The 71141-nt window shown below is 48.6% G+C and overlaps 15 non-coding genes and 2 pseudogenes across 15 annotated transcripts; all 17 read right to left on the bottom strand.

The window, feature by feature from the left end:
* Positions 1-15828: 15828 nt before the first annotated feature.
* LOC114109199 (small nucleolar RNA SNORD116) lies at positions 15829-15918 on the bottom strand. The gene has a single exon (XR_003585881.1). It is a non-coding gene; the product is annotated as a small nucleolar RNA SNORD116 (small nucleolar RNA).
* Positions 15919-18254: 2336 nt separating this feature from the next.
* On the bottom strand, positions 18255-18339 carry LOC114109195 (small nucleolar RNA SNORD116; annotated as a pseudogene).
* A 12687-nt stretch (positions 18340-31026) lies between these two features.
* LOC114109202 (small nucleolar RNA SNORD116) lies at positions 31027-31114 on the bottom strand (annotated as a pseudogene).
* Positions 31115-33534: 2420 nt separating this feature from the next.
* Positions 33535-33626, bottom strand: LOC114109177 (small nucleolar RNA SNORD116). Its single transcript, XR_003585863.1, has one exon. It is a non-coding gene; the product is annotated as a small nucleolar RNA SNORD116 (small nucleolar RNA).
* Positions 33627-36338: 2712 nt separating this feature from the next.
* LOC114109176 (small nucleolar RNA SNORD116) lies at positions 36339-36430 on the bottom strand. The gene has a single exon (XR_003585862.1). It is a non-coding gene; the product is annotated as a small nucleolar RNA SNORD116 (small nucleolar RNA).
* Positions 36431-38786: 2356 nt separating this feature from the next.
* Positions 38787-38878, bottom strand: LOC114109179 (small nucleolar RNA SNORD116). The gene has a single exon (XR_003585865.1). It is a non-coding gene; the product is annotated as a small nucleolar RNA SNORD116 (small nucleolar RNA).
* A 2408-nt stretch (positions 38879-41286) lies between these two features.
* On the bottom strand, positions 41287-41380 carry LOC114109190 (small nucleolar RNA SNORD116). The gene has a single exon (XR_003585875.1). It is a non-coding gene; the product is annotated as a small nucleolar RNA SNORD116 (small nucleolar RNA).
* A 2692-nt stretch (positions 41381-44072) lies between these two features.
* On the bottom strand, positions 44073-44165 carry LOC114109200 (small nucleolar RNA SNORD116). Its single transcript, XR_003585882.1, has one exon. It is a non-coding gene; the product is annotated as a small nucleolar RNA SNORD116 (small nucleolar RNA).
* A 2682-nt stretch (positions 44166-46847) lies between these two features.
* On the bottom strand, positions 46848-46940 carry LOC114109174 (small nucleolar RNA SNORD116). Its single transcript, XR_003585860.1, has one exon. It is a non-coding gene; the product is annotated as a small nucleolar RNA SNORD116 (small nucleolar RNA).
* A 2621-nt stretch (positions 46941-49561) lies between these two features.
* Positions 49562-49654, bottom strand: LOC114109178 (small nucleolar RNA SNORD116). The gene has a single exon (XR_003585864.1). It is a non-coding gene; the product is annotated as a small nucleolar RNA SNORD116 (small nucleolar RNA).
* Positions 49655-54142: 4488 nt separating this feature from the next.
* On the bottom strand, positions 54143-54235 carry LOC114109172 (small nucleolar RNA SNORD116). The gene has a single exon (XR_003585858.1). It is a non-coding gene; the product is annotated as a small nucleolar RNA SNORD116 (small nucleolar RNA).
* A 2680-nt stretch (positions 54236-56915) lies between these two features.
* Positions 56916-57008, bottom strand: LOC114109171 (small nucleolar RNA SNORD116). The gene has a single exon (XR_003585857.1). It is a non-coding gene; the product is annotated as a small nucleolar RNA SNORD116 (small nucleolar RNA).
* Positions 57009-59648: 2640 nt separating this feature from the next.
* Positions 59649-59741, bottom strand: LOC114109170 (small nucleolar RNA SNORD116). The gene has a single exon (XR_003585856.1). It is a non-coding gene; the product is annotated as a small nucleolar RNA SNORD116 (small nucleolar RNA).
* A 2642-nt stretch (positions 59742-62383) lies between these two features.
* Positions 62384-62476, bottom strand: LOC114112095 (small nucleolar RNA SNORD116). The gene has a single exon (XR_003587659.1). It is a non-coding gene; the product is annotated as a small nucleolar RNA SNORD116 (small nucleolar RNA).
* Positions 62477-65119: 2643 nt separating this feature from the next.
* LOC114112099 (small nucleolar RNA SNORD116) lies at positions 65120-65212 on the bottom strand. Its single transcript, XR_003587662.1, has one exon. It is a non-coding gene; the product is annotated as a small nucleolar RNA SNORD116 (small nucleolar RNA).
* A 2641-nt stretch (positions 65213-67853) lies between these two features.
* Positions 67854-67946, bottom strand: LOC114112102 (small nucleolar RNA SNORD116). Its single transcript, XR_003587665.2, has one exon. It is a non-coding gene; the product is annotated as a small nucleolar RNA SNORD116 (small nucleolar RNA).
* A 2645-nt stretch (positions 67947-70591) lies between these two features.
* On the bottom strand, positions 70592-70684 carry LOC114112064 (small nucleolar RNA SNORD116). Its single transcript, XR_003587643.1, has one exon. It is a non-coding gene; the product is annotated as a small nucleolar RNA SNORD116 (small nucleolar RNA).
* Positions 70685-71141: the final 457 nt, after the last annotated feature.

Raw genomic sequence — 71141 nt, 5'->3', positions numbered from 1 at the left:
CTAAAAAAGTATCCACCACCACCCCTCTTGTGTCAGGGTGGAAATCAGACACTGAAGAGACCAGCAAAGAGAAGAAGCTAAAACAGAGGGAACTGCCTTGAAAGTGACAGGTGCAATAGATTAAAAACCCTGTCGTTAGTACCGACTACATAGGAAGGGGCCTATAGATCTCGAGAAATAGAAGCCGGACCAAGGAACTATCCGAAAATGAACTGACCCCACACTGCCCACAACAACACTAGAGAAAGTCCTAGATATATATTTACTATTTTTATGATCATTATTTTGTTTGTTTTTTCTTTAAAAACATTTAAAAATTTTTAAGTCCTCTACTTCTCCTTTAATTTTCATTTTTATAACCTACTATTACTTTTCAAAAAAAAAGACCCTATTTTTAAAGCAAATTTCATTTTTTTTTATTCTTGTGACTTTTTTTTTCTTCTTCTTCTCCTTTTCTTTAATATTGTATTTTGAAAATCCAGCCTCTACTCTAGATTTTTAATCTTTGCTTTTTGGTATTTGTTACCAATTTTGTACCGTCAAAAACCCAACTATCAGTACCCATTTTTGCTTGAGAGCGAGTTTACTGGCTTGACTGTTCTCTCCTCCTTTGGACGCTCCTTTTTCTCCACCAGGTCGCTCGTCTCCTCCCTCCCCCTTCTCTTATCTACCCAACTCTGTGAATCTCTGTGTGCTCCAGATGGTGGAGAACACTTAGGAAACTGATTACTGGCTGGATCTGTCTCTCTCCTTTTCATTCCCCTCTTTTATCCTCCTGGTCACCTATGTCTCCTTCCTCCCTCTCCCCTTCTCTGTATAACTCCATCGTGAACATCTCTGAGCAGTCCAGACTGTGGAGTACACATAAGGAAGTGATTACTGGCTAGCTTGCTCTCTCCTCTTTTGATTCCACCTCCTCTCATTAGGGTCACCTCTAACTCACACCTCCTCTTCTCCATGTAACTCTGTGAACCTCTCCGGGTGTCCCTCAATGTGAAGAAACTTCTCATCTTTAACCTAGATATTTTATCAATGGTGCGGTATAGAAGGAGAAGTCTTGAGACTACTGTAAAGATAAAACTGAAAACCAGAAGCAGGAGGCTTAAGTCCAAATCCTGAGAACACCAGAGAACTCCTGACTCCAGGGAACATTAATCAATAGGAGCTCATCAAACGCCTCCATATCTACACTGAAACCAAGGACCACCCAAGGGCCAACAAGTTCCAGAGCAAGACATACCAGGCAAATTCTCCAGCAACACAGGAACACAGCCCTGAGCTCCAATATACAGGCAGCTCAAAGTTACTCCAAAACCACTGACATCTCATAACTCATTACTGGACACTTCATTGCACTCCAGAGAGAAGAAATCCAGCTCCACCCAGCAGAACACCGACTCGAGCTTCCCTAACCAAGAAACCTTGAAAAGCCACTGATACAACCCCACCCACATCAAGGAAACTCCATAATAAAGAAAACTCCACAAACTGCCAGAATACAGACAGGCCACCCTAAACAGAGCAATATAAACAAGATGAAGAGACAGAGGAATACCCAGCGGTAAAGGAACAGGATAAATGCCCACCAAACAAAACAAAAGAGGAAGAGATAGGGAATTTACCTGATAAAGAATTCCGAATATTGATAGTGAAAATGATCCAAAATCTTGAAATCAAAATCGAATCACAGATAAATAGCCTGGAGACAAGGATTGAGAAGATGCAAGAAAGGTTTAACAAGGACCTAGAAGAAATAAAAAAGAGTCAATATGTAATGAATAATGCAATAAATGAGATCAGAAACACTCTGGAGGCAACAAATAGTAGAATAACAGAGGCAGAAGATAGGATTAGTGAAATAGAAGACAGAATGGTAGAAATAAATGAATCAGAGTGGAAAAAAGAAAAACGAACTAAAAGAAATGAGGACATTCTCAGAGACCTCCAGGACGATATGAAACGTCCCAACATTCAAATCATAGGAGTCCCAGAATAAGAAGACAAAAAGAAAGATCATGAGAAAATACTTGAGGAGGTAATAGTTGAAAACTTCCCTAAAATGGGGAAGGAAATAATCACCAAGTCCAGGAAACCCAGAGAGTCCCAAACAGGATAAACCCAAGGCGAAACACCCTAAGATACATATTTATCAAATTAAAAAAGATCAAACAGAAAGAACAAATATTAAAAGCAGCAAGGGAAAAATAACAAATAACATACAAGGGGATTCCTATAAGGATAACAGCGGATCTTTCAATAGAAGCTCTTTAGGCCAGGAGGGAATGGCAAGACATACTTAAAGTGATGAAAGAAAATAACCTACAGCCCAGATTACTGTACCCAGCAAGGATCTCATTCAAATATGAAGGAGAAATCAAAAGCTTTACAGACAAGCAAAAGCTGAGAGAATTCAGCACCACAAAACCAGCTCTCCAACAAATGCTAAAGGATATTCTCTAGACAGGAAACACAAAAAGGGTATATAAACCTGAACCCCAAACAATAAACTAAATGGCAATGGGATCATACTTATCAGTAATTACCTTAAACATAAATGGGTTGAATGCCCAAACCAAAAGACAAAGACTGGCTGAATGGACACAAAAACAAGACCCCTGTATGTGTTGTCTACAAGAGACCCAGCTTAAAACAGGGGACACATACAGACTGAAAGTGAAGGGCTGGAAAAGATATTCCACACAAATAAGAGACCAAAACAAAGCAGGAGTAGCAATACTCATATCAGATAAAATAGACTTTAAAACAAAGGCTGTGAAGAGACAAAGAAAGACACTACATAATGATCAAAGGATCAATCCAAGAAGAAGATATAACAATTATAAATATGTATGCACCCAACATAAGAGCACCGGAATATGTAAGACAAATGCTAACAAGTATGAAAGGGAAAATTAACAATAACACAATAATAGTGGGAGACCTGAATATCCCACTCACACCTATGGATAGATCAACTAAACAGAAAATGAACAAGGAACCACAAACTTTAAATGATACAATAGATCACTTAGACCTAATTGATATCTATAGGACATTTCACCTGAACACAATGAATTACACCTTTTTCTCAAGTGCTCACAGAAACTTCTCCAGGATAGATCACATCCTGGGCCATAAATCTAGCCTTGATAAATTCAAAATAACTGAAATCATTCCAAGCATCTTTTCTGACCACAATGCAGTAAGATTAGATATCAATTACAGGAGAAAAACTATTAAAAATTCCAACATATGGAGGCTGAACAACATGCTTCTGAATAGCCAACAAATCACAAAAGAAATCAAAAAAGAAATCAAAATATGCAAAGAAATGAATGAAAATAAAAACACAACAACCCAAAACATGTGGGACACTATAAAGGCCGTGCTAAGGGGAAAGTTCATAGCAATACAGGCAATACCACAAGAAACAAGAAAAAAGTTAAATAACCTAACTCTACACCTAAAGCAACTAGAAAAGGAAGAAATGGATAACTCCAAGGTTAGTAGAAGGAAAGAAATCTTAAAAATTAGGGCAGAAATAAATGCAAAAGAAACAAAAGAGACCATAGCAAAAATCAACAAAGCCAAAAGCTGGTTCTTTGAAAGGATAAATAAAATTGACAAACCATTAGCCAGACTCATCAAGAAACAAAGAGAGAAAAGTCAAATCAATAAAATTAGAAATGAAAATGGAGAGATCACAACAGACAACACAGAAATACAAAGGATTGTAAGAGACTAGTATCAGCAATTATATGCCAATAAAATGGACAACGTGGAAGAAATGGACAAATTCTTAGAAAAGCACAACTTTCCAAAACTGAACCAGGAAGAAATAGAAAATCTTAACAGACCCATCACAAGCACGGAAATTGATACTGTAATCAGAAATCTTCCAGCAAACAAAAGCCCAGGTCCAGACGGCTTCACAGCTGAATTCTACCAAAAATTTCGAGAAGAGCTAACACCTATCCTACTCAAACTCTTCCAGAAATTGCAGAGGAAGGTAAACTTCCAAACTTTTGAGGCCACCATCACCCTAATACCAAAACCTGACAAAGATGTCACAAAAAAAGAAAACTACAGGCCAATATCTCTGATGAACATAGATGCAAAAATCCTCAACAAAATTCTAGCAATCAGAATCCAACAACACATTAAAAAGATCATACACCATGACCAAGTGGGCTTTATCCCAGGGATGCAAGGATTCTTCAATATCCGCAAATCAATCAATGTAATTCACCACATTAACAAATTGAAAAATAAAAACCATATGATCTCAATAGATGCAGAGAAGGCCTTTGACAAAATTCAACATCCATTTATGATAAAAACTCTCCAGAAAGCAGGAATAGAAGGAACATACCTCAACATAATAAAAGCCATATATGACAAACCCAAAGCAAACATTATCCTCAATGGCAAAAAATTGAAAGCATTTCCCCTAAAGTCAGGAACAAGTCAAGGGTGCCCACTTTCACCGCTACTATTCAACATAGTTCTGGAAGTTTTGGCCACAGCAATCAGAGCAGAAAAAGGAATCCAAATTGGAAAAGAAGAAGTATAACTCTCACTGTTGCAGATGACATGATCCTCTACATAGAAAACCCTAAAGACCCCACCAGAAAATTACTAGAGCTAATCAATGAATATAGTAAAGTTGCAGGATATAAAATAAACACACAGAAATCCCTTGCATTCCTATACATTAATAATGAGAAAGTAGAAGAAGAAATTAAGGAAACAATTCCATTCACCATTGCAGTGAAAAGACTAAAATACTTAGGAATAAATCTACCTAAAGAAACTAAAGACCTATGTATAGAAAACTATAAAACACTGGTGAAAGAAATCAAAGAGGACAGTAATAGATGGAGAAATATACCGTGTTCATGGATCGGAAGAATCAATATAGTGAAAATGAGTATACTACCCAAAGCAATCTACAGATTCAATGCAATCCCTACCAAGCTACCAGCGGTACTTTTCACAGAGCTAGAACAAATAATTTCACAATTTGTATGGAAATACAAAAACCTTGAATAGCCAAAGCAATCTTGAGAAAGAAGAATGGAACTGGAGGAATCAACTTGCCTGACTTCAGGCCCTACTACAAAGCCACAGTCATCAAGACAGGATGGTACTGGCACAAAGACAGAAATATAGATCAATGAAACAAAATAGAAAGCCCAGAGATAAATCCACACACCTATGGACAGCTTGTCTTTGACAAAGGAGGCAAGAATATACAATGGAGAAAAGACAATCTCTTTAACAAGTGGTGCTGGGAAAACTGGTCAATCACTTCTAAAAGAATGAAACTAGAACATTTTCTAACACCATACACAAAAATAAACTAAAATGGATTAAAGATCTAAATGTAAGATCAGAAACTATAAAACTCCTAGAGCAGAACATAGGCAAAACACTCTCTGACATAAATCACAGCAGGATCCTCTATGACCCACCTTCCAGAATATTGGAAATAAAAGCAAAACTAAAAAAAACGGGACCTAATTAAACTTAAAAGTTTCTGCACAACAAAGGAAACTATAAGCAAGGTGAAAAGACAGCCTTCACAATGGGAGAAAATAATAGCAAATGAAGCAACTGACAAACAACTAATCTCAAAAATATACAAGCAACTCCTGCAGCTCAATTCCAGAAAAATAAATGACCCAATCAAAAAATGGGCCTAAAAACTAAATAGACATTTCTCCAAAGAAGACATACAGATGGCTAACAAACACATGAAAAGATGCTCAACATCATGCATCATCAGAGAAATGCAAATCAAGACCACAATGAAGTACCACTTCACACCAGTCAGAATGGCTGCGATCCAAAAGTCTACAAGCAATAAATGCTGGAGAGGGTGTGGAGAAAAGGGAACCCTCTTACACTGTTGGTGGGAATGCAAACTAGTACAGCCACTATGGAGAACAGTGTGGAGATTCCTTCAAAAACTAGAAATAGAACTGCCTTATGACCCAGCAATCCCACTGCTGGGCATACACACTGAGGAAATCAGAATTGAAAGAGACACGTGTACCCGAGTGTTCATCACAGCACTGTTTATAATAGCCAGGACATGGAAGCAACCTAGATGTCCATCAGCAGACGAATGGATAAGAAAGCTGTGGTACATATACACAATGGAGTATTACTCAGCCATTAAAAAGAATACATCTGAATCAGTTCTGATGAGGTGGATGAAATTGGAGCCGATTAGAGAGTGAAGTAAGCCAGAAAGAAAAACACCAATTCAGTATACTATGGCAGAAAGTGAAGAGGAACTAAAAACCCTCTGGATGAAAGTGAAAGAGGAGAGTGAAAAAGTTGGCTTAAAGCTCAACATTCAGAAAACGAAGGTCATGGCATCCGGTCCCATCACTTCATGGCAAATAGATGGGGCACCAGTGGAAACAGTGTCAGAATTTGTTTTTTTGGGCTCCAAAATCACTGCAGATGGTGATTGCAGCCATAAAATTAAAAGACGCTTACTCCTTGGAAGAAAAGTTATGACCAACCTAGATAGCATATTCAAAAGCAGAGACATTACTTTGCCGACTAAGGTCCATCTAGTCAAGGCTATGGTTTTCCAGTAGTCATGTATGGATGTGAGAGTTGGACTGTGAAGAAGGCTGAGTGCTGAAGAATTGATTTTGCACTGTGGTGTTGGAGAAGACTCTTGAGAGTCCCTTGGACTGCAAGGAGATCCAACCAGTCCATTCTGAAGATCAGCCCTGGGATTTCTTTGGAGGGAAGGATGCTAAAGCTGAAGCTCCAGTACTTTGGACACCTCATGCGAAGAGTTGACTAATTGGAAAAGACTCTGATGCTGGGAGGGATTGGGGGCAGGAGGAGAAGGGGACGACAGAGGATGAGATGGCTGGATGGCATCACTGACTCTGGATGTGAGTCTGAGTGAACTCCGGGAGTTGGTGATGGACAGGCAGGCCTGGCGTGCTGCGATTCATGGGGTCACAAAGAGTCGGACACAACTGATCGACTGAACTGAACTGAATGCATATATATGGAATTTAGAAAGATGGTAATGATAACCCTGTATGCGAGACAGCAAGAGACACAAATGTTATCAGTTCAGTTCAGTCGCTCAGTCGTGTCCGACTCTTTGCGACCCCATGAATCGCGGATGATTTTGGAGAATGGCATAGAAACATGTATAATATCATATATGAAATGCATCGCCAGCCCAGGTTCGATGGTTGGGGCTGGTGCACTGGGACGACCCAGAGGGATGGTACAGGGAAGGAGGAGGGAGGGGAGTTCAGGATGGGAACATATGTATACCTGTGGCAGATTCATGTTGATGTATGGCAAAACCAATATAATATTTTAAAGTAATTAACCTCCAATCAAAATAAATAAATTTCTATTAAAAATACTATGAAGATATTCTAAAATTCAGTATCTATGCTTCAATTTCCATGTAATTGTTTCATTTAATATAGAAGTGAAGAATAAAAATCTTTGATCTCTTTGAATTTTGACCATCTAATTGCCCTAAAGAGACTGTCATTCAGAAGATTCCAGCAGCTCAGACAAACATGTGTAGGCATAACTGCACCCCACATTTCCAGCACTCATGTGCTGGTTCTCTAGAGTCTAGTGCTGCCAAATGAGCACTCAAGAGAGTTTCAATATTATCCCAACAGTGTAGAAGTACAGCCCTCTGCCTAATTCAGTTTATCAAACACATGCACATTGGTGAACTTTCAAATACAACAGTCTCTACTGATACCTCACAGATGAAAAAACTCAACTCTCTTTCCATATATTTTGTACAAGGTGGGTTCTGGTCCTCAGCTTCACAGAATTGATTAGGTCACTCATTTTATTCAGATTTTCTGAATAAAAAAATTATTCAGTCATCAATCCAGGCACATTACTAAAGGGGTATTTCGAACCTCAGTTAAACAACAGAGCAGGTATTCAGGAGTACATCACCCACAGACATACTGACCTACCATATTCAGTCTTGGAGACCATATACTTCCCAGAATAGTCAAAGACTTACCATTATTGACCCCTAATATTGACCTCAATATTATATGACCTCTAAGAAGAATAGAGTATTTTCAGGACAAAATGTTTACCAGCTTGAGAACGAACCCCAAAGATGAAAAGGCTAACTTATTCTCAATCCTGTCCTTTATGTTGCTTCTCTTTCATATGAAACTCAGTACTAGATCCATGCTACTTGAAAGAACAAAGTAAAATGTGGAAAGATAAGAGGTAAATGTGTCCACTGGTCTACTAGATACAAAATCATAGAGTTCACAAATGTACCCTCATTTGAAATAAAATAATGTATTTGTCTCCTAAAATGTTTCTGATGTTATTCCAACGTTATGTTAATCTCTACCCTCCATCAGAGCAAATACTGTCTAGTATTTTCTGCCACCAAATCAGATGTTTATAGGCAACTGTAAAATTTGTCAAAGTTATTTGTTAACTTTAAACATGGTAGTCACTATAGATATTACTTGACCAACTGAACTCCCTCCATAGCCTAGTATCGTCCCTTGTGCTGGACCTCACCTCACAGAAGTAACTTTGTCAGTCATTTTATTCAGATTCCTCTGAGACCCACTTTGAACTCATCACCAATACAGGTACATTTGTAGTAGGACAGTAAGTTATGTAGCAGAGACTGAGCACTCAGGATTCCAACACCCTTAGACACAACAATCAGCAGTTTTAAATGATGGAGACTACGTCATCACAGTCAGTGATCCAGTATCAGTTAACTGGCTTGGCCAGAGTTTTATTATCATTGGAATGTTACAACACTCTAATGTCAGTATTCTCAGGACAAAATGCTTACCAGTGTGAGAGTCTCCAATGAACTGTGAGGTTTGATTGGCAGATTTAGTCAGATATTCTCCATCATTTCACTTCTCAAGGTGAAACAAATATAATTCTTTCATAAGAAATCAAGTGTGAATCTAAATTGAACTATAAAAATAGAAGAAAAGTGAAATTTGGGGGTAACAATTTCACTGATCAACTGGCCTAGGAATCCCTACACTGCAGGGATTCTCCTTAAGTCTTGAAAATCTCTAGACTAGATAATCTCTTTCTAGACTAGAGAATCTCCCTCTGTACCTAAGACGGCTAAAAGCCAGGTGACATAGGTCAGGTCACACCATGAAACTGAGCTGCCTGAACTAACAGAAACTATTCATTTCTGTATATAGAATCTCTCTTACTCCAGAGAGAGAATTCAGTGTAGAAAAAACCTTCTAACATCTTACACATGACTAGTAGGAGCTACATGAAGACTGAGCAAAATCAAAGAAACCAAGGGACCAAAACAGCAGCAAATCAGCTCTGACAACTGGACTGCAAACAAAACCACAAACTAGAAAGATGTAAGACATTGAATTAAACCAAAACAGGGTTTAAGAACTAAAATAAAAATTGTCATAGAAATCAAGTAATTTAATATAAAAACTGCCCAACAGAGCTACAACTAGAGACTATCATACTAAATAAAGTTAAGTCAGAAAGAGATAGACAAGTAGAATATATCACCTACATGCGGAATTGAAATAAGGCACAAATGAATCTATCTACAAAACAGAAAGACACGCACAGATATAGACAACAAACTTGTGGCTGCCAAGGGGAAGGAGAGGAGGGAAAGGGATGAACTGGGAGTTTGGGGTTGGTAGACGCAAACTACTATATTTGGAATTGATAGACAAGGTCCTAAATGTATAACACAGGAAATGATATTCAATATTCTGTGATTAATCATAATGCCAAGAATATAAAAATGTATATACGTGTAAAACTGAGTCACTCTGCTATATAAAGAAACTGGCACAACATTATTTATCAACTATACTACAATAAAAAGCTTCCAGATAGAAATGAAAAGATGACCCATTACAGAAAAAAGTAATCATGAAAAGAATGTGAATAGAAAATCAATGAAAGAAACAAAAGATGAAACAACACAGTTATCAGAATAAATAATAAAATACTTATGAAAAATTTGAAGTGTGAATATAAAATATCTTTAAAAAGTGAAAATGAAGACAAACCTCCAGTAAATAACAATATAAATTAAATAAATGAAATGAAAATGGAATTGTATAATAAGTAAGGAAAGTTTACCAGACAGGGTCATTATTAGAGAGCAAAAAACATGGAAGATACTAAGTGAAATGCGTGCAGATCAAAAGATTAAAAAAATTTAAAAACAAAATATGATCTCAAATCCCACAAAGGATCTGTGTGAAAAAATAAGATACCTAGATATTAAATAACTCATTAAAAAGGATACTAATAAATTAAGGTTGCTGCTGTTGTTCAGTTGCCTCGTCATGTAACTCTTCGCGACCCCATGGACTGTATGTAGCACACCAGGCCTTCATGCCCCTCACCATCTCCTGGAGTTTGCCCGAGTTCATGTTCATTGCATTGGCGACGCCATCCAGCCATCTCATCCTCTGATGCCCTCTTCTCCTCTGCCCTCAATCTTTCCTCAAATCAGGGACTTTTCTAATGAGTTGCCTGTTCACATCAGATGGCCAAAATACTGGAGCTTCAGCTTGAGTATCAGTCTTTGCAGTGAATATGCAGGGTTGATCTCCCTTAAGATTGACTGGTTTGATCTCCTTGCTGTCCAAGGAATTTCAGGAGTCTTTTCTAGCACAACAGTTTGAAGGCATCGATTTTTTGGCATTTTGCCTTCTTTACAATCCAGTTCTCACAACCGTACATGACAACTAAGAGAAGGGAATGGTAAACCACCCCAGGATACTTGCCTCATGAACTGTATAAAAAGCCAAAAAGATATGACACCAAAAGATGAGCACCTGAAGTCTGAAGGTGTCCAATATGCTACTGGGGAAGAGTGGAGGAGAACTGCTCCAGAATGAACAGCCTCAGAATGAATGAAGCAGCTGGGCCAAAGTGGATATGCTGCTCAGTTGTGGGTGTGTCTGGTGATGAAAGTAAAATTCGATGCTGCAAAGAACAGTATTGCCTAGGGACTTGGAATATTAGGCCCATGGATCAGGGGAAATTTGATGTGGTCAAGCAGGAGACGGTAAGAATAAACATCAATATCTTAGCAATCAGTGAACTAAAATGGATAGGAATAGGCAAACTCAATTCAGATGACCATTATATCTGCCACTGTGGGCAAGAATCCCATAAAAGAAATGGAGTAGCCCTCATAATCAATGAAAGAGTCCAAAATACAGTACTTGGGTGCAACCTCCACAATGACAGAAACATCCTGATTTGTTTCCAAGGCAGGCCATTCAACATTATAGTAATCGAAGTCTATACCCTTACCACGGATGCAGAGGAAGCTGACTGACCAATTCAATGAAGACTTAGAAGACCTCCTAGAACTAATACTTTAAAAAGATATTCTATTCATCATCAGGGATTAGAATGCCAAAGTAGGAAGCCAAGAGACACCTGGAGTAGTAACAGGTAAGTTTGCCTTTGGAGAACAAAACGAAGCAGGACAAAGCCTAACTGAATTCTTCCAAGAAAATGCACTAGTCATAGAAAATACCCTTTTTCAACAACACAAGAGATGACTTTACACATGGACATCAGTTCAGTTCAGGCGCTCAGTCGTGTCTGGCTCTTTGTGACCCCATGGACTGCAGCATGCCAGGCTTCCCTGTCTATCACCAAATCCCAGAGTTTACTCAAGCTCATGTCCATTGAGTCGGTGATGCCATCCAATCATCTCATCCTCTGTCATCCCCTTCTCCTCCTGCCTTCAATCTTTCCCAGCATCAGGGTCTTTTCAAATGAGTCAGTTCTTCACATCAAGTAGCTCAAGTATTGGAGTTTCAGCTTCAGCATCAGTCCTTCCAATGAATATTCAGGACTGATTTCCTTTAGGATGGACTGGCTAGATCTCTTTGCAGTCCAAGGGACTCTCAAGAGTCTTCTCCAATACCACAGTTCAAAAGCATCAATTCTTCAGTGCTCAGCTTTCTTTATGTCCAACTCTCACATCCATATATGATCACTGGAAAAACCATAGCTTTGATTAGATGGACCTTTGTTGGCAAAGTAATGTCTTTGCTTTTTAATACACTGTCTAGGTTAGTCATAGCTTTTCTTCCAAGGACCAAGCGTCTTTTAATTTCATGGCTGCAGTCACCATCTGCAGTGATTTTGGAGTCCCCCAAAATAAAGTCTGTCATTGTTTCCACTGTTTCCCCATCAATTTGCCATGAAGTGATGGGACCCAATGCCAGTATCTTAGTTTTCTGAATGTTGAGTTTTAAGTCTACTTTTCCACTCTCCTCTTTCACTTTCATCAAGAGGCTCTTCAGTTCTTTGTTGCCTGCCATAAGGGTGGTGTCATCTGCATATCTGAGGTTATTGATATTTCTCCCAGCAATCTTGGTTCCAGCGTGTGCTACATCCAGCCCAGTGTTTCTCATGATGTACTCTGCATATAAGTTAAATAAGCAGGGTGACAATATACAGCCTTGATGTAAGCCTTTCCCTATTTAGAACCAGTCTGTTGTTCCATGTCCAGTTCTAACTGTTGCTTCCTGACCTGCATACAGATTTCTCAAGAGGCAGGTCAGGTGGTCTGTATTCCCATCTCTTTCAGAATTTTCCACAGTTTATTGTGACCCACATAGTCAAAGGCTTTGCCATAGTCAATAAAGCAGTAGAAGATGTTTTTCTGGAACTCTCTTGCTTTTTCCATGATCTAACGGATGTTGCCAATTTGGTCTCTGGTTCCTCTGCCTTTTCTAAAACCAGCTTGAACATCTGGAAGTTCATGGTTCACATACTGTTGAAGCCTGGCTTGGAGAATTTTGAGCATTACTTTACTAGTGTGTGAGATGAGTGCAATTGGGCAGTAGTTTGAGCATTCTTTGGCATTGCCTTTCTTAGGGATTGGAATGAAAACTGACCTTTTCCAGTTGTGGCCACCAAATGATAGATACTGAAATCAGATTGATTACATTCTTTGTAGCCAAAGATGGAGAGACTATATACAGCCAGCAAAAACAAGACCTGGAACTGACTGTGGCTCAGATCATCAGCTTCTAATAGCAAAATTCAGGCTTAAACTAAAGAAAACTGGGAAAAACACTAGGCCAGCCAGGTATGACATAAATCAAATCCTGTATGAATTCACAGTAGAGGTAACAAATAGATTCAAAGGACTAGATCTAGTTAAATAGTGTGTCTGAAGAACTACGGATAGAGGTCTGCTGTTGTTCAGTCACTCAGTCATGTCTGACTCTTTGTGATCCATGGACTACAGCATGCCAGGCCTCCCTGTCCATCACTAACTCCAGGAGTTTACTCAGTCTCATGTCCATTGAGTTGGGTGATGCCATCCAACCATCTCATCCTCTGTCACCCCCTTCTCCTGCCTTAATCTTTCCCAGCATCAGGGTCTTTTCAGATAAATCAGTTCTTTGCATCAGGTGGCCAAAGTATTGGAGTTTCAGCATCAGTGTCAGTCCTTCCAATGAATATTCAGGATTGATTTTCTTTAGAATTGACTGGTTTGATCTTCTTCAGTCCAAGAGACTCTCTAGAGTCCATAGTATTGCACAATTAAGGTTAAACATACAAAAATAGTAGTACAAACATATGAAACAGTGAATTCACAATTTAAAAAATTTCTACAGTTAAAAAAGGCATCTAGGAACAGAATGTAAAAAAAAATGTTCAATTATATAACATTCTGGATAAACATGAAGGCAAAAAAAGAAAGAGATGTACCTGACAAGAGGACTAAGAAACATTTAGGTGTAATTTATTATTTTAAAAAAATATTTAAATTGGCAAAAATTCTTGGTTTAAAAAGGTCAATTAAATGAGTAAAAAAAAACATGAACTGTGATATTATAAGGTCACATACAACACAAATAAGGTTCAATAAAAGACACATCAATACAGAGTCTTTTAAAATTCTTACAGCACACCAATTAAAAATGAGAAAGGAGGGCTCTGGAAATTTTTTATAAAGCACTTGACTGAAAACAATGGCAACTATATCACAACATAACACATATGACAAAAAGTGAAGAAAACAAGTAGGAAAAGAAAAAGATGAATAAATAACCAAAAATTCATAATCCTGATTTACAGAGCTAAAATAAAAGCGTTCAATGAGCCACATAAAAAAAGAAAAGAAAATGTACAGTACCATACCATAGAAAGTCTATACACAACCTGGGGATGGCTACATTAGCTAGGTAAGTACTCAGAACAAGATTGCTTCTGAGCCTAAGGCAAAGGTAAAAGTCCTTCACTTGGAGCACATAGAGACAGAAAGGAGACTGAGCCCATCAAACGCCCCAAGTTGTAAGGTGAGACACCTAAAGCAACTGAGTGAATTGATGTGGAGGCCTGCACTTGCAAAAGCCTGTCCCACCAGTGCCCATACTTCAGCAAACCAAGAGCTCTTCTAGGACCACGGTGACATCCACAGTCACCAAAACGACAGAACCTTGCAAATTCACAAACCAGGAATATCACTGCCAACCCCAGAGACACCATGAGACCCAGGTCCTCAAGGAACAATGTGACACCCACAGCCATTCCACAACATAACCCAGCAAACAGCTGCAAGCTCTGAATCCAACATGACTTCTATGGCCTGAGACCGGGCATTTCAGGGACCACAGGTTTGATGCACCAGCTGGTGGCATGACAAAATGACTCCCATACCAGACAGCCTCTCCTTGGAAGCTGACTCCCCTGTTTCCACAGGATCCAGCCTAATGACCTCCAGGAAGAGCTCCAAACCTCAGAGCAGGCTAGGTGAGCTGGGTATAGAAATGACCCTGTAATGTCCCAAGGAATATCTTTACATTGTCAACACAGGGAGAACCTGGCCAGATGTGGATAAAACAAACACCCCGCATCATAACTGGCTTCCATGCCAAGACATGATACAATGCCTTGATGCCAACCACTTGCTGCCACAAAGATCCACCACAAAGCAAGTCAATCCAAGGAGAAGCCAACTGGGGGATGGGTACATGAATCTGCACCCTCAGTGCTTCCTGAAACTGGCTTAAAATGCACCTGAAGGCAACCCAAAGAGTTCAAGGAACCCTACGGACTTGCCAATTCATCCACAAAGCATTTCACCCAGGGGTTCATGCACAATTCCTAGTGCATTTCTCACTTTCTTTGCCATTCTCTGTCCCTAGTATCTGCCCATCTCAGGGCAAAGTGCCAGACCCTCTCCTCTACAGAGAATTTTGATTTCCTCAAAAATTCTGTTAGACATTTTCCAGGCCCAACGTCTCAAGCCCAGTAGCCGTCCCCACTCCCCCACACCACCCCTCCCTGCCACACACACACACACAAGGGGGATGTGATCTAAGGAGGGGCTGTCAGCTTGGCCCACATCCCAGGGGTGGTGGTCTGTTGAATTCCTAAGAGCATCAGGAAGAACCTTCTAACATTCATCTCATGTCCTCATAGAACATGACAGAGAAGCAGGGCTCCTGCTCTGACCCTGTCTGTAAAGATGTAGATGCTCTCCAGGGACCTGGCAGAGGCCTGAAGGACCCAATGGCAGGCCAGAGGCCCCCAAAGGCTCCCACTTCCTTTTCCACCTGCACTCTCACCTGTGGAAGAACACAGCTCTGGCTAGCCTCATGCATCCAGGGATCCCCCAGGGATGGGAGTTCCAGACCTTTTCCCAAAGGCTCCTCTACCTACAAGAAAGTCATCACCCTCAACTGGCACAAAGTAGCTGCTGATGGCCAAGGGGGCAAATGCAATGGGACACCCTGTCTACGTTCCCTGTGGGAGCCACATTCAGGATCCCACTTCTGATGAGGAGACAGTAGAGGCTTTTCACATTCATTTTATTTAGATTTCCAAGGTATGCCTTGGAGTCATCATCAGTTTAAGCACGTGCTCAGATTCTGGACCTATGGCCTCCACCCTGAGATGGCCTGGGAACTCAATCACATCAGCATTCAGGACCCATCAGAGCCCAGTCATGGGCGAGGTAGTGCAGTCAAGCCTCAGGCCATCAGAGCTCACATGTCCCAGGGAAAGCCCAGAATGTGAGGGTGCAGCCCCAGCTCACAGAGGTCCAGGCCACTTACCACCATGGGCATTCCACCATCACCCTATGGGCTGTATGCCAACATGCCTCCAGGGGCTCCCTTGCCTGACCTCACCTGGCCTGATGTCATGGAATATGGGAAGGATACCACACTGATGGTTTTGATCCCTAGGGACTCCATCTGAACTGAAGCAAGAATTTACATACACACTTGAAGAACATGCATCGGTGCACAGGAAAAAGAGGCAGTGCCTCCTGGAATACAGGGCTCTATCTTGCCTCAGTTTCATATCCTGCCCCTTGTCTGTGTGGCAGGAGTCAAATGTGAATGCACTGGGGAAAGGACACTTTAAGAGTGGGTAACTATCAGGCCAAAGAAAGCCACTGGTCCATCACATCCCTGGTTTTGGGCCCTCCAATTCCACTCCTGAATACTGTGCCTGCTGACACAGCTTAAAGGTGTAATTCTTGAACCTCCTGACATGCCCAAGAAAACTGGGCCTACCCTGCGAACCTAACAGCCACTGACATTCCAGGAAAACACTCGATCTTGCCACCTACTTTGCTTACAATGGGCCTGCCAACAGGGCCACAAGGAAACTGGGAGCTTACGTGAGAAAATGGCACTTGTCTGAAAGTGAGGTCCACAATGAAAAGTGGCTCCTTGGGCCCCACAATCCCTGAGGCACACCTGCACTGACTCTGGGGGACTCAAGAGTGCACTTACTTCCTGGCCTACAGCCAAGACAGAGGCCCTTAACTTGGAAAACATGCAAAGCTACTCCAAAACCCAAAGTTGCAGAGCTAGATACTTTACATCAACTGGGACACTCACCATGAGGCTTTGGAATTTCTTTATCCAGGAATATCACAGCCATAACTCAGAAACATACTGAGACCCAGGTCCCCAGGAACAATGTGACACCCACAGCCATGCCATGAGAAAACCCAACAAACAGTTGTGACCACAATCCTCACTGATTCTCTGGACTGAGGCCAGGCACGCCAGAGACAATGAGTTTACTGCACCAGCTGGTGGCATGTCAAGATGACCTATCCCCCAGACAGCCTCTCCTGCCCCTAAACCTGCAATCTCTCCTTAGCAGCCAACTCCCCTATTTCTACAAGGTCCCACCCAACGACCTCTGGGAAGAACTCCAACCTTCAGGGAAGGCTACGGGGGCTGGGTATAAAAAAAAAAATTTAGGATGGCCTAAGGAACAACTTCACAAGGTCAACACAGAGAAAATGTAGCCAGACGGGGAGAAAATACACATCTCATGCCTCATAATCAGCACCCAGACCAAGACATACAATGCTACAATGACAAACACTCACCGTGTTTAAAACACAAAGTGTCTAATCAAAGAGAGGCCAAATAGGGGACAGTCCCTGAATCTGTTTCCCCAGGCCTTCCAGACACTGAGTGCAAATGCGCTGAAGGCAACCGAAAGAACTCACAGAGTACTCTAGACTCGCTGATACCTCCACTCACCAATCCAGCCATGGGTTCACCAACCATTTCACACACATTAACCACCCTCTCACCTTTCAATTGCCCCAAAATACACCTGCCTCAGAGCCAATGTGCAAGACTCTCCCATTAACACAGTGTATTTATTACCTCAAAACATTTTCCAGGCCCACTCTCCCAACACTCATGTTCACTCACATACAAGGGGGACACAACCCAAAAAGGGGACATAGGCTTGGACAACGTGCTGGAGACAGTGACTGACGTCCTCCAATCATCAGGAGAAGCTTTGTGTCCTTTCTCTCCAGTAGAACATGACATAGAAGACCAACCTAGGAAAGGACTCCTGTTCTGACTCTGAGTGTAAAGATTATGGTTTCCTCCAAGAGACAAGGCAACAACTGAGTGGAGGCAGGAACACAGTGGCAGCCCAGAGGCTCTCAAACAACTCCTGCATCCTCTTCTATCTCACTCTCACCCGCAGCAGGAGACCACAATCCTGACTGGGCTCATAAACCAAGACCAGACATGCTGTCTGTAGCCATCCAAGGAGGATGGGAGTCCCAGGCTCCTTTCCCAATGGCTCCTCTTCCCATGAGAAGGCTGTCACCCTCAACTTACACAGTGAAGCTGCTGAAGCACAAGGAAGCAAGTGCCACATGGCATTCTCTCTATGTTCCCTGTGGGAACCACAGGCTGGAACTTAATTTCAATGAGGAGACCATAGGGACTGCTCACTCATTTTGTTCAGATTCCCAAGCATTTGTGGGAGTCAACACAATCCTACCATGTGCTCAGACACTGGATGTGGAAAGCTGTGGTGTCTACCTTAGGACTGTAGGTGAGCTCAATCACATCAGCATTTGAGACTGCCCAGAACCAAGACAAGGGTAGGAATTGTAGTCAAGCCTCAGGCCATGGGACCTTGAATGCCAGAGAGTAAGCACAGAAGGTAAGGGTGCAACCCTGGCACCCAGAGGCCTGTAGACAAACCACTAGGTTTTGGGAAAGAACTGCCACTTACAACCGTGGGTGTTCCACCTGTAAACCCATGGGCTGCATGTTCACTCATATATGGGGGATCATTAATTTCACCTGGCCTCACCTCCCCAAGCCAAGTGTCACAGAATATGCAAAGGGTCACCTGTTGCGATGGTATTCCAAGTTGGTGACTCAAATTAACTTGAGGCAAGAAAATATCTGCAGGCTTGAGGAATAGCAACAGGCACATAGCAGACAGAGTCAATGCTCACAGGAGAGATGAGATTCATACGGCATCTATGACACAATTGCTGCAACTCTGGTGTGTCAGAAGCCAAAACTGAGTGCATTGCCACAGGAAAAAATTCAGTGTCAAGGGGCCATCAGGATGAAGTGCTGATGTTCTGTCAACTCACTGGTCTCAGACTCTGCAAATCCACTTCTCTTACCATCACTGACAACACAGTGTAAAGATAACCTCTAAGAAACCCCAGAAAAACATCTATTTCTGCTTTATTGACTATGCCAAAGCCTTTGACTGTGTGGATCACAATAAACTGTGGAAAATTCTGAAAGAGATGGCAATACCAGACCACCTAACCTGCTTCTTGAGAAACCTGTATGCAGGTCAGGAAGCAACAGTTAGAACTGGACATGGAACAACAGACTGGTTCCAAACAGGAAAAGGAGTACGTCAAGGCTGTATATTGTCACCCTGCTTATTTAATTTATATGCAGAGCACATCATGAGAAACGCTGGACTGGAAGAAACACAAGCTGGAATCAAGATGGCCGGGAAAAATATCAATAACCTCAGATATGCAGATGACACCACTCTTATGGCAGAAAGTGAAGAGGAGCTAAAAAGCCTCTTGATGAAAGTGAAAGAGGAGAGTGAAAAAGTTGGCTTAAAGCTCAACATTCAGAAAACAAAGATCATGGCATCCGGTCCCATCACTTCGTGGGAAATAGACGGGGAAACAATGGAAACAGTGTCAGACTTTATTTTTGGGGGCTCCAAAATCACTGCAGATGGTGATTGCAGCCATGAAATTAAAAGACGCTTACTCCTTGGAAGAAAAGTTATGACCAACCTAGATAGTATATTCAAAAGCAGAGACATTACTTTGCCAACTAAGGTCCGTCTAGTCAAGGCTATGGTTTTTCCAGTAGTCATGTATGGATGTGAGTTGGACTGTGAAGAAGGCTGAGCACCAAAGAATTGATGCTTTTGAACTGTGGTGTTGGAGAAGACTCTTGAGAGTCCCTTGGACTGCAAGGAAATCCAACCAGTCCATTCTGTAGATCAATCCTAGGATTTCTTTGGAAGGAATGATGCTAAAGCTGAAGCTCCAGTACTTTGGCCACCTCATGTGAAGAGATGACTCATTGGAAAAGACTTTGATGCTGGGAGGGATTGGGGGCAGGAGGAGAAGGGGACGACCAAGGATGAGATAGCTGGATGGCATCACGGACTCAATGGACGTGAGTCTGGGTGATCTCCGGGAGATGGTGATAGACAGGGAGGCCTGGCATGCTGCGATTCATGGGGTTGCAAAGAGTCAGAAACGACTGAGCGACTGAACTGAAGAAACCCCAACTCACCCTCAGGGGAAGGAGGCCACCTTGTCTGAACTACCACTGTCCCTCCAGGAAAACACACTCTTGGCACCTACTCTGCTCACATGGTCTCACCACCGTAGGGAAGGAACAAAGGTATTTGAAAGCTTGCACAAGAATAAGGCCCTCCTTTGACAGGGAGATTATCCATGAAACTAGTTCTTGGACTGTGCAACAAAGGGGCTCCACAGTACAGCTGTGAACAATCTGGGTGGCACACAAGCGTGCTTGTTTCCCGGACTACAGCCGTGCTACAAGCATTTAGCTTGAAAAACACAAAAAGCTACAGGCCATTGGAACTATTCTGAAATGCAAAGATGTGGCACTCCACCCTTTACAGCACTTAAGTTACTCATAGTGATGTATTGCACTTTTTAAGGCAGTAACATTGTTAGGGGAAGCACACTGACTGAAACTGCCCACCCTGGCCAGGCACCATAATAACCATTTGCATGAGTTGTTTTATGACAGGAAATCCTGATAAGGAATACAGAACTAGTAAGCCACCATCAACTGGAAGAGTTCAGGAAAGGTCTAAAGGAGACACCGCGTGTCTGTCCACTTCCCAGAATCCCTCTTGCTAGCATCCATCTTGGCTGAGTGATGCGTGCACCACCAGGAAAGACTCTGAATTAGAATGATTGGCCAAAGACCACCAGGAAACTAATCCCATCACCATAAAACCCCAAGACCGCGAGCCACACAGCAGAGCAGTTCTCCTGGGTTCCCTTACCGTACTGCGCTCCACCTGGGTGCCCTTTCCTGATAAAATCTCTTGCTTTGTCAGCACGTGTCTCCTCAGACAATTCATTTCTGAGTGTTAAACAAAAGCCCATTCTTGGGGCCCTGTAGGGGGGCCTCCCCCTTCCTACAACAACTGGCGACCATGAAGGGACACCCCCATTTTTACTGGGGCTGACATCCAGACCGCTTGGGGCACTCCAGGACCAGCTTGCCTGCCGACAGATCTGACCCAGTGGCCGCAACTGGGACTTGTTTGTCCCTGGTCTCCTCCTGACGTGGACAACTGGCCAGGGTGCCCCGACCGGTTAAGGAACAAGAGATTTTGTTGACCCCCTTTTATCTCACCCCTCCTTTCAACCTATCCTATCCTATTCTTCTAGTCCCCTGGTCCTGGACACAGGAGTCTGGTCGAAGGGCCTTGGCTTGAGCTGAGGATTGGAGACTGATCACCTCCTATTGGCAGAGAACTCAAATTCTGGTTCTGATTTCTGGTAGGGCCGAGTTCCAGTCCTCCCTTCTCTGGAGGCCCAGGGAAAAGTCCTGTAACGCCTGGATATCTGTAGGTGGCAGGAGACGTCTGTAAGGCCACCCCTTTTTCTTTTTCCTCTTTCTCTCCCCCACGCTTATACCTTTTGTCTCTTCCCTCTCCTTCTCTCTCAACCTGGCATTTTTTCCTCTCTGTGAAGACCCAAGTTATTTAGTTCTGGGTCTTTGCAAGAGATTTTCTGAGAGGCTACGCTCTCTGCTCCCCATCATTGTGCTTTCTGTTATTAGAGAGACAATCCGGCATTAGAAGCAGTCCATCAGGTGCCCTGTTTCTATAAATTCAGCCATTTAATTGAGCATTTGGCTGAGTGCTTCCACATGGAAATGATTGACAGGGTTCAGTATAGTTGCACCTGGTCTTGGGTGAAAATTAACACCCTAGACACATCCTTAGGGGTTAATTCACCTTTCAGGACCAATCCTACAGCACTGTTGATTGTGCTTACTACTGAACATTTCCTTTGGCGCATATACAATCAGGCAATTTGGGACCAAGAGAGAGCTTACAGTCTCTCTAGAGTCAGATATAGGGACATCCACCCCAATACTGGTCCCCTGGGAACGAGATATAAATTATACTGTCACTAAAATGGGAAATAAGCCTAGTTTCCCTTTAGACACCCCACTGGGTTGTCTTTTGGCCCACTGGGAGGGATACCAACTGGAAGGGCTAAAAAAGAAAAAAATTATCAAATACTGTACTCAATACTGGCCTACTTACTCTCTGGAAGGAGGGGGAAAATGGTCCCAGTCGGGATCACTTGGATACAACACCATTTTACAGCTCAGTCTATACTGCAAACGCAAGGGTAAATACAAGGAGATTCCCTATGTCCAGGCCTTTATGGCCTTCTACCAGGACTCCAGGAAAAAGGGAAAATACAAGCTTGAGGACTTTGATAAATGCTCTTCCAAAATCCTTTTAGCAAGGTCTGAAACAGAAGATCCCCTTGACCTTCCCCTAACCTCCTCTGCTTCAGCAGAGAAGTCACGGGGAAAGGAGGGTAAGACACACCTGGAAGTCACGAGCTTGGACCCCAAAGTCAGGAGGCTAGGCCTGGGAATCATGAGCTCAGACCCAGAAGTCACGGGATCTGAAGGGAAGTCACTCACCATCGCCTCAGCTCCTCCTCCATGTGCCCCCTCCCCTATGGGGTTATGATCAGGAAGTAAGCTTTGTCCTCCACAGAAGGAAAGGTCATCCTCAGACAAAATCTGCTCCTTAAGAGAGGTACCAGACGGGGAGGGGGGAACTATGCACGTTCATGTTCCATTCTCTATGTAAGACATTACCCAATGCAAGGAACAACTGGGCTCATATTCCAAGAACCCCAAAAAATTTAAGGATGAATTTGGGCATCTTAGCCTTAACTTCTCCCTCACCTGGAGGGATATAATGGTTATCCTCACCTGGTGTTGTAATGATGAGGAAAGAGCTCGAATCCTAGATCAGGCTAGAAAAGTGGCTGAAGAAAGACTGGGTAGATGTCAGTCTGGCCCCTGCTGAAGAGGCAATCTCCTCTACAGAGCTAGACTTGGATCCTAATAAAAGGGCAGGAGAGGAATCCTTAAGACACCTCATTACTTGCCTACTACAGGGAATGACCCAGGGTGTCCGAAAGGTTGTTAATTATAATAAGATGAAAGAGGTTACACAGGAAGAAAATGAAAATCCAGCTCTTTTTTTTTTTTTTTTTTGGGCAGACTCACAGAAGCCTTTAAAAACTTTACCAAGACAGATCTAAAAAGTATGGAAGGAAGAGTCCTGTTGGCCCATTCCTTCATAACCCAGGCAGCCCCAGACATAAGGAGAAAATTACAAAAACTAGGAAAAGGACCAGAGACCCCAATTTCCGATTTGGTGGAGGAGGCAAACAGGGGGTTTTTGAACAGGTACCAGGAGGAGAAAGCAAAAAGGGAGCAAAAGGAAGCCTGAAAAGATAGGAGAATGGAGAGGCAGACCCAGGCCTTGGCCCAACAACAGGCTAAAATCCTGGCTTTGAGTCATCCTGCCATTACGCTAGAGTCTGGGGGAGAGCAAGGAAGGAAAAAGGATCTTAACAATCCACAGCAGCTGAGACACATCCAGTGTGCCTACTGCAAAGAGGATGTGCATTGGAAAAGGGAGTGCCCATATTGCCCTAAAGGAAGACGTATGGAGACCCCTAAACCTGCTCCCTCTGTATTAGTCCTGGGCGACCAGGACTGACGGTACCCAGTGGCTCGAGAAACCCCCACGAATGGTGAGGCCCAGATCACTCCTCTAGACCCTTGGGTGACTCTACAAATAGAAGGTAAGGATGTGAACTTTCTTTTAGACATGGGGGCTGCCTTCTCTGTTCTTCCTTTCCAATTAGGACCTTTAGATTCCCAGACTAAAACAGTGATGGGGTAGATGGAAAACCTCAAAGCAACTGGCAAGGAATCCACCCCTTCTTATACATCCCTGGTTGCCCTGCTCCCTTACTGGGGAAAGACCTTCTTTGCCGCCTCCAGACCAGAGTGACTTGGGGAAAGCTAGAAGTCGATAATTTCCTTTGCCTAGTGTCTGAATATTTAGTCAGATGTAGAAAAGGAGGAGTCTGTCCCTTTCTTAGATGAGGTCAATCCCCAGGTGTGAGATGTCTCCAGCCCTGGTCTAGCCATAAATGTTCCACCGGTAAAGATCTTCTGATGCCAAATGCTCCCTACCCCTGGAAAAGACAATATCCCTAAAAACCAGAAGCTCTTGAAGGTCTTAGACCATTAGTTAACAAATACCGAGATACTGGAATTCTAATCACCTGTGAGTCTCCCTGCAATACTCCAATCTTGCCTGTTAAAAAACCAGATGTATCTTATCGATTCGTCCAGGATCTAAGAGCTGTTAATGAAGCTGTGGTTCCCATCCACCCCACAGTCCCAAATCCGTATACCCTCCTATCCCAAGTCCCAGGAAATGCTAAGTACTTCTCAGTCTTGGATCTTAAAGATGCCTTCTTTTGCATTCCTCTCCATCCTGAATCCCCAAAACTCTTTGCGTTTGAGTGGCAGGACTTGGAAACAAGGGAGGCCACACAACTCTGCTGGACTCGACTACCATAAGGGTTTAGGGACAGCCCTCATATTTTTGGGACTTCCTTGGGGAGAGAACTAAGGGAATTAACTTTAACAAATAGCAATCTAATACAATATGTGGATGACCTGCTCATATCTAGTGGACACTATTAAAACTCTAAATTTCCTGCATGAAAAGGGCTATTGAGTACCCCCCAAGAAAGCTCAGATTAGCTTAACCCAAGTAAAATACCTTGGATTTATAATTATGGAAGGACGATATGGTCGATTTCCTCTCAACCCCCAGAGGAAATCCCTCATCTTAAACACCCTATACCCTCCAAACAAAAAAACAGCTTAGGGGATTTTTAGGAATGACTGGGTTTTGCAGGATCTGGATTCCTAATTATGGCAATCTGGCCCAACCCCTATATGAAAAGTTAAGAGGGAAAGAGGAAAAGCCACTCGACTGGGATGAGACCTGCAAGGTGGCCTTTAATGCCCTAAAAGAGTCTTTCACTACAGCCCCAGCTTTAGGCCTCCCAAACCTGGAAAAGCTTTTCAAGCTTTATGTTTCTGAAAGGATAGGAACTGCTCTTGGGATGTTAGGACAAATGATGGGCCCTGTATTACAACCGGGCTTATCTCTCAAAATAACTAGATCAAGTGGCCAGAGGGCAGACCACTTGCCTCCGGGCAGTAGCGGCCATTGCTCTTATGTTAAGGAGGCATCTAAGCTGACCCTGGGTCAGCCTACCATAGTGTATACGCCTCACCAGGTGCAAGCAGTCTTGGAAACTAAAGGGGATAGGTGGGAGGAAGGATCCCAGGGGGAAGGATCACCCAATACCAAGCCCTCCTCCTTGACACTCCAGAAATAAAGTTGAGGGTCTGTCAGACTTTAAACAGAGAAGGCAATGGCACCCCACTCCAGTACTCTTGCCTAGAAAATCCCATGGATGGAGGAGCCTGGTAGGCTGCAGTCCATGGGGTTGCTAAGAGTCGGACACGACTAAGCGCCTTCACTTTCACTTTTCACTTTCATGCATTGGAGAAGGCAATGGCAACCCACTCGTGTTTTTGCCTTGAGAATCCCAGGGATGAGGGAGCCTGGTGGCCTGCCGTCTATGGAGTTGCACAGAGTCGGACATAACTGAAGCGACTTAGCAGCAGCAGCAGACTTTAAATCCAGCCACCTTACTGCCAGATCCCCCTACTTCCCCTTTGGATCACCAATGCATGCAAATCATAGATGAGTTATACTCTTCTCACCTGGACCTATCAGAGACACCTTTTTCTGACCCAGAGGAAAAATGGTACACAGATGGCAGTAGTTTTGTAGAAAAGGGAGAGAGGAAAGTAGGATATGCTGTAGTGAGCCTAGAGGAAACTAAGGAAAGTGGGTCTCTTCCCCCAGACACCTCAGCCCAGAAAGCTGAATTTTTTGCCCTGATGTGAGCTTTGGAATTAGGAGAAGGAAAGAGGATTAATGTGTATATGGACTGTAAGTATGCTTTCTTCATCCTGCATGCCCATGCAGCAATTTGGAAGAAAGAGGGATGCTCAGTGCTTGAAGCTCTCCAATTAAACACAAAGAGCTCATTCTCAGGCTCCTAGAGGCAAACTTCCTGCAAAATTAGCTATCATCCACTGTAAAGATCACCAAAAGGAGCAAGAAGAGGAGGCCCAGGGAAATAGAAAAGCTGACCAGGAAGCTAAACAAGCTGCTAGGGAAACTACCCATCACTGCTATCTGCCCCCTTTTCCCCAAGGAAACCCTGACTCCAGATTATACCCCAGAGGAACATTCCTGATATGCTGAGTGGGGCTGGGAGATCGGGTCACATGGGTGGTTTCAGACTGATCAGGCCCAAGTAATACTCTCTGACTCTCAGGTTTGGAAAATTATTAACTCCTTACATAAAAGTACCCATTTTGGAAGAGATAATCTGGAAATCTTGCTCAAGCCTATCCTCTACCATCCCAGTTGGCTAAGGTTGTTAGACAGGTCACACAGAATTGTGATACCTGTCTAAGAAATAATAAAAAAACCAGACCCTTGCCACCTCCTCTAACTAAACGTGTCCAACATCGGGGATCATACCCAGGAGAGGACTGGCAGGTGCATTTTACAGCCATGCCAAAGACCCAAGGGTTTTCTTATTTGCTAGTCTTTATTGACACATTCACAGGATGGATTGAAGTGTTCCTTACTAAGACACAGAGAGCCACAGAAGTCTGTAAAGCTCTGCTGAAGGAGACAGTACCTAGGTTTGGGTTGCCTTGATCACTTCAGAGTGACAATGGGCCCTCATTTATAGCCACGATATCTCAGAACCTGGCCGCATGCTTAGGCATAAAATACCGCCTCCACTCATCTTGGAGGCCTCAGGCTTCGGGAAAGGTAGAGAGAGCCAACCAGACTCTTTAAAGGGCTCTGGCCAAGCTATGTCAAGAAACACATAAGTGGATCCATATGCTACCCATAGCCCTCATGAGGGTACAGACAGCCCCCAAACGGCAGCTATTATTAAGCCCTTATGAAATTATGTCCATTCTTAACTTCTGATTTGTTTTTTGATGAGGATACCAATACTCTCTTAAAACATATAATTGACCTGGGACGGTTTCAACAAGAACTCCAATGATACAGAGAACAGATCCTCCCTAGACCACAGGAAAACTTGAAAAATCCCCAGGTAGAGCCGGGGGACCAAGTATTAGTAAAGACCTGGCAAAAAAAAGGGAGTCCAAGCCAGCTGTCTGAGAAATGGACAGGACCGTATCAGGTTGTCCTAGTAACTTCAACTGCTGTGAAAGTGAAGGGTCTATCTGCCTGGGTCCACAATTCTAGAATAAAACCCTATGGCCTACAGGAGGGGGAGACGGGGATTGAGACTCCAAAACCAGAGGACAACTATTCCTGTGAACCTGTTGAAGATCTCAGACTTTTGTTCAGGCGGAACCCCATCAACTCTCCCTCAGTTAAGTAAAAATGCATCATATGGTGTTCTACCTCTTCTAATCATGCCTCCCTGTATGGCTATTAATCTCTCTCTAAACGAGGCATATATGCTTGCAAACCACACTACTTCTTGACTCACCCTAACCAGCCCCTGCTGGATCAGCATTAATGGCAGGAGCTGGGGGTATGTCCAACCTATCCCAGGCTATCAATGGCCTACCCTTCCAGCCGAGCTACATGCTGTTACCCAGCGCACCCCATCTGGTCATAGTATGGCCTTTTGGGAAAAAGGGGAAAAAAAATCATGCCTTGGTATCAGCAACAACTGTCTACATTTACCCCCTCAATAACATCTGTAATCCCACCTGAGCCCTTATTTTCTCTCTTGACTAACATTCTGCAAGTGACTTTCCCTATCTGTCTAAAAAGCAACTCCATGACAGGGATGTCAGTGGGAAATCTAGGCAACTTATAATGTGCGGTGACTTTCACCGTTGAAACTAACGAGAAAAACTGGGACCTAGAAATTTCACTAGGGTATTACGATTTAGCCCAAAGTCTGGGAACTAGAGGTTCTGGCAGAACTGACACAGTATACCTATCCCCGAACATGAGGCTCTCCTCGGATGCTATTAACCAGTCTCGAAAATCCATGTTCTGTTCTGGACGACCAAAGAACCATACCTGTTCATCCTGGTTTCTAAATCAGGCAGGCAGCTCTGACCCCTGTTATTCCCTTGTAGGGGTACCCAACCCTGAAAACCTAACCCTATGGTGGGAGCCTAAACGAAATACTCTCTACCTTGAGGACAAAACCCAGGATGTCTCACAACACTTGAATACCTTCCTAAATGCCCTCACTGTTGCCGGTTTTGCAGCAAGTGGAGTGACAGTCTCCTCCCAGCTACTAAAAGACTGCCCCTGTTCCATTATGCCATGTTCCAGTTGTAAGGCAGATGGAAATCCTGTTCCTCTTTGGCAAACCCATTTTGCTGCCCAGCTTAAACCCAGTCATGGAGTCTATTTCATATGTGGGGATAAAGCTTATTTATCCCTACCACCTTTTCGGTAAGGAACTTGCTCCCTAGGGTATGTTATACCCCACACAGATCTGGCCTGGAGTAATACCTCCTTGCCTTTACCAGTATATACCAACCAGAGGATACGTCATGCAGTAATACTTACCCCTTTTTTCCTAGCCCTAGGACTGACCACTGGTTTGACAGGAGCTGCCATGGGGGGAACTTCTTTACATAAATTTCAACAGCTTTCTACCGGACACTGCTGTATCCCTAGAAAAAATGGCAAGGACCCTCCAACACCTACAATCCCAGTTAGACTCCCTAGCCACAATGGTCCTACAAAATCATTGGGCCCTAGATTTACTGACTGCTGGACAGGGGGGCACTTGTCTCTATCTAAAGGAAGAATGCTGTTTTTATTACAACCAGTCTGGCAGGTCCAGAAAGATATCAAGGGGCTTTTGAACAGGCCACAAAGATCTGGGATTTGAGTTCAACAAGTGTATGGAGTTCTCTTTCTTTCCCTTCTTGGCTCCTACCATTCATGGGTCCAGTGATAACTATCTTATTATGCCTCCTATTTGGCGCCTGTATACTCCAACTACTTACAAAGCTTATTTCCAGCAGACTCCAGCAGTTCCAAGCCAAATTGATGTTACTACAGGGTGGAAGCTGTTTTCAGATGTGGAATACCCCAACTTACATCGGGTAGACAGAGACTTCTGCTCTGCTAGGCAGGCCTATGCCCATGCACAGCAGAAAGAAGTTACAGAAGAAAGAGACCTCCGCCCCAATTCCCAAGAAGTATCTTGAGTATGAAGTCTCTCATGGGGGAGTTTTTAGGGGAAGCACAGTAATTGAAACAGCTCACCCTGGCCAGGCACCATAGTAACCATCTGCATGAGTTGTTTTATGACAGGAAATCCTGATAAGGAATACAGAACTAATAAGCCACCACCAACCAGAAGAGTTTGGGAAAGGTCCGTCCACTTCCCAGAATCCCTCTCGCTAGCATCCATCTTGGCTGAGCAATGCATGTGCCACCAGGAAAGACTGAATTAGAATGATCGGCCAAAGACCACCCAGAAACTAATCCCATCACCATAAAACCTGAGACTGGGAGCCACGCGGCAGAGCAGTTCTCCTGGGTTCCTTTACCCTACTTCTCTCCACCCGGGTGCCCTTTCCCAATAAAATCTCTTGCTTTGTCAGCACATGTGTTTCCTCGGACAATTCATTTCCAAGCGTTAGACAAGAGCCCAGTTTTGGGCCCTGGAAGGGGTCCCTCTTCCTGCAACAACATCACTACAGTGGCCCCCGAGACAACACAAGACCCAGGTGATCCATGACCACCCTGACAGCACAAGCCATGCCATGACAGAATCCAGAAACAGCTGCAGCTGCTGAACCCACGATGATGTCTCTGGCTTGAGGCTAGGAATGCAAGAGACCACAGTGTTGCTGCACCAGCAGGCCACAAAACGAAAAGACCCCTGTGCCAGAAAGCCTCTCCTGTCCTTAAGACAGCACCCGCTTATGTGGGCAACTGACTCCTCTGTTTTTACTGGGTCCAGCCCACTAAATTCCAGGGAGAACTCCTAAACTTGTGAAAGGATACATGGGCTAGATATAGAAATAACATCTGGATGTCCCAAGGCACACCTTATGACATGCACACAGGGAGAACATGGAGAGATGGACAGAAAATATCCCCTTTGCCTCATAATTGGCCACCAGGACAAGACAGGATACAATACCAACCTCTTGTGGATCTGGAGTTCCGCCACAAAGGAAACCGATTATGGGAGAGGAAAACTGTTGGATGGTCCATACATCTGCCACTGTTGTCCTTCCTAATACTCCAAATGCACCTGAAGGAAACCAAAGAGTCCATGAAACCTGACTGAAAAACTTATCCATCCACCTGCTTACTCACCCATGGGTTCAACCACCATTCTGGGCATATTTTCTGCTGTCCAAGCTTTCCTCACTTCCTGCCATCCACCCGCATCAGAGAAATATGCTGGACCTTCTCATCAACATAGGATTCTGATTTCCTTGGAAAGGCACTAAGGCACCTTCCAGATTCAGCCTCCCAACACCAGTGCACACTCACACACAAAACGAAAGAAATAATACAAGAAGGGTCCATCAGCTTGCCCAAACTCCTGGACACTATGCTCATTTGCTTCTTCAAATATCAGGAGAAAACTACGTAGCATGAGGCCACAACTCCTGTTCTGAATCTGAACAAAAACAATTTGTTTTCTGAATGAACTCAATGTTAGCCGAGAGGCCCACAAATGGCTTTCACTTTCTCTGCCATGGCACTTTCACCCACAGCAAAAGACAACAGCTCTGACTAGTCTCGTGCAACCAGAGACAACACATGGTCTCTAGCCATCCCCTGAGGATGGGAGATGCAGGCCCTTTTCCCCATGTCTCACCTACACACCACAAGGTTGTCACTCTCAGCTTCCCTGCTGTTGCTGCTGATGCCCCAGGGAGCAAAGGCAAGGTGACCCTGGCCATTCCATCCCTCTGGGAGCCACATGCTGGATCTTAGTTCCAAAGAGAACATGATAAGGATTGATAACTCACTTTGTCAGATTTTCAAGGCTGTCTTTGGAAATCATCATCCATCTAAGTGCATGTGCTCAGATTGAATAAGCAAAGTCAGGACCTCCACCCCTGGAAGGCCAGCAATCTCAATCACATCAGCAGTTGGAACTGCACAGATCCCAGCCAAGAGGCAGGAACTACAGCTAAGCCTGTGGGCTGTGGGACCTTGCGTGCCCCAGGGAAAGTACAAAGGTGAAAAAGCAGACACCACATCCAGAGCCTTATGGCCAAACCACCAGGTTTATGCGAAGATGGCCACTTACAGCCATTGGCGTTCCTCCTGTACTACCAAGGGCCGCGTGTCCAGGAGCCTGTGGCAGCTCGTAGGCCTCGACTTTCCAGGCTGGGAGTCATGGAATATGTGATGGGTCCCTGATGCCAATGGTCTTCCATCCTGGGCCACTCAATCTGGCTTGAGGCAAGGAAATACATGCAAGCATGAGGAAGAGAGACAGGCATACAGGGGAAAGAGGCAAGGCCCCCAGGAGCATTGCCCTCATACTTGCATCTACCATTCAATTGCTGCACCTCAATCTGGTATGTCAGAAGCCAAACATGAATGTGTTGGCATGTGGATTGCTTCAGATTCAAGGGGCCATCAGGACAAAGAGCAACAATCTGCCAACTCCCTGGTCTTGGGACCTGCAATTTCTCTCCCCATGCCATCCCCACCAATACAACGTAAGGATGTCCTCCGTGAATCCCCAAGATGCCCTCAGGGGAATGGGGACCCCTTGGTCTAATAGCCACCTCTGTTCCAGAGAAACACACCCATGCTAGGCACCTGATCTCCTCACAAAGAGCATGCCAGTGTGGGAAAGGAAAAAAGTTTCTGAGGGTTTCCAAGAAAATAAGGCTTTTCTCCAACAGGGAGCCTATTGATGAAAAATGGCAGTTTAAGTCCCATGACAAAGGGGCCCCATTGGATACCTGCACTCAGCCCAGCTGACACATGAGCATACTTGCTTCCTGGCTCAAAGCAATACCACAAGCTCTTCCTTGGACAACATGAAAAGTTATAGGCCATTGAACCATTTCAGAAAACAAAGATGCCAGGGCTCCACTAACAGCAACTAGGTCACTTTCCGTGCTGCCTTGCTCTTTGTAAGCCAGTAACACCACTGCTGTGAACCCAGACACAAGACAGGTTGTCCATGACCATCCTGACACCATCAACCATAATATGACAGAACTCAGCCAACAGGCACGACAACTGGGCGCACATGACATCACAGGCCAGAGATCAAGCAAGCAGGAAAGCAATGCATTGCTGTACCAGCAGGTAACAAAACAAAATGAGCCCCATGCCAGACAGCCTCTCCTCCCCTTAATACTGCAGCTGCTCATGGGGACAGCCACTCCTGTGTTTTCACAGGGTTCTGCCCATGGATTGCCAGGAAGAGCTCCTTAATTCAGAAAAAAAATAGGAGAGATGAGTATAGATATGATGCTGGGAGGTCAGGAGGGACATCTTTATGCCATGCACATGGTGAGAACACGGCGAGGTGGACAGAAAATATCCCCTGTGCCTCATATTGGCCCCAGAAAAATACAAGACACAATGTCATGATGGCAAGAACTGAAGGCTCCAGACATCTGCTGCAAAGCAAAGTGACCATGGGAGGGACCAAGTGTTCAATTGTCCATGAACGTATGAATCTGCCACTGCAATCCTTCCCACACTCACTCCAACTGTATATGAAGGCAACCCAGACTTCAAGGAACCTGACTGACTCATCGATCCATCCATGCATCCATCCACCCATGGGTTCCACCACCATTCGAGGTGCATTTCAAGATTTTTGAAAATTGCTCTCCCCTGGCATCCACCCAACTCAGGGCAATGTGCTAATCCTCCTTTGACACAGGATTTTCATCCACAGAAACACCCTAATGGAATTTCCAGGCTCAGCCTCCCAACACCAGCACCCATGCACACTGACCAAAGAAACAATCAGACGAGGGGCCCTCAGCTTGGCCCACCTCTTGGACACTCTGCCCATTGATCTTCTCTCAGTATTAGGAGAAAACTAGGTAGCAATCCATCCCCAGAAGAACATGACACAGAAGGCTGGCTGAGGCCATGACTTCTGCTCCGACCCTGAGTGAAAGCTCTGTGCTATCCGCCAGGGACCAGGCAGTGGGCACACGGAGGCCTGACACACTCAGTGGCAGCCCAGACGCTCTCAAATGGCTTCAGCTTCCTCTGCTACCCTCACTCTCATCCACACCAGGAGACAAAAGACCTGGATAGCTCATGCAGAGAGAGACAGTTCATGGTCCCTAGTCATAACCCGAGCATGGGAGATGCAGCCCCTTTCCCCTATGGCTCACCTTCACATCACAAGGCTCTCACCCTCAGCTTGCACACTGTGGCTGCTCACATCCCAGGGAGCAAATGAATGTGACCCTGGCCCTTTGATCCCTGTGGGAGCCACGTGCTGGACCTCAGTTCCGATGAGGAGACGGTAGGGGTGGCTCACTCATTTTGTTCAGATTTCCAAGGAATGCATTTGTGGGAGTCATCATCGATCCAAGCACGTGTGCTCTAGGTGCTGCGTGAGCAAAGTTGCCACCTCCATCCCAGGAAGGCCAGGGAGCTCCAGTCATGTCAGCATTCAAGAGTGCATAGACTGCAGCCATGGGGCAGGAACTGCAGCCCAGCCTTGGGCTCTGGGACTTTGCATGCCCCAGGGAAACCCCAGAAGGTGAGGGCACAGATCCCATGCCCAATCCTTGGGGCCAAACTGCTAGGTTTCCTTGAAGAAGGGCTGCTTACCGCCATGGATGATCCACCTGTACATCGAAGGACCAATTGCCCAGAAGCCCCTGGGGGCTCACACGCCTCGTCTTGCCAGAACAGTTGTCATGGAATACACAACGGGTTCTCTGTTGCAAACAGTCTTCCATCCTGGCATACTCAAGGCAACTGGTATGGGGTGAGAAAACACACACATGCGTGAGGAAGAGCGACAGCCACACTGGGGAAAGAGGCAAGGCCTCCAGAAGTGCTGCCCTCATTCTTGCATCTACCATTCAATTGGTACACCTCGGTCTGGTGTGTCAGCCATCAAATATGATGCGTTAGTGTACGGATACCTTCAGAGTCAAGGGGCCTGCAGGACAAAGACTGCCAATTTGCCAACTCCCTGGTCTTGGGCCCTGTAATTCTGCTCCTCATGCCGTTCTGGTTGACACAGCTTAAGGATATCCTCTGTGAACCCCTGAGACACCCTCAGGGAACTGGGGACTCTTGGCCTAACAGCCACTGCCCTTCCAGGGAAACACACCTGCTCTTGGCACATACTCAGCTCACAATGGACTGCCCAACACAGGGAAGGATAAAAGGTACTTGAGGACTTCCATGACAATAAGACCCTTCCCTGACAGGGAACACATCTACGAAAAATGTCTCTTTCAGCCCTGCAACAAAGGGGCCCTGATGGATATCTACGCTTAGCCCAGTTGACACACAAGCATGCTTTGCTTCCTGGCCAAAAACCTTGCTAGAAGGCCTTCCTTAGGCAACATGAAAAGATGCAGGCCATCGGAGACTTCCTGAAATGCAAAGATGCTGGGGCTCCACCCTTTACAGCAACTGGGTCACTTGCCATGCTACCTTGCTCTCTGTTAAGGCAGTAACATAACTGCTGTGAACCACACACAGCACAAGACCCAGGTTGTCCACGACCATTCTGACACTACCAGCAAGGTCATGACACAAACCAGTAAAGAGGCGAGATGACTGAACCCATGTGACATCTCTGGCCAGAGGCCTGGCATGCAGGAGAGCACAGCCTCACTGAACCAGCAGGCTGCACAACAAAATGAGCCTCACACCAGATAGATTCCCCTGCCCTTCAAACCGCAGACGCTCACAGGAGCATCTGACTCCTGTTTCCATGGGGTCCTACCCCGAGTTTGGGGAAGAGCCACTAAATTTGTGCAAGGATAGGTGGGTTGGGTATAGAAATGACACTGGGATGTCCTGTGGCACAGCATCACTCCATGCACACGGGGAGAATGTGGCAGGATGAAGAGAAAATATCCCCTCTACCTCATACTTGCCCTCCCTGATAGCTCAGTTGGTAAAGAATATCACTGCAATTTAGGAGACCGTCACTTGATTCCTGGGTTGGGAAGATCCACTGGAGAAGGGATAAGCTACCCACTACACTATTTCTGGGCTTCCAAGGTGGCTCAGATGGTAAAGAATCTGCTGGCAATATGGGAAACCTGGGTTTGATCCCTGTGTTGGGAAGATATCCTGGAGAAGAGAAAGGCTACCCACTCCAGTGTTCTGGCCTGGAGAATTCCATGGAATGGATAGTTCATACTTGGCCCCCAGGTCAGGACACGATACAACGCCATGTTGGGAACCACTACTGGCTCCGGAAGCCTGTCACAAAGGAAATCATTGATGGGAGAGGTCAACTGTTGGATGGTCCTTGAACCTATGAATCTGCCACTGTGATCCTTCCCCACACTTACTCCAACTGTATATGAAGGCAACCCAGACTTCAGGAAATCTGACTGAATAGCTGGTCCATCCACCCACCCATCCATTAACAGGTTCCACCACCATTCAAGGTGTATTTCAAGATCTCCGAAAATTGCTCTCCCCTGGCATCCACCCAACTCAGGGCAATGTGCTAATCCTCCTTTGTCACAGGATTTTCATCCACAGAAACACCCTAATGGAATTTCCAGGCTCAGCCTCCCAACACCAGCACCCATGCACACTGACCAAAGAAACAATCAGACGAGGGGCCCTCAGCTTGGCCCACCTCTTGGACACTCTGCCCATTGATCTTCTCTCAGTATTAGGAGAAAACTAGGTAGCAATCCATCCCCAGAAGAACATGACACAGAAGGCTGGCTGAGGCCATGACTTCTGCTCTGACCCTGAGTGAAAGCTCTGTGCTATCCGCCAGGGACCAGGCAGTGGGCACACGGAGGCCTGACACACTCAGTGGCAGCCCAGACGCTCTCAAATGGCTTCAGCTTCCTCTGCTACCCTCACTCTCATCCACACCAGGAGACAAAAGACCTGGATAGCTCATGCAGAGAGAGACAGTTCATGGTCCCTAGTCATAACCCGAGCATGGGAGATGCAGCCCCTTTCCCCTATGGCTCACCTTCACATCACAAGGCTCTCACCCTCAGCTTGCACACTGTGGCTGCTCACATCCCAGGGAGCAAATGAATGTGACCCTGGCCCTTTGATCCCTGTGGGAGCCACGTGCTGGACCTCAGTTCCGATGAGGAGACGGTAGGGGTGGCTCACTCATTTTGTTCAGATTTCCAAGGAATGCATTTGTGGGAGTCATCATCGATCCAAGCACGTGTGCTCTAGGTGCTGCGTGAGCAAAGTTGCCACCTCCATCCCAGGAAGGTCAGTGAGCTTGATCAGGTAAGCATTCAGGACTGTGCAGATTGCAGCCTTGGGGCAGCCAAGCTGCAGGCCCGGGACCTTGCATGCCCCAGGAAAAGCCCAGAAAGTGAAGGTGTGAATCCCATGCCCAGATCCCTGGGGCCAAACCACTAGGTTTCCTCGAAGAAAGACTGCTTACCGCCATGGTTGTTCCATCTGTACACTCAAGGGCCACCTGTCCAGTTGCCTCTGGGGATTTGTGAGATTCATCTTGAGAGGCTGGCTATCATGGAATATGCGATGGGTAACCTGTTGCCAACAGTTTTCCATCCTGGGCCACTCAACCTGGCCTGGGGCGAGAAAACACATGCATGTGTGAGGAAGAGCACCAAGTACACGGGGGAAAGAGCCAAGGCCTCCGGGAGCACTGCCAATCATCCTGGCATCTACCACTCAATTGCTGCAAGAAGGTGTGCTGTGTAGGCAGCCAAACAGGGATGTGTTGGTGCACAGATACATTCAGAGTCAAGGGACCTACAGGACAAAGAATGCCAATCTGCCAACTGCCTGGTCTCAGGCCTGCAATTCCACTCCATGTACTGTCCCGGCAAACACAATCTAAGGATGTCCCCCAAGAACCCTGAGAACCCCTCAGGTGAATGGGGGCCCCTTCGCCACTGACATTCCAGGGAAACACACCCACTCTTGGCACCTACTCTGCTCACAATAGACTCACCAGCACGGGAAAGGATAAAAGGTCCCTGAGGGCCTCCATGACATTAAGCCCCTTCTTTGATACGGAGCATATCCATGAAAAATGGCTCTTTTGGCCCCATGACAAAAGGGCCCCAGTGGACTCAGCCCGGTTGACACATGAGTGTGCTTGCTTCCTGGTCAAAGCCATACTAGAAGCCCTTCCTTGAACAACACGAAGAGCTACAGGCCATTGGAGCCATTCCAAAGCACAAAGATGCTGGGGCTCCACCCTTTAGAGCAACTGGGTCACTTGTCATGCAACCTTGTTCTTTTTGAGCCAGTAACATCACTGCCATGAGCCCAGACACAATATGAAACTCAGGTCATCCACGACCATCCTGAAACACCAGTCATGACACCACAGAACCCAGCAAAGAGGCACAATGATTGAACCCACATGACGCCTCTGGCCACAGGTTCACAGGAGAGCACAGCCTTGCTGCTAAGCACCACACCAGAGAGCTTCTCCTGCCCTTAAAACTGTAGCCACTCATCTGACTCCCCTATTTCCACAGGGTCCCTGCCCCTTAATTTCTGGGAAGAGCTCCTAAACTTGGGCAGGGATAGGTGGGCTGGGTATAGAAATGACACTTGGATGTCCTGAGGCACAAATTCACTCCATGCACATGGGGAGAACATGGCAAGATGGACAGAAAACATCCCCTCTGCTTCGTATAACCCCCAGGCCAGGACAAGATAAGACACCACCTGGGGAACCACTCATGGCTCTGGAGGTCTGCAGCAAAGGAAACCAATCACAGCAGAGGCCAACTGTTCAATGGTCCATGAACCTGTGAACCTGCCACCACAGTCCTTCCCCACATTCACTCCAACCGAACCTGAAGGCAACCCAGAATTCAGGGAACCTGACGACTTGCTGATCCATTCACTTGCCCATCCATCCATGGGTTCCACCACCACTTGAGGTACATTTCACGATCCCCAAGCTTTGCTCTCCCCTGGCAACTGCCCATCTCAGGGCAATGTGCAGGTTCCTCCTGTTGACTTAGGACTTTCATCCTTGGAAATGCCCTAATGCATCTGCAAGGCTCACCCTCCCAACACTACTGCCCACTCACATACCAACCAAAGAAACAATCAGATGAGGGGCCATCAGCTTGGCCCACCTCCTGGACACTCTGCCCAATGATCTCCTCTGATCACCAGGAGAAAACTATGCAGCATCCCGTCCCCCAGAACATGACATAGAAACTTGTCTGAAGCCATGACTCCTTTCCTGACCATGAGTGAAAACACTTTCAGGCAAAGGCGGTGTGGCTGACAAACTCAATGGCAGTCCAGATGCTCTCAAATGACTTCCATGTCTCTGCTACCAATAGAATCATACATACCAGGAGACAAAAGCCTTGGCTAGCCTCATGCAACCAGAGATGACTCATGGTCCTTAGCCATATCCCGAGGTTGGGAGGTCAGGGCATCTTCCTCATGGCTCATCTCCATACCACAAGGCCATCACCCTCAGCTTGCACACTGTGGCTGCTTACACCCCAGGGAGCAAATGAAATGTGACCCTGGCCCTTTGATTCCACTGGAAATCACGTGCTAGACCTCAGTTCCGATGAGGAGACGGTAGGGGTGGCTCACTCATTTTGTTCAGATTTCCAAGGAATGCATTTGTGGGAGTCATCATCGATCCAAGCACGTGTGCCCAGGAGCTGCATGAGCAAAGTCACCACCTCCATCCCAGGAAGGCCAGCGAGCTCAATCAGGTCAGCATTCAAGACTTCACAGATTGCAGCCATGGGGCAGGAACTGCAGCCAAGCCTTGGGCCCTAGGACTTTGTATACCCTAGGGAAACCCCTGAAGATCCCATGCCCAGATCACCAGGGCCAAACCACTAGGTTTCCTCAAATAAGGACCACTTACCTCCATGGGTATTCCATCTGTAAACCCAAGGGCTGCATGCACAATGGCCCCCAGGGGCTCATGCTCCTTGTCTCACCAGGCTGGGGTTCACAGAATGTGTGACGGGTTCCCTGTTGACAATGGTCTTCCATCCTGGGCAACTCAATCTGCCTTGAGGTGAGAAAACACACGCATGCATGAGGAAGAGCAACAGGTGTACAGGGGAAAGAGGCAAGGCCTCCAGGAGGGTTGCCCTTATTCTTCAATCTACTATTCAACTGCTGCACCTCGGCCTGGTGTGTCAACAGCCAAATGTGAGCGCATCTGCACATGGATACCTCCGGAGTCAAGGGGCCATCACGACAAATAGCACCAATCTGCCAAGTCCCTGGTCTCAGGCCCTGCAATTTCTCTTCTTTTGCCATTCCCACTGAAAGCTTAAGGATGTCCCCCAAGAACTCTGGAGACACCATGAGGTGAACTGAGCCCCCTTGGCCTAATAGCCACTGCCCTTCCAGGGAAACATCCACTCTTGGCACCTATTCTGCTCACAATGGACTTGCCAGCACAGGGAAGGATAAAAGTTACCTGAGGGCTTCCATGATAATAATTTCCTTTTCCAACAGGTTGTATATCCATGAAAAAAGGCTCTTTTAGCCCTGCAACAAAGGGGTCCCAATGGACACCTGCACTCAGCCTGGCTGACACATGAGGGTATAGGCTTCCTAGCCAAGAGCCATGCTAGAAGACCTTCCTTGAACAGCACAAAGAGCTACAGGCCATTGCAGACATTCTGAAGGGCAGAGATGCTGGGGCTCCACCCTTCAAAGCAACCGGGTCACTTGTATGCTGACTTTCTCTTTGTAAGGCAGTAACATCACTGCCATGAACTCGGACACAACATGAGAATCAGGTTGTCCATGACCACACAGACACCATCAGCCATACCGTCACAGAATCCAGCAAAGAGGCATGATGAATGAATCTACATGACGCCTCTGGCCAGAGGCCAGGAATACAGGAGAGCACAGCCTCCCTGCACCAGCGGGCCAAATGACAAACTGAGCCCCACGCCAGACAGCCTCTCCTGCCCCTACGACTGCCCACTCACATGGGCCACCAACTCCCCTTTTTCCACAGGATCCTGCTCCCTTATTTCTGGGAAGAGCCCCTAAACTCAGGCAAGGATAGGTGGGCTGGATTTACAAATGACAATGGGATATCCTGAAGTACAACTTCACGCCAAACACAAGGGGAGAACGAGGCAGGATGGATAGAAAATATCCCATGTTCCTCATACTTGACACCCTGGTTAGGACAAAATATGACACCAGACTGGAAACCACTCCCAGCTTCAGAGGTCTGCCACAAAGGACCTATCACAGGAGAGGCCAACTGTGGCGGGTCCATGAATCTGTGAACCTGCGAACCTGCCACCATGGTGCTTCCCCACACTCACTCCAACCTTAACTGAAGGTAACACAGACTTCAGGGAACCTAACTGAGTCACAGATCCATCCACTTGCCCATCCACCCATGGGTTCCACCACCATTTGAGGTGCATTTCACACTTCCCAAGCTTTGCTCTGCCCCAGCATCTGCACCCCCTCTCAGGGCAATGTGCAGGTCCCTCTCGTTGACACAGGATTTCCATCCTCGGAAATGCTCTACGGCATCTGCCAGGCTTAGTCTCCCAACACCAGTGCTCATTCAGACAACAACCAAAGAAACAGAAGGGCCATTGGCTTGGCCCACCTGCTGGATGCTCTGACCATTGATCTCCTCTGAATCTCAGGAGAAAATCTGCAGCATGCCTTCCTGGAGAAAAAAATGACATCAAAGCCAGTTGAGGCCAAAACTGCTGTATGAATCATGAGTGAAAAAAACTTGGCTTTTCTCCAGAGCACCAGGCAATGGGCAGCAGGGGGTCAGTGAAACTCAATGGCAGATCAGATAATCAGATGCTTCAAATGGCTTCAATTACCTCTGATAACCGCACACACACTATAACAAAGGACAACATCCCAGGCTAGATTATTGAAGCCAGAGACAAACTTAACTCATTTGTAAGGGCCACCCAAAGAAAGAAGACAACCAAATGGAGGTGACTCAGGTACTGTATGCATGTGTGTGATCAAGTCTAAGCTGGCCCTAATTGATAACTAGCCCAACCCTAGCTTCATGGGAGGCAACGTGCTAGAGCTCAGTATCGATGAGGAGATGGTAGTGAGTTCTCACTCATTTTGTTCAGATTTTCCAAGGAATAAATATGAAAGTTGTCATCACTGATCCGAGCATGTGCTGCTTCGCTGCATACCTCAGCAGGGCAGGCAGGGCTGCTCCAAGATGTGCCAATGACCTGGGAGTCCTCCAGGAGCTGGGAGAATTCAGAGTCCCCAGGCTTCTTGGCAAGAGGAAAAGTCCATTCACACTTACAGGTACTCAGGCAATCCCAGGAAGCCCTAAATTCACAACACATCTTGGGGCAAAGGAAGGCGTACCATCCTTAGTGATCCAAAAAGCAGAAACTCTAAGGTGGTTCCTGCCACACTTATCACAGGACTCTCTTGCACCTCCATTCACTGAATCACAGGCAGAGATTCTTCTACACTACAGTCATACCTGGCAACTTCTCCTGACAAGTCAAAGGAAAGCACAAGCATGCTTCAAATGTGCACCTGGGTTCTCGATGAATAATATCGGTGTCCATGGTTCCCTGGGGGAAAGCCTGCATCTGCTTCTGAACTGCCTCGATCCCTCATGTATGACTGGATACCAATCTATAGCACAAAGGTAGGAAATTATCTTAAAGTTCCTATCAGTGTCTGTCTGACTGAGTATGTGTGCGAGGCAGGGGATTTGATATGGGTCTGAGTGTGTGTGTTCCAGTGTACCAAGAAGAATGTCCCTCAAGACTCTGGCGTGCCTCTGAAACTCCTTCTGGGTGTCTCCAGGACTCAGAGTCCCACTACAAAGGCCTTGGTATCTTAACACACATGTCTTTACCACAGAATCCTGATTTCCTGCTGTCCAACAAAATGGCAGATGACGCCTGCCACTGTCCACAAGCCCCATGAAAAATTTCATGCTGAGGGGCTGTTGAAATAGGGCATGGGCTCGTGATCTCTGTGACCCATGCCCTCTCACTATGAACATGAACCTGACTGCCCAAGGTCGCCTGGCAGAGCAACTGTGTATGCCATGTACCATGAGACATGTCAGCTAAAACTACAGCTCAGGCATCCATGGTGACAAGACCTACCTACTCCTGGATCAAGGAAACTTTCCCCAATAAGGTCAAAAGTATTAGGAATATGACTCTGGGGCAGATATGGCCCACTATTCCTTAAAAGGGCAAAATAATTCAGAGCATGAGTCTCTTCCTGCCCAGTGAGTCTAATCACTCTCCGGGGCTCCACCAGAAAGGGCAAGATGGGACCTGGTCTTCCTCAGGTACCAGGATCCAGGGGTCACTCCCACAGAAATTGGGCCCCTTTGCCGGCCAGATAACGCTCAGATCCACAGCCTGCAGGACCCTGGGAACCAACCACACCCAGGAAAAACTCATAAAATAAAGAGATTCTACAAATTGAACTCCTCTATCTACCCCTAGTGTGACTCACCCACATCAGAAGCCACCAGGTCTTCTGTTCACAAAGGGACATTTAATACTCAGAAGACCAACAGGAAGAAGGTGGCCTTTGTTTATGGTGACACCACACCATTCTGCCTGGCATCCCTTCTCTGCTACACAAAACCATCAAGTGTTCACAGAACACCAAGCCTGCTTGCAGGAAGACTTGAGACGAACTTCCACGGAAAGACCTTTATTATGTGAAGTTTCCCACAACAGTGCCAGGGGAGTCACTTGCTAAATCATGGAGGAAGCCTTGGTATGCCAACCAAAGATGACTCTCTAAAAACCACAGGACTCCAAGGTTGATACTTCTCAGTCAGGGTGGTGAACAATTAGGTGCCATCTGGGCGGTCCAGCTGGTCCCATCTTTAGGAACTCATACACCTTGCAAATTCCAGGCCAAAAGGAAAAACAGATATGTGCAAAGATCTCGTTTCTGCCCACACTAGCTGGCTGTGAGGTCTCAATAAGTGGAATTCTTCAAGGCACCAAAGATATGCTTTTCGAGTCCTTCTGGCAGTGGGCCACCAAGGCCACAAAGGTCACCCATCACTGAGCCTGCCAGGCACCAAAATGCACTCTCCTCTGTACCCAGCCAAGGGCAGCTCCAAAAGGACCACACTGTATCACTGAAAACAGAACAACAGTGCCTGCAGCCTCAGCAGACATATCATCCCAGTAAATCCCACTGCACTTTTCCTCACCTGCACAACCATTCTGCTCTAGGCCTCTGGCTAACCTGCAGGAGGGATGCAAGGCTGGGACCACCACACAGTCCACAGCGGCCTTCAAGACACAAGCATGCAACAGAAGATGCAACACAGGAACTGCCAAGGGCAGAAACGAGGCCTATTGCCTTCCACCCCTGCCACCATTTGACTAGGTCCCTGCAAACGCTACAGCCCACAGGGCACTCAAGAAATCTCACCAACCCAAAGGGCCTCAACAGCTAGGACCTCAGATCTGACCTGAGGCTCCAATAAGAAACTACAAAATCTTCCTCACTTTGGCTTCCACATCAACACAGCCCCAACTAGCACACTTGCAGCAGGAACTGGAACAAAACGCACATTTTCAAGCCAAGAGCTCAATAGGCCTAGGCCAGGATCTACTCTGACTCCTAGCATCACTGGTCAGGCTAGACGTCTCCCGTGAACTTCAGTGGCATTGACCTCAGACCCTGCACTCCAGGAAAACCGCATGAACACCTTACACAGCCCACTCAAGAGGGAGCCTTGCAAACGGTGGTGACCCTGGTGATCCTCCTGCTCTATGCATGCATGTGACACAGTGAAGCAGCCCTTACTGCTAATTAGCGCACTCAGCCCCAGGAGAGGCGACGCGCTGGAATCCACTGTCGGTGAGCAAGCAGTAGTGAACTCTGACTCATTTTGTTCAGATGTTCCCAAGGAACGCCTACGAGAGCGTCGTCATAGATACGAGCACACGCTGGCTTGCTGCCCACCTCAGGAGGGCAGGTAGAGCCAATCTCAAGAGGAGCCAGTGACCCAGGAGTCCTTCAGGAGCCAGGGGAGCAAGTCCTTCAGAGCTCTAAGACTTCTCTGCAGAATGGTCCCTCCATACATACAACTACTCAGGCAGTCCCAGGAAACCCTACATCCATGAAACATCTTGTGGTAAGAGAAGGTGCCATCCTCAGTGATCCAAAGAGCAGTGGCAGGAACCTGGGCCTGTCAACTTCTCACCAGACTCCCTTGCATCTCGAGGTACTGTCTCATGTGCATAGCTTCTTGCCCTGGATGACAGACAGTCATACCCAAGAACCTCTCCTGACAAGTGGAGAGAAAGCAAAGGAATGCTTCAGATGTATACCCAAGTTCTCACTGAACAATGTTAATGCCCATGGCTCCCTGGGGGAAGGCCCTTATCTGCTTAGCCAAATGTATTGATCCCCTACCTAGGACTGGATAAATATGTGAGCATGAGTGCCGCAAAGTAGGTTCAAGAGCGAGTGGGTGTCTGACAGTGTGCATGGGTGGCAGGGTATGCGATGTGGGATTGAGTGCATGCGCTCTGGCGTACCAACAAGGATGCACTCTTAGGATTTTGGATGGGCCTCGAACTCCTTCCGGGTATCTCCATGTCTCAGAGCCCCATGCAAAGGCCTCGGTTTCTGAACATGCATGCCGTCTATATGGAGTGTGGACCTCCTACACTCCCACAAAATGGAGTCGATGCTTGGCACCTTCCACAAGCCCCATGCAAAATTTCACCGAGGGGCTGTTGACATCGGCTCTGGGCTCCCTATCTCCATGACCATTCCCTTTGACCAAAGCATAAGAATCGGACCAAGTAAGGTCGTGCTGCAGAGCAACTCTGTTAATGCCACAGAGCTTGAGACTACACCAGGAACTACTTCAGCTCAGGTGTCCTTGCCCACTAAACCCAGCTCTACTTAGAGCAAGGAAATTTTCCATTAGAATGAGAAATGTATGGTGAACTTTGCCCTGGGGCTGATGACCCACCATATCCTTGAAGAGCAAAAGAATTCAGGACATGAGCCTCTTCCTGCTCAGTGAGTCCAATCACTCTCCAGGGATCCAATGCTAAGTGAAAGACAAGAGGTACTCGTCCTCAGGTACCAATATCTAGGCGTCACTCCCACAGAAATGGGGCCCCTTGCCTGGCCAGAATAGGTTAAGATCCACAGAGTACAGGCTCCTGGGTACTGACCACATCTTATGGGAAAAACTCCAATAAAGCAGGGCTTCGTCCAAATTGAACACTCCTGCCCCAAACAGCGACGCACCCACATCAGAAGCCTCCAGGGGCTCTGTTCACACAGAGACCAACCAGCACCCAACAACAGGAAAAAGGTGGGCTTTGACTACAGTGACATAACGCCATTCCACCCTACACCTTGTGTCTGCCACATAAGATGACCAAGTGCTCACAGATTACTAAGGTGGCTTCCAGGAAGACATCAGAAAACCTGCCAGGGGAAGACTTTGGATGTGCCTGGTCTCCTGCCATAGTTCCAGGGGAGCTCCTGGTGCCTACACTGAGGCAGCCTTGGTATGCCAACCAATGACCAATCTCTATCACAAACATGGGCCTTCAAGGTTGATAATTCACTGTTGTGGGGCGAACACCTGGGTGGATCAGGGCCAACTAGCTGGCCCCAAATTTTAAGACATACCTTGCAAATTCCAGGCTGAGGGGCCAAATGGGGGCCAAGAGGATGTACGCACACCACATTACCACCCATGGGCTGGCTCCTTAGGCTCGGTTAGTGCAACTTCTCAAGGTACTAAGGATACGAATGAAGAGTTCTTCTTCTGGCATTGGACCACCAAAGCCACAACGGCCACTGTCACTGAGCCTCCCAGGCACAAGCAATCCCCTCTCCTCTGTACCCAGCTGAGGACAGCTCCAAAAGGACCACAGTATGTACCACTGAAGAAACAACAGTGCCTTCAGCCCCAGGGGACAGATTGTCCAAGGAAATCACACAGCACATTTCCTCACCTGCACAACTATTTTGCTCTAGGCCTCTGGCCAACCTGCAGGAGGAATCCAGGCCTGGGATCACTTCACAGTCCATGGCGACCTCCAAGACTCAAGCATGTGACAGCAGTTGCAATTCAGGAACTGCCAAGGGCAGAAATGAGGCCTATTAACTGTCACAACTGCCACCGTTCCCCTAGGTCCATGCAACCACTGCAGCCCACAGGGCACTCAGGAATCTCAACAACCCAAAGGGCCGCAATGGCGAGGGCCTCAGACCTGACCTGGGGCTCCGATCAGAAGCCACAGAAGCGTCCTTGTTTCAGATTCCACATCGCCACTGACCCAGTAAGTGCATTTGCAGCAGTAACCAGGAAGGAATGAACATTTTCAAGCCAAAAGCTCACCTGTCCCAGAGGATTCACTGTGACTCCTGCCACCACTGGACAAGCCGGATGCCTCTGTGCTCCTCAGTGCCCTTCACCATGGACCTCGCATTCCAGGAGCCACTCCAACATCTGTACACGGCCCACCCTCAGACGGGAGCCTCGCAAATGGTGGTGACCTGGCTCCTCCATGTGTGTGTGTGACATAGTGGGAGATGCCCTTATTGCTAACCAGCCCCGTCCTTAACCCCTAGGGAGGCAATGTGCTGGACCTCAGTTTCGATGAGGAGACGGTAGTGAGTTCTCACTCACTTTGTTCAGATTTTCCAAGGAATGCATGTGAGGGTGTCATCATCGATCCGAGCACGTGCTGGCTCGCTGCCCACCTCTACAGGGCAGGCAGCACCACTCCCAGGAGGAGCCAGTGACCTGGGAGTCCTGCAGCAGCTGGGGGAACTCAGAGCCCCCAGGCTTCTCAGCAAGAGGAACGGTCCCTTCATACGTACAGCCACTCAGGCAGTCCCAGGAAACCTGAAATTCATAACACATCTTGGGGCAGGAGAAGGCATACCGTGCTCAGTGATCCAAAAAGCAGTGGCAGCAATTTGGGCATGCCACACTTCTCGCCGGACTCCTCTGCACCTTGAGTCACTGCCTCACGGGCGGGGCTTCATCTCCTGGGTGACGGACAGTCATACCTGGCAACTTCACCTGACAAGTGGACAGAAACCACAGGAATGCTTGAGATGTGTACTTGGTCTCTCACTAATACTGATGCAAATGTTTCACTGGGGGGAGGCCTGTATCTGCAACCCAACTATGTTGATCCTTTACAGACAAATGGTTACCTATCTTTCAAAAGAGTGCAGCAAACTAGGCACAAGTGCATGTGGGTGTCCTTCTGACCAGGCATGCAAGGGTGGCAGGGGATTCGATGTGAGGTTGAGTGCCTGTGTTCTGGTGTACCAACAAGAACGCACCCTCAGCATTTTGGGTGTGTGTCTGGAAATCTGTCCAGGTATCCAAGTCTCAGAGACCACATGCAAAGGCCCTACAGTCTGAACACGTGTGCCGTCTCCATGGAGTCCTGACCTCCCGCCCTCCCATGAAATGGGGATAACACTTGGCATCTTCCATAAGATCCATGCAAAATTTCACCAAGGGGCTGTTGACATAGGCTCTAGGCTCCCAATCTCCATGACCCATGATCTCTGACCTCAGCACAGAGACCTGACTGCCCAAGGTCACCTTGCAGAGAGTCTGTGTGAATGCCACGTACCCTGAGACTATGTGAGCTACGACTATAGCTCAGGGGTCCTTGTCACAAGTCCCACCTCCTACCCTAACAAGATAATTTTCCCAGAGAACTGCACAGTAAGGTGAACTTGGCACTAGGGCAGATATGGCCCACTGCACCCTCAAATAGGAAAAGAATTCAGGGCATGCGTATCTTCCTGCCATTCAGTCCAATCAAAGTCCGGCCTCCACTGGAAACTGCAAGATGAGACCTGGTCATTCTTAGGTACATGGGGTCATGCCCACAGAAACGGGATTCCTTTCCCAGCCAGATTATCCTCAAATGCACAGCCTGCAGGGCCCTGGGTACTGACCACACCCTAGAGAAAGCCCCCATAATGCAGGGCTTGGTCCAAATTGAACTCATTCTGCTGCAACGGGTGACTCATCTAAATCTGAAGCCTCCAGGGCCTTGGCTCACAGGGACAATGAGTAGCCAGCAAGACCCACAGGAAGAAGGTGGGCAACGCGACCAAGGGCTCACAGATCACCAAGGATGCTTTCAGGAAGACTTCAAAAGACCTGCCAGGGGAAGACCTTGGATGTGCCAGGTCTCTGCCATAGTGCCATGGGAGCTGCTGTCTCCTACAATGAGGCAGCCTTGGTATGCCAACCAATGACCAATCTCTATCACAACCACGGTCCTCGAAGGTTGATGCTCCATTGCCAGGGGGGCAAACACATGGGCGCTATCAGGGCTGGCTGGCTGGCCCAACCTTAGGGAATCTTGATAATACCAGGCCAAGGGGACAAATGGTGGCCAAGGGGCATGTGTGCACACCACATAACTACCCACAGGGCTGGTTCCTTGGCCTCATTATTGCAACTCTTCAAGGCACCAAAGATACCCTTGGAGAGTCCTTCTACTGGCAGTGGGCCAACAAGGCCACAAAGGTCACCTATTATTGAGCCTCCCATGACAAGCAATGCCCTCTCCTCTGTACCCAGCTGATGGCAGCTCCAAAAGGACCACACTGTATCACTGAAAACAGAACAATAGTGCTTGCAGCCTCAGCAGACATATCATCCCAGTAAAGCACACTGCACTTTTCCTCACCTGCACATACATTCTCCCCTGGGCCTCTGGCCAACCTGCAGGAGAAATGCAGGCCTAGGACCACAGCACAGTCCATGGTGACCTCCAAGACTCAAGCATGTGACAAGAGCTGCAATTCAGGAACTGCCAAGGGCAGAAATGAGGCTTATTAACTTTCACAACTGCCACCATCCCCCTAGGTCTCTGTAGCCACTGCAGCCCACATGGCACTCAGGAATCTCAGTAACCCAAAGGGCCACAATGGCGAGGGCCTCAGATCTGATCTGGGGCTCCAGTCACAAACCACAGAAGCTTCACTGCTTCAGAATCGACATCACCAGAGCCCCAGTTAGCACACTTGCAGCAGGAATCAGGACAAAATGCACCTTTCCAAGCTAAGAGCTCAACTGTCTGAGGATAGGATCTACTGTGACACCTACCGCCACTGGACAAGCCAGATGCCTCTATGCTCCTCAGTGCCTTTACATGGACCTTGCATTCCAAGAGGGCCGCTCGAACATCTGTACATGGCCCACCCTCAGACAGGAGCCTCACAAATGCTGGTAACCTGGTTCCTCCATGTGTGTGTGTGACACAGTGCCCTCACCTCTAACCAGTCCCGCCCTTAACCCCAAGGGAGGCAACGTGCTGGACCTCAGTTTCGATGAGGAGACGGTAGTGAGTTCTCACTCATTTTGTTCAGATTTTCCAAGGAATGCATGTGAGGGTGTCATCATCGATCTGAGCACGTGCTGGCTCACTGCCCACCTCTGCAGGGCAGGCAGCACTGCTCCCAGGAGGAGCCAGTGACCTGAGAGTCCTCAAGCAGCTGGGGAAACTCAGAGCCCCCAGGTTTCTCAGCAAGAGGAATGGTCCCTCCATACTTATAGCCACTCAGGCATTCCCAGGAAAGCCGAAATCCATGACATGTTTTGCGGCAGGGGAAGGCGTACCATGCTCAGTGATCCAAAAAGCAGTGGCAGCAACCTGGGCCTGCCACACTTCTCACCGGACTCCTCTGCACCTTGAGTCACTGCCTCACTGGCAGGGCTTCGTCTCCTGGGTGATGGACAGTCATAACAGGCAACTTCACCTGACAAAGGGACAGAAAGCACAGGCAGGCTTCAGATGTGTACCCAGCTTCTCACTAAGCATATCGATGCCCATGAGGGAAGGCCTTTTCTGCTTCCCAACTGCAGTATCCCCTATTTCCAACTGGATAGCTATGTGTTGGAATGAGTGCAGAAAGTTAGGTTCATGTGACCGTGGATGTCTGTCTGACTGAGTGTGCAAGCGTGTAGGGGAACTTGATGTGGGTCTGAGTACTTGTGTTCTAGCGTACCAACAAGGATGTGCTCTCAGGATTCTCGGTGTGCCTCTGGAACTCTTTCCGTGTACTTCCGTGTCTCAAGGCCCTGTGCAAAGGCCTTGGTGTCTGAACACGCACATCTCCGTGGAGATCTGAACTCCCACCCTCCCACAAAATGAGGGATGATGCCTAGCACCTTCCACCAATACCATGCAAAATTACACCAAGGGGTTGACATAGGCTCTGGGCTCCTGATCTACATGACCCCTGCTGTATCACCAAAGCACAGGAACCTGAGTGCCCAACGTTCCCTCGTGGAGCATCTGTGTGAATGTCCCTCATCCTGAGACTACCCCAGCTACTATTACAGCTCAAATGTCCTTGCCACAAGTCCCACCTCCTCCCTGAACAAGGAAACTTTCCAGAGAAGGCCTACAGTGTGGTTAACTTGGCTTTGGGCCAGATACAGCCCACCATACCCTCACAGAGCAAAAGAATACAGGGCATGGGTCTCCCTGTCCAATCAGTCCAGTCACTCTGGGGCTCTCCTGGAAAGTGCAAGACAAGGGGTGGTCATCCTCAGGTACCAGGATCCAGGGGTCACTTCCACAGAATCAGGAACCCTTTACTGGACAGATTATGCTCATCCTCAGCCTGCAGGGCCCTGGATACCAACCACAACCTAGAGAAAAATCCAATAAGGCAAGTTCATTTTACTTCAGTCACTCAGTCGTGTCTAACTCTTTGCGACCCCATGAACCACAGCATGCCACGCCTCCCTGTTCATCACCAACTCCTGGAGTTTACTCAAACCTATGTCCATTGAGTCAGTGATGCAATCCAACCATCTTATCCTATCGTTCCCTTCTCCTCCGGCCCTCACTCTTTCCCAGCATCAGGGTCGTTTGAATGAGTCAGCTCTTCACATCAGGTGGCAAAAAGGATTTGGAGTTTCAGCTTCACATCAGCCCTTCCAATGAACACCCTGGACCGATCTCCTTTACGATGGACTGGTTAGATCTCCTTGCAGTCCAAGGGACGCTCAAGAGTCTTCTCCAACACAACAGTTCAAAAGGATCAATTTTTAGCACTCAGATTTCTTTATAGTCCAACTCTCACATCCATACATGACTACTGGAAAAACCATACATAGCCTTGACTAGACAGACCTCTGTGGGCAAAGTAATGTCTCTGCTGTTTTAATATGCTGTCTAGGTTGGTCATAACTTTCCTTCCAAGGAGTAAGCTTCTTTTAATTTTGTGGCTGCAATTACCATCTGCTGTGATTTTGGAGCCCAGAAAAATAAAGTCAGCCACTGTTTCCCCATCTACTTACTTGCCATGAAGTGATGGGACTGGATGCCATGATCTTAGTTTTCTCAATGTTGAGCTTTAAACAAACTTTTTCACTCTCCTCTTTCACTCTCATCTAGAGGCTCTTTAGATCTTTTTCACTTTCTGCCATAAGGGTGGTATCATCTGCATATATCTGAGGTTCTTGATATTTCTCCAGCAATCTTGATTCCAGCTTGTGCTTCCGCCAATCCAGCATTTCTCATGATGCACTCTGCTTATAAGTTAAATGAGCAGGTAACAATATACAGCCTTGACGTACTCCTTTCCTATTTCAAACCAGTCTATTGTTCCATGTCCAGTTCTAACTGTTGCCTCCTGATCTGCATATAGATTTCTCAAGAGGCAGTCAGGTGGTCTGGTATTCCCATCTCTTTCAGAATTTTCCCACAGTCTATTGTGATCCACACAGTCAAAGGCTTTGGCATAGTCAATAAAGCAGAAAGAGATGTTTTTCTGGAACTCTCTGGCTTTTTCCATGATCCAGCAGATGTTGGCAATTTGCTCTCTGGTTCCTCTGCCAGAGGAACCAGCTTGAACATCTAAAACCAGCTTGAACATCTGGACGGTTCACGTATTGCTGAAGCCTGGCTTGGAGAATTTTGAGCATTACTTTACTAGTGTGTGAGATCAGTACAACTCTGCAGTATTTTGAGCATTCTTTGGCTTTCTTTGGGATTGGAATAAAACCTGACCTTTTCCAGTCCTGTGGCCACTGCTGAGTTTTCCAAATTTGCTAGCATATTGAGGGCAGCACTTTCATAGCATCATCTTCCAGGATTTGAAATAGCTCAACTGGAATTCTGTCACCTCCACAAAGCAAGACTTGGTCCAAACTGAACTCCTCCTGTCCCCCAGGGTGACTCACTCACATCAGAAGCCTTCTCTAAAATCAGCTTGAACATCTGGAAGTTGACAGTTCATGTATTGCTGAAGCCTGGCTTGGAGAATTTTGAGCATTACTTTACTAGCATGTGAGATGAGTGCAAGTTTGAGCATTCTTTTGCCTTTCTTTGGGATTGGAATGAAAACTGACCTTTTCCAGTCCTGTGGCCACTGCTGAGTTTTCCAAATTTGATGGCATATTGAGTGCAGCACTTTCATAGCATCATCTTCCAGGATTTGAAATAGCTCAACTGGAATTCCATCACCTCCACAAAGCAAGACTTGGTCCAAATTGAACTCCTCCTGCTCCCCAGGGTGACTCACCCACATCAGAAGCCTCCAAGGGCTCTATTCACACAGGGCAATCAGCACTCAGCAAGACCCACAAGAAGAAGGTGGCTTTCCTTATGGTAACACCTTGCCATCCTGCCTGGCAGTTCGTCTCCACCACACAAGACCACCAAGTGCTCACAGATCACTAAGGCTGCTTCCAGGAAGACTCCAAAAAATCAGGCAGGGGAAGACCTTGGATTTGCCAGGTTTCCCACCCGCATGTCACGGGAGCCAATGGCTACTACACTGAAGCAGCGTGGTATGCCAACCAATGCCGGATCTCTACCACAACCATGGTCTTCCAACGTTCACATGTCACTGCCAGGGTGGTGAACACGTCGGTGGGATCCGGGCTGTCTTGCTGGCCCCATTCTTCGGGAACTCATACACTTTGTAAATTCCAGTCCCAAGGGCTAAATGGGGGCCATGGGGCATGTGCACATACCTTATTACCACCAAGAGGGCTGGCTCCAGGCCTAGTTATTATATCTCTTCAAGGCACCAAAGATATAGTTTGAAAGACCTTTTACTGGCATCAGGCCACCAAGGCTACAAAGGTCACTATTACCGAGCCTCCCAAGCACCAGCAATGCCCTGTCCTCTGCACCTAGCCACGAGCAGCTCCAAAAGGAGGACAGTATATATCACTGAAGACAGACCAACAGTGCCTGCATCCTCAGCGGACATATCCCAGGAAATCACACTACACTTTTCCTCACCTGCACATACATTCTTCTCTGGGCCTCTGGCCAACCTGCAGGAGAAATGCAGGCCCAGGACCACAGCACAGTCCATGGTGACCTCCAAGACTCAAGCATGTGAAAGAGTTGCAATTCAGGAACTGCCAAGGGCAGAAATAAGGCTTATTAACTTTCACAACTGCCACCATTTCCCTTGGTCTCTGCAGCCGCTACAGCCCACACAGCACTCAGGAATCTCAGCAACCCAAAGGGCTGCAACAGCGAGGGCCTCAGATCTGACCTGGGGCTCCAATCACAAACCACAGAAGCTTCATTGCTTCAGAACTGACATCAACAGAGCCCCAATTAGCGCACTCACTGCATGAACTGGGAGGAAACCACATTTCTGAGCGAAGAGCTCAAGAGCTCAGCCAGGATCTTCTGCGACTCCTACCAACACTGGACAAGCCGGATGCCTCTATGCTCCTCAGTGCTCCACACCATGGACCTCACATTCCAAGAGCTGCTCCAACATCGGTACGCAGCCCACCCTCAGACGGGAGCCTCACAAATGGTGGTGACCTGGCTCCTCCATGCCTGTGTGTGACATAGTGGGAGATGCACTCACTGCTAACCAGTCCCGCCCTTAACCCCAAGGGAGGCAACGTGCTGGACCTCAGTTTCGATGAGGAGACGGTAGTGAGTTCTCACTCATTTTGTTCAGATTTTCCAAGGAATGCATGTGAGGGTGTCATCATCGATCCGAGCACGTGCTGGCTCGCTGCCCACCTCCACAGGGCAGGCAGCACCACTCCCAGGAGGAGCCAGTGATCTGGAGGTCCTCTAGCAGCTGGGGGACTCAGAGCCCCCAGGCTTCTCAGTAAGAGGAATGGTCCCTCCATATGTACAGTCACTCAAGCAGTCTGAGGAAACCTGAAATTCATGACGTCTTGAGGCAGGGGAAGGCATACCATGCTTGGTGATTCAAAAAGAACTGGCAGCAACCGGGGCCTGCCACACTTCTCGTCAGACTCCCTTGCACCTCAATTCACCGCCTCACGGGTGCGGCTTCGTCTCCTGGGTGACGGACAGTCATGCCTGGCAACTTCACCTGACAAGGGGACAGAAAGCACAGGCAGCCTTCAGATGTGTACCCGGTCTCTCACTGAGCGAGATCAATGCACATGCTTCATGGGGGGAAGGCCTGTATCTCCAAGCCAAGTGTATCGATCCTGTACAGACAACTGGATACCTATCTGTCAGAAGAGTGCAATTATTAGGTTCTAGTGCCTGTGAGTGTATGTCCAACTGATCAGGGTGGCAGGAAATTTGATGTGGGGCTGAGTACCTGTGTTCCAGCATACCAAAAAGGATGCACTCCCGGCATTTTAGGGCTCCCTTGGAAACTCCTGGGTGTCTCCGGTCTCAGAGCCCGCGTGCAAAAGCTTTGGTGTCTGAACACATGTCCCATCTCAATGGAGCCCTGACCTGCCACCCACAAAATGGGGGATGACGCTTGGCACCTTCCTCCAGCCCCATGCAAAATTTCACTTCAGAGCTACATACATAGGTTCTAGGCTCCCAATCTCCATGCCCCATGAACTCTGGCGAAAGCACAGGGATCTGACTGAACAAGGTCGCCTTGCGGAGCATCTGTGTGAATGCCACGTACCCTGGGACTACCCCAGCTACTACTACAGCTCAGGGGTCCTTGTCAAAAGTCCTACCTCCTACCCTAACAAGGAAACTTTCCCATAAAACCACATAGTATGGTGAACTTGGTACTGGGGCAGATATGCCCCACCACACCCTCAAGCAAAAGAATTCAGGGGATGCATCTCTTCCTGCACAGTCAGTTCAATCACTGTCCAGCCTCTGCCGGAAAGTGCAAGATGGGCTTTGGTCTTCCTCAGGTACAAGGATTCAAGGGTTACTCTCACAGAAACTAGACCCCTTTCCTGGCCAGATTATCCTTAGATCCACAGCATGCAGCGCCCTGGGTACCGACCACACCCTAGAGAAAGCTCCCAAAATGCAGGGTTTGGTCCAAATTGAACTCCTCCTGACCCAAAAGACGACTCACCCACATCGGAAGCTTCCACGGCCTCAGCTCACAAAGGGACAATGAGCACCCAGCAAGACCCACAGGACGAAGGTGGGCTTTGACTAGGGTGACATCACACCTTTCCACCACGTCTCAGCTATGCAACATGATGGAGGGCTCACAGATCACCAAGGCGGCTTCCGGGAAGACTTCAAAAGACCTGCCAGGAGAAGACCTTGGATATGCCAGGTTTCTACCATAGTGCCAGGGGAGCTGCTGGCTCCTACACTGAGGCAGTGCTGGTCTGTCAACCAATGACCAATCTCTACCACAACCAAGGGCCTTGAAGGTTGATGCTTCATTGCCAGTGTGGAGAACACCTGGGTGTCATCAGGGCTGTCTGCCTGGCTCCAGCCTTTAAAAACTCACACACCTTGTTAATTCCAGGGTCAGGGCCCAAATGGCGGGCAAGGGGCATGTGTACACACTGCATTACCACACACAGGGCTGGCTCCTTGGCTTCTGTTACTGCAACTCTTCAAGGCACCAAAGATACGCTTGGAGAGTCGTTCTACTGGTAGCTGGTCACCAAGGTCACAAAGGTCACCTATCACCGAGCCTCTCAATCACCAGCAAGGCCCTCTCCTTTGTATCCAGCCAAGGACAGTTCCAAAAGGACCACAGTATGTATCACTGAAAAAACAACAGTGCCTACAGCCTCAGTAGACATAATGTCCCAGGAAATCATACTGCACTTTTCCTCACCTGCACAACCATTCTGCTCTAGGCCTCTGGCCAACCTGCAGGAGAAATGCAGGCCTGGGATCACTTCACAGTCCATGGTGGCCTCCAAGACTCAAGCACTGTGACAGCAGTAGCAATTCAGGAACTTCCAAGGGCAGAAACAAGGCCTATTGCCTTGCACAACTGTCACCGTTCCTGTAGGTCCCTACAACCGCTGCAGCCCAGAGGGCACACAGGAATTTCACCAACTAAAAGGGCCCCAACAGCGAGGACCTCAGATCTGACCTGGGGTTCGAATCAGAATCCACAGAAGCTTCCTTGCTTCGGTTCTCACAGCACAACAGGCCCAACTAGACCACTCACAGCATGAACTGTGAGGAAACACACATTTCCGAGTGAAGAGCTCAAGAGCTCAGCCAGGACCTACTGTGACTTCAACCACCACTGGACAACCCAGATGCCTCTATGCTCCTCAAAGCACTTCACCACGGACCTCGCATTCCAAGAGCCGCTCCAACGTCTGTACACAGCGCACCCTCAGACGGGAGCCTCGCAAATGGTGGTGACCTAGCTCCTCCATGCCCGTGTGTGACATAGTGGGAGATGCACTCACTGCTAACCAGTCCCGCCCTTAACTCCAAGGGAGGCAACGTGCTGGACCTCAGTTTCGATGAGGAGACGGTAGTGAGTTCTCACTCATTTTGTTCAGATTTTCCAAGGAATGCATGTGAGGGTGTCATCATCGATCCGAGCACGTGCTGGCTCACTGCCCACCTCCACGGGGCAGGCAGGGCCGCTCCCAGGAGGAGCCAGTGACTTTGGAGTCCCCCAACACCCAGGGGAACTCAGAGCCCCCAGGCTTCTCAGCAAAAGGAATGGTCCCTCCATACATACAGCCACTCAGGCAGTCTCAGGAAACCTGAAATCCATGACGCGTCTTGGGGCAGGGGAAGGCGTACCATGCTCGGTGATCCAAAAAGCAGTGGCCGCAACCTGGGCCCGCCACACTTCTCGCCGGGCTCCCCAGCACCTCGAGTCACCATCTCACGAGCGGGGCTCCATTTTCTGAGTGACGGGCACTCACACTTGAGAACTTCACCTGACAAGGGGACAGAAAACACAGGCAAGCTTCAGGTGTGTCCCCAGCTTCTCGCTAAGCAATACTGATGCCCACCGTTCCCCGAGGGAAGGCCTTTTGCTTCCCAACTGTAGTATCCCTTATGTACGACTGGATACCCATGTGTTGGCACAAGTGAAGAAAGTTAGGTTCATGTGACTGTGGATGTCTGCCTGACTGAGTGTGCAAGCGTGGCCGCAGACTTGATGTGGGTCTGAGTACTCGTGTTCTACTGTACCAACGACGACGTGCTCTCAGGATTCTGGGTGCCTTGGGAACTCTCTCCGTGTATTTCCGTGTCTCAGAGCCCCTGAGCAAAGGCCCTGGTGTCTGAACACACACATCTTCTCCAGAGAGACCTGAACTCCCACGCTCCCACAAAACACCATGCAAAATTACACTGACGGGTTGACATAGGCTCTGGGCTCCCGATCTACCTGATCCATGCGGTCTGACCAAAGCACAGGAACCTGACCACCTAAGGCCCCCTTGCGGAGCATCTGTGTGAATGTCCCTTACCGTGACACTACCCCAGCTACTATTACAGCTCAGGTGTCCTTGCCACAAGTCCCACCTCCTCCCTGAACTCTCTCTTCTGGAGAAGGCCTACAGTGTGGTTAACTTGGCCTTGGGCCAGATGCAGCCCACCATACGCTCGCAGAGCAGAAGAATACAGGGCATGCACCTCTTCCTGTGCAATTAGCCCAGTCGGTCTCCGGGGCTCCGCCGGAAAGCGCAAGACAAGAGGTGGTCGTCCTCAGGTACCAGGATCCAGGGGTTACTCCCACAGAAACGGGGCCCATTTCCTGGCCAGATTATGCTCAGATCCACAGCCTGCAGGGCCCTGGGCACCAACCACACCCTAGAGAAAGCTCCCATAAAGCAAGACTTGGTCTAAATTGAACTCCTTCTGCCTCCCAGGGTGACTCACCCACATCAGAAGCCTCCAAGGGCTCTACTCACACAGGGCAATCAGCACTCAGCAAGACCCACAGGAAGAAGGTGGCTTTCATTATGGCAACACCATGCCATCCTGCCTAGCGGCTTGTCCCCACCACGCAAGACCACCAAGCGCTCACAGATCACTAAGGCCGCTTCCAGGAAGACTTCACAAAAAGAGGCAGGGGAAGACCCTGGATTTGCCAGGTTTCCCACCCGCATGTCAGGGGAGCCAATGGCTACTACACTGAAGCAGCGTGGTATGCCAACCAATGCCGGATCTCTACCACAACCACGGTCTTCCAAGGTTGATGTGTCACTGCCAGGGTGGTGAACACCTGGGTGGGATCCGGGCTGTCTTGCTGGCCCCATTCTTCAGGAACTCATGCACGTTGTAAATTCCAGTCCCAAGGGCTAAATGGGGGCAACATACCTTATTACCACCAAGAGGGCTGGCTCCTAGGCCTAGTTATTGTAACTCTTCGAGGCACCAAAGATACAGTTTGAAAGACCTCTTACTGGCATCAGGCCACAAAGGTCACCATCACCGAGTCTCCCAACCACCAGCAATGCCCTGTCCTCTGCACCCAGCAACCAGCAGCTCCAAAAGGACCACAGTATGTATCACTGAAGACAGAACAACAGTGCCTGAATATCAGGGGACAGATTGTCCCAGGAAATCATACTACACCTATCTTCACCTGCACAACCATTCTGCTCTAGGCCTCTGGCCAACCCACGGGAGGAATGTATGGCTACGATCGCCTCACAGTCCACAGTGTCCTGCAAGGCTCAACACTGTGACAGGAGTTGCAATACAGGAACTGCCAAGAACAGAAACTAGACCTATTTCCTTTTGCCCCTGCCAACGTTCCACTAGGTCCCTGCAACTGCTACAGTACACCGGCCACTCGGGAATCTCACCGACCCAAAGGGCTGCAATGGCGAGGGCCTCAGATCTGACCTGGGGCTCCGATCGGAAACCACAGAAACTTTTGTGCTTCGGATTTCATATCACCACTACCCCAACGAGCGCAACTAGCAGCATTAACGGGAAGAAACACACCTTTCCGCGTGAAGAGCTCAAGAGCTCAGCCAGGATCTACTGTGACTCCTGCCACCACTGGACAAGCCGAATGCCTCTATGCTCCTCAGCGCCTTTACATGGACCTCGCATTCCAAGAGCCACTCCAACATCTGTACGCAGCCCACCCTCAGACGGGCGCCTCGCAAATGGTGGTGACCTAGCTCCTCCATGCCCGTGTGTGACATAGTGGGAGATGCACTCACTGCTAACCAGTCCCGCCCTTAACTCCAAGGGAGGCAACGTGCTGGACCTCAGTTTCGATGAGGAGACGGTAGTGAGTTCTCACTCATTTTGTTCAGATTTTCCAAGGAATGCATGTGAGGGTGTCATCATCGATCCGAGCACGTGCTGGCTCACTGCCCACCTCCACGGGGCAGGCAGGGCCGCTCCCAGGAGGAGCCAGCGACTTTGGAGTCCCCCAACACCCAGGGGAACTCAGAGCCCCCAGGCTTCTCAGCAAAAGGAATGGTCCCTCCATACATACAGCCACTCAGGCAGTCTCAGGAAACCTGAAATCCATGACGCGTCTTGGGGCAGGGGAAGGCGTACCATGCTCGGTGATCCAAAAAGCAGTGGCCGCAACCTGGGCCCGCCACACTTCTCGCCGGGCTCCCCAGCACCTCGAGTCACCATCTCACGAGCGGGGCTCCATTTTCTGAGTGACGGGCACTCACACTTGAGAACTTCACCTGACAAGGGGACAGAAAACACAGGCAAGCTTCAGGTGTGTCCCCAGCTTCTCGCTAAGCAATACTGATGCCCACCGTTCCCCCGAGGGAAGGCCTTTTTGCTTCCCAACTGTAGTATCCCTTATGTACGACTGGATACCCATGTGTTGGCACAAGTGAAGAAAGTTAGGTTCATGTGACTGTGGATGTCTGCCTGACTGAGTGTGCAAGCGTGGCCGCAGACTTGATGTGGGTCTGAGTACTCGTGTTCTACTGTACCAACGACGACGTGCTCTCAGGATTCTGGGTGCCTTGGGAACTCTCTCCGTGTATTTCCGTGTCTCAGAGCCCCTGAGCAAAGGCCCTGGTGTCTGAACACACACATCTTCTCCAGAGAGACCTGAACTCCCACGCTCCCACAAAACACCATGCAAAATTACACTGACGGGTTGACATAGGCTCTGGGCTCCCGATCTACCTGATCCATGCGGTCTGACCAAAGCACAGGAACCTGACCACCTAAGGCCCCCTTGCGGAGCATCTGTGTGAATGTCCCTTACCGTGACACTACCCCAGCTACTATTACAGCTCAGGTGTCCTTGCCACAAGTCCCACCTCCTCCCTGAACTCTCTCTTCTGGAGAAGGCCTACAGTGTGGTTAACTTGGCCTTGGGCCAGATGCAGCCCACCATACGCTCGCAGAGCAGAAGAATACAGGGCATGCACCTCTTCCTGTGCAATTAGCCCAGTCGGTCTCCGGGGCTCCGCCGGAAAAGCGCAAGACAAGAGGTGGTCGTCCTCAGGTACCAGGATCCAGGGTTACTCCCACAGAAACGGGGCCCATTTCCTGGCCAGATTATGCTCAGATCCACAGCCTGCAGGGCCCTGGGCACCAACCACACCCTAGAGAAAGCTCCCATAAAGCAAGACTTGGTCTAAATTGAACTCCTTCTGCCTCCCAGGGTGACTCACCCACATCAGAAGCCTCCAAGGGCTCTACTCACACAGGGCAATCAGCACTCAGCAAGACCCACAGGAAGAAGGTGGCTTTCATTATGGCAACACCATGCCATCCTGCCTGGCGGCTTGTCCCCACCACGCAAGACCACCAAGCGCTCACAGATCACTAAGGCCGCTTCCAGGAAGACTTCACAAAAAACAGGCAGGGGGAGACCTGGATTTGCCAGGTTTCCCACCCGCATGTCAGGGGAGCCAATGGCTACTACACTGAAGCAGCGTGGTATGCCAACCAATGCCGGATCTCTACCACAACCACGGTCTTCCAAGGTTGATGTGTCACTGCCAGGGTGGTGAACACCTGGGTGGGATCCGGGCTGTCTTGCTGGCCCCATTCTTCAGGAACTCATGCACGTTGTAAATTCCAGTCCCAAGGGCTAAATGGGGGCAACATACCTTATTACCACCAAGAGGGCTGGCTCCTAGGCCTAGTTATTGTAACTCTTCGAGGCACCAAAGATACAGTTTGAAAGACCTCTTACTGGCATCAGGCCACAAAGGTCACCATCACCGAGTCTCCCAACCACCAGCAATGCCCTGTCCTCTGCACCCAGCAACCAGCAGCTCCAAAAGGACCACAGTATGTATCACTGAAGACAGAACAACAGTGCCTGAATATCAGGGGACAGATTGTCCCAGGAAATCATACTACACCTATCTTCACCTGCACAACCATTCTGCTCTAGGCCTCTGGCCAACCCACGGGAGGAATGTATGGCTACGATCGCCTCACAGTCCACAGTGTCCTGCAAGGCTCAACACTGTGACAGGAGTTGCAATACAGGAACTGCCAAGAACAGAAACTAGACCTATTTCCTTTTGCCCCTGCCAACGTTCCACTAGGTCCCTGCAACTGCTACAGTACACAGGCCACTCGGGAATCTCACCGACCCAAAGGGCTGCAATGGCGAGGGCCTCAGATCTGACCTGGGGCTCCGATCGGAAACCACAGAAACTTTTGTGCTTCGGATTTCATATCACCACTACCCCAACGAGCGCAACTAGCAGCATTAACGGGAAGAAACACACCTTTCCGCGTGAAGAGCTCAAGAGCTCAGCCAGGATCTACTGTGACTCCTGCCACCACTGGACAAGCCGAATGCCTCTATGCTCCTCAGCGCCTTTACATGGACCTCGCATTCCAAGAGCCACTCCAACATCTGTACGCAGCCCACCCTCAGACGGGCGCCTCGCAAATGGTGGTGACCTAGCTCCTCCATGCCCGTGTGTGACATAGTGGGAGATGCACTCACTGCTAACCAGTCCCGCCCTTAACTCCAAGGGAGGCAACGTGCTGGACCTCAGTTTCGATGAGGAGACGGTAGTGAGTTCTCACTCATTTTGTTCAGATTTTCCAAGGAATGCATGTGAGGGTGTCATCATCGATCCGAGCACGTGCTGGCTCACTGCCCACCTCCACGGGGGCAGGCAGGGCCGCTCCCAGGAGGAGCCAGCGACTTTGGAGTCCCCCAACACCCAGGGGAACTCAGAGCCCCCAGGCTTCTCAGCAAAAGGAATGGTCCCTCCATACATACAGCCACTCAGGCAGTCTCAGGAAACCTGAAATCCATGACGCGTCTTGGGGCAGGGGAAGGCGTACCATGCTCGGTGATCCAAAAAGCAGTGGCCGCAACCTGGGCCCGCCACACTTCTCGCCGGGCTCCCCAGCACCTCGAGTCACCATCTCACGAGCGGGGCTCCATTTTCTGAGTGACGGGCACTCACACTTGAGAACTTCACCTGACAAGGGGACAGAAAACACAGGCAAGCTTCAGGTGTGTCCCCAGCTTCTCGCTAAGCAATACTGATGCCCACCGTTCCCCGAGGGAAGGCCTTTTTGCTTCCCAACTGTAGTATCCCTTATGTACGACTGGATACCCATGTGTTGGCACAAGTGAAGAAAGTTAGGTTCATGTGACTGTGGATGTCTGCCTGACTGAGTGTGCAAGCGTGGCCGCAGACTTGATGTGGGTCTGAGTACTCGTGTTCTACTGTACCAACGACGACGTGCTCTCAGGATTCTGGGTGCCTTGGGAACTCTCTCCGTGTATTTCCGTGTCTCAGAGCCCCTGAGCAAAGGCCCTGGTGTCTGAACACACACATCTTCTCCAGAGAGACCTGAACTCCCACGCTCCCACAAAACACCATGCAAAATTACACTGACGGGTTGACATAGGCTCTGGGCTCCCGATCTACCTGATCCATGCGGTCTGACCAAAGCACAGGAACCTGACCACCTAAGGCCCCCTTGCGGAGCATCTGTGTGAATGTCCCTTACCGTGACACTACCCCAGCTACTATTACAGCTCAGGTGTCCTTGCCACAAGTCCCACCTCCTCCCTGAACTCTCTCTTCTGGAGAAGGCCTACAGTGTGGTTAACTTGGCCTTGGGCCAGATGCAGCCCACCATACGCTCGCAGAGCAGAAGAATACAGGGCATGCACCTCTTCCTGTGCAATTAGCCCAGTCGGTCTCCGGGGCTCCGCCGGAAAAGCGCAAGACAAGAGGTGGTCGTCCTCAGGTACCAGGATCCAGGGGTTACTCCCACAGAAACGGGGCCCATTTCCTGGCCAGATTATGCTCAGATCCACAGCCTGCAGGGCCCTGGGCACCAACCACACCCTAGAGAAAGCTCCCATAAAGCAAGACTTGGTCTAAATTGAACTCCTTCTGCCTCCCAGGGTGACTCACCCACATCAGAAGCCTCCAAGGGCTCTACTCACACAGGGCAATCAGCACTCAGCAAGACCCACAGGAAGAAGGTGGCTTTCATTATGGCAACACCATGCCATCCTGCCTGGCGGCTTGTCCCCACCACGCAAGACCACCAAGCGCTCACAGATCACTAAGGCCGCTTCCAGGAAGACTTCACAAAAACAGGCAGGGGGAGACCTTGGATTTGCCAGGTTTCCCACCCGCATGTCAGGGGAGCCAATGGCTACTACACTGAAGCAGCGTGGTATGCCAACCAATGCCGGATCTCTACCACAACCACGGTCTTCCAAGGTTGATGTGTCACTGCCAGGGTGGTGAACACCTGGGTGGGATCCGGGCTGTCTTGCTGGCCCCATTCTTCAGGAACTCATGCACGTTGTAAATTCCAGTCCCAAGGGCTAAATGGGGGCAACATACCTTATTACCACCAAGAGGGCTGGCTCCTAGGCCTAGTTATTGTAACTCTTCGAGGCACCAAAGATACAGTTTGAAAGACCTCTTACTGGCATCAGGCCACAAAGGTCACCATCACCGAGTCTCCCAACCACCAGCAATGCCCTGTCCTCTGCACCCAGCAACCAGCAGCTCCAAAAGGACCACAGTATGTATCACTGAAGACAGAACAACAGTGCCTGAATATCAGGGGACAGATTGTCCCAGGAAATCATACTACACCTATCTTCACCTGCACAACCATTCTGCTCTAGGCCTCTGGCCAACCCACGGGAGGAATGTATGGCTACGATCGCCTCACAGTCCACAGTGTCCTGCAAGGCTCAACACTGTGACAGGAGTTGCAATACAGGAACTGCCAAGAACAGAAACTAGACCTATTTCCTTTTGCCCCTGCCAACGTTCCACTAGGTCCCTGCAACTGCTACAGTACACAGGCCACTCGGGAATCTCACCGACCCAAAGGGCTGCAATGGCGAGGGCCTCAGATCTGACCTGGGGCTCCGATCGGAAACCACAGAAACTTTTGTGCTTCGGATTTCATATCACCACTACCCCAACGAGCGCAACTAGCAGCATTAACGGGAAGAAACACACCTTTCCGCGTGAAGAGCTCAAGAGCTCAGCCAGGATCTACTGTGACTCCTGCCACCACTGGACAAGCCGAATGCCTCTATGCTCCTCAGCGCCTTTACATGGACCTCGCATTCCAAGAGCCACTCCAACATCTGTACGCAGCCCACCCTCAGACGGGCGCCTCGCAAATGGTGGTGACCTAGCTCCTCCATGCCCGTGTGTGACATAGTGGGAGATGCACTCACTGCTAACCAGTCCCGCCCTTAACTCCAAGGGAGGCAACGTGCTGGACCTCAGTTTCGATGAGGAGACGGTAGTGAGTTCTCACTCATTTTGTTCAGATTTTCCAAGGAATGCATGTGAGGGTGTCATCATCGATCCGAGCACGTGCTGGCTCACTGCCCACCTCCACGGGGCAGGCAGGGCCGCTCCCAGGAGGAGCCAGTGACTTTGGAGTCCCCCAACACCCAGGGGAACTCAGAGCCCCCAGGCTTCTCAGCAAAAGGAATGGTCCCTCCATACATACAGCCACTCAGGCAGTCTCAGGAAACCTGAAATCCATGACGCGTCTTGGGGCAGGGGAAGGCGTACCATGCTCGGTGATCCAAAAAGCAGTGGCCGCAACCTGGGCCCGCCACACTTCTCGCCGGGCTCCCCAGCACCTCGAGTCACCATCTCACGAGCGGGGCTCCATTTTCTGAGTGACGGGCACTCACACTTGAGAACTTCACCTGACAAGGGGACAGAAAACACAGGCAAGCTTCAGGTGTGTCCCCAGCTTCTCGCTAAGCAATACTGATGCCCACCGTTCCCCGAGGGAAGGCCTTTTTGCTTCCCAACTGTAGTATCCCTTATGTACGACTGGATACCCATGTGTTGGCACAAGTGAAGAAAGTTAGGTTCATGTGACTGTGGATGTCTGCCTGACTGAGTGTGCAAGCGTGGCCGCAGACTTGACGTGGGTCTGAGTACTCGTGTTCTACTGTACCAACGACGACGTGCTCTCAGGATTCTGGGTGCCTTGGGAACTCTCTCCGTGTATTTCCGTGTCTCAGAGCCCCTGAGCAAAGGCCCTGGTGTCTGAACACACACATCTTCTCCAGAGAGACCTGAACTCCCACGCTCCCACAAAACACCATGCAAAATTACACTGACGGGTTGACATAGGCTCTGGGCTCCCGATCTACCTGATCCATGCGGTCTGACCAAAGCACAGGAACCTGACCACCTAAGGCCCCCTTGCGGAGCATCTGTGTGAATGTCCCTTACCGTGACACTACCCCAGCTACTATTACAGCTCAGGTGTCCTTGCCACAAGTCCCACCTCCTCCCTGAACTCTCTCTTCTGGAGAAGGCCTACAGTGTGGTTAACTTGGCCTTGGGCCAGATGCAGCCCACCATACGCTCGCAGAGCAGAAGAATACAGGGCATGCACCTCTTCCTGTGCAATTAGCCCAGTCGGTCTCCGGGCTCCGCCGGAAAAGCGCAAGACAAGAGGTGGTCGTCCTCAGGTACCAGGATCCAGGGGTTACTCCCACAGAAACGGGGCCCATTTCCTGGCCAGATTATGCTCAGATCCACAGCCTGCAGGGCCCTGGGCACCAACCACACCCTAGAGAAAGCTCCCATAAAGCAAGACTTGGTCTAAATTGAACTCCTTCTGCCTCCCAGGGTGACTCACTCACATCAGAAGCCTCCAAGGGCTCTACTCACACAGGGCAATCAGCACTCAGCAAGACCCACAGGAAGAAGGTGGCTTTCATTATGGCAACACCATGCCATCCTGCCTGGCGGCTTGTCCCCACCACGCAAGACCACCAAGCGCTCACAGATCACTAAGGCCGCTTCCAGGAAGACTTCACAAAAACAGGCAGGGGGAGACCTTGGATTTGCCAGGTTTCCCACCCGCATGTCAGGGGAGCCAATGGCTACTACACTGAAGCAGCGTGGTATGCCAACCAATGCCGGATCTCTACCACAACCACGGTCTTCCAAGGTTGATGTGTCACTGCCAGGGTGGTGAACACCTGGGTGGGATCCGGGCTGTCTTGCTGGCCCCATTCTTCAGGAACTCATGCACGTTGTAAATTCCAGTCCCAAGGGCTAAATGGGGGCAACATACCTTATTACCACCAAGAGGGCTGGCTCCTAGGCCTAGTTATTGTAACTCTTCGAGGCACCAAAGATACAGTTTGAAAGACCTCTTACTGGCATCAGGCCACAAAGGTCACCATCACCGAGTCTCCCAACCACCAGCAATGCCCTGTCCTCTGCACCCAGCAACCAGCAGCTCCAAAAGGACCACAGTATGTATCACTGAAGACAGAACAACAGTGCCTGAATATCAGGGGACAGATTGTCCCAGGAAATCATACTACACCTATCTTCACCTGCACAACCATTCTGCTCTAGGCCTCTGGCCAACCCACGGGAGGAATGTATGGCTACGATCGCCTCACAGTCCACAGTGTCCTGCAAGGCTCAACACTGTGACAGGAGTTGCAATACAGGAACTGCCAAGAACAGAAACTAGACCTATTTCCTTTTGCCCCTGCCAACGTTCCACTAGGTCCCTGCAACTGCTACAGTACACAGGCCACTCGGGAATCTCACCGACCCAAAGGGCTGCAATGGCGAGGGCCTCAGATCTGACCTGGGGCTCCGATCGGAAACCACAGAAACTTTTGTGCTTCGGATTTCATATCACCACTACCCCAACGAGCGCAACTAGCAGCATTAACGGGAAGAAACACACCTTTCCGCGTGAAGAGCTCAAGAGCTCAGCCAGGATCTACTGTGACTCCTGCCACCACTGGACAAGCCGAATGCCTCTATGCTCCTCAGCGCCTTTACATGGACCTCGCATTCCAAGAGCCACTCCAACATCTGTACGCAGCCCACCCTCAGACGGGCGCCTCGCAAATGGTGGTGACCTAGCTCCTCCATGCCCGTGTGTGACATAGTGGGAGATGCACTCACTGCTAACCAGTCCCGCCCTTAACTCCAAGGGAGGCAACGTGCTGGACCTCAGTTTCGATGAGGAGACGGTAGTGAGTTCTCACTCATTTTGTTCAGATTTTCCAAGGAATGCATGTGAGGGTGTCATCATCGATCCGAGCACGTGCTGGCTCACTGCCCACCTCCACGGGGCAGGCAGGGCCGCTCCCAGGAGGAGCCAGCGACTTTGGAGTCCCCCAACACCCAGGGGGAACTCAGAGCCCCCAGGCTTCTCAGCAAAAGGAATGGTCCCTCCATACATACAGCCACTCAGGCAGTCTCAGGAAACCTGAAATCCATGACGCGTCTTGGGGCAGGGGAAGGCGTACCATGCTCGGTGATCCAAAAAGCAGTGGCCGCAACCTGGGCCCGCCACACTTCTCGCCGGGCTCCCCAGCACCTCGAGTCACCATCTCACGAGCGGGGCTCCATTTTCTGAGTGACGGGCACTCACACTTGAGAACTTCACCTGACAAGGGGACAGAAAACACAGGCAAGCTTCAGGTGTGTCCCCAGCTTCTCGCTAAGCAATACTGATGCCCACCGTTCCCCGAGGGAAGGCCTTTTTGCTTCCCAACTGTAGTATCCCTTATGTACGACTGGATACCCATGTGTTGGCACAAGTGAAGAAAGTTAGGTTCATGTGACTGTGGATGTCTGCCTGACTGAGTGTGCAAGCGTGGCCGCAGACTTGACGTGGGTCTGAGTACTCGTGTTCTACTGTACCAACGACGACGTGCTCTCAGGATTCTGGGTGCCTTGGGAACTCTCTCCGTGTATTTCCGTGTCTCAGAGCCCCTGAGCAAAGGCCCTGGTGTCTGAACACACACATCTTCTCCAGAGAGACCTGAACTCCCACGCTCCCACAAAACACCATGCAAAATTACACTGACGGGTTGACATAGGCTCTGGGCTCCCGATCTACCTGATCCATGCGGTCTGACCAAAGCACAGGAACCTGACCACCTAAGGCCCCCTTGCGGAGCATCTGTGTGAATGTCCCTTACCGTGACACTACCCCAGCTACTATTACAGCTCAGGTGTCCTTGCCACAAGTCCCACCTCCTCCCTGAACTCTCTCTTCTGGAGAAGGCCTACAGTGTGGTTAACTTGGCCTTGGGCCAGATGCAGCCCACCATACGCTCGCAGAGCAGAAGAATACAGGGCATGCACCTCTTCCTGTGCAATTAGCCCAGTCGGTCTCCGGGGCTCCGCCGGAAAAGCGCAAGACAAGAGGTGGTCGTCCTCAGGTACCAGGATCCAGGGGTTACTCCCACAGAAACGGGGCCCATTTCCTGGCCAGATTATGCTCAGATCCACAGCCTGCAGGGCCCTGGGCACCAACCACACCCTAGAGAAAGCTCCCATAAAGCAAGACTTGGTCTAAATTGAACTCCTTCTGCCTCCCAGGGTGACTCACTCACATCAGAAGCCTCCAAGGGCTCTACTCACACAGGGCAATCAGCACTCAGCAAGACCCACAGGAAGAAGGTGGCTTTCATTATGGCAACACCATGCCATCCTGCCTGGCGGCTTGTCCCCACCACGCAAGACCACCAAGCGCTCACAGATCACTAAGGCCGCTTCCAGGAAGACTTCACAAAAACAGGCAGGGGGAGACCTTGGATTTGCCAGGTTTCCCACCCGCATGTCAGGGGAGCCAATGGCTACTACACTGAAGCAGCGTGGTATGCCAACCAATGCCGGATCTCTACCACAACCACGGTCTTCCAAGGTTGATGTGTCACTGCCAGGGTGGTGAACACCTGGGTGGGATCCGGGCTGTCTTGCTGGCCCCATTCTTCAGGAACTCATGCACGTTGTAAATTCCAGTCCCAAGGGGCTAAATGGGGGCAACATACCTTATTACCACCAAGAGGGCTGGCTCCTAGGCCTAGTTATTGTAACTCTTCGAGGCACCAAAGATACAGTTTGAAAGACCTCTTACTGGCATCAGGCCACAAAGGTCACCATCACCGAGTCTCCCAACCACCAGCAATGCCCTGTCCTCTGCACCCAGCAACCAGCAGCTCCAAAAGGACCACAGTATGTATCACTGAAGACAGAACAACAGTGCCTGAATATCAGGGGACAGATTGTCCCAGGAAATCATACTACACCTATCTTCACCTGCACAACCATTCTGCTCTAGGCCTCTGGCCAACCCACGGGAGGAATGTATGGCTACGATCGCCTCACAGTCCACAGTGTCCTGCAAGGCTCAACACTGTGACAGGAGTTGCAATACAGGAACTGCCAAGAACAGAAACTAGACCTATTTCCTTTTGCCCCTGCCAACGTTCCACTAGGTCCCTGCAACTGCTACAGTACACAGGCCACTCGGGAATCTCACCGACCCAAAGGGCTGCAATGGCGAGGGCCTCAGATCTGACCTGGGGCTCCGATCGGAAACCACAGAAACTTTTGTGCTTCGGATTTCATATCACCACTACCCCAACGAGCGCAACTAGCAGCATTAACGGGAAGAAACACACCTTTCCGCGTGAAGAGCTCAAGAGCTCAGCCAGGATCTACTGTGACTCCTGCCACCACTGGACAAGCCGAATGCCTCTATGCTCCTCAGCGCCTTTACATGGACCTCGCATTCCAAGAGCCACTCCAACATCTGTACGCAGCCCACCCTCAGACGGGCGCCTCGCAAATGGTGGTGACCTAGCTCCTCCATGCCCGTGTGTGACATAGTGGGAGATGCACTCACTGCTAACCAGTCCCGCCCTTAACTCCAAGGGGAGGCAACGTGCTGGACCTCAGTTTCGATGAGGAGACGGTAGTGAGTTCTCACTCATTTTGTTCAGATTTTCCAAGGAATGCATGTGAGGGTGTCATCATCGATCCGAGCACGTGCTGGCTCACTGCCCACCTCCACGGGGCAGGCAGGGCCGCTCCCAGGAGGAGCCAGTGACTTTGGAGTCCCCCAACACCCAGGGGAACTCAGAGCCCCCAGGCTTCTCAGCAAAAGGAATGGTCCCTCCATACATACAGCCACTCAGGCAGTCTCAGGAAACCTGAAATCCATGACGCGTCTTGGGGCAGGGGAAGGCGTACCATGCTCGGTGATCCAAAAAGCAGTGGCCGCAACCTGGGCCCGCCACACTTCTCGCCGGGCTCCCCAGCACCTCGAGTCACCATCTCACGAGCGGGGCTCCATTTTCTGAGTGACGGGCACTCACACTTGAGAACTTCACCTGACAAGGGGACAGAAAACACAGGCAAGCTTCAGGTGTGTCCCCAGCTTCTCGCTAAGCAATACTGATGCCCACCGTTCCCCGAGGGAAGGCCTTTTTGCTTCCCA

Source organism: Ovis aries, chromosome 18 (assembly GCF_016772045.2).
Source record: "Ovis aries strain OAR_USU_Benz2616 breed Rambouillet chromosome 18, ARS-UI_Ramb_v3.0, whole genome shotgun sequence".
Taxonomy (NCBI): domain Eukaryota; kingdom Metazoa; phylum Chordata; class Mammalia; order Artiodactyla; family Bovidae; genus Ovis; species Ovis aries.
Note: the sequence above shows the minus strand (reverse complement) of the source record. Positions and strands in the feature narration are given on the sequence as shown.